This window comes from Alnus glutinosa, chromosome 3 (genome assembly GCF_958979055.1).
Source record: "Alnus glutinosa chromosome 3, dhAlnGlut1.1, whole genome shotgun sequence".
Classification (NCBI taxonomy): Eukaryota; Viridiplantae; Streptophyta; class Magnoliopsida; order Fagales; family Betulaceae; genus Alnus; species Alnus glutinosa.
In genome coordinates this window covers 11,093,792-11,165,880 of record NC_084888.1, presented here as the reverse complement: position 1 = coordinate 11,165,880, position 72,089 = coordinate 11,093,792, and the positions used below count along the sequence as shown (strand labels likewise).

General features: G+C 35.0%; 2 protein-coding genes and 2 pseudogenes across 3 annotated transcripts; all 4 read right to left on the bottom strand.

Annotated features, from left to right (window-relative positions):
- Positions 1-11,210: 11,210 nt before the first annotated feature.
- LOC133863744 (LRR receptor-like serine/threonine-protein kinase IOS1) lies at positions 11,211-16,313 on the bottom strand. Of its 2 annotated transcripts, XM_062299821.1 has the most exons (13): positions 16,083-16,313; positions 15,445-15,982; positions 14,871-15,355; positions 14,635-14,779; positions 14,467-14,538; positions 14,210-14,281; positions 14,033-14,113; positions 13,105-13,271; positions 12,785-13,008; positions 12,573-12,699; positions 12,300-12,359; positions 12,024-12,213; positions 11,211-11,757 (listed from the first exon to the last, which is right to left on the bottom strand). In XM_062299821.1, the coding sequence occupies exons 1-13, from the start codon at positions 16,165-16,167 to the stop codon at positions 11,346-11,348; spliced, it is 2,658 nt and encodes an 885-aa protein (XP_062155805.1). In that variant the 5' UTR covers positions 16,168-16,313; the 3' UTR covers positions 11,211-11,345. The 2 variants fall into 2 exon arrangements, with proteins under 2 accessions (XP_062155805.1, XP_062155806.1); XM_062299822.1 differs by lacking the exons at positions 14,033-14,113; positions 14,210-14,281.
- A 12,841-nt stretch (positions 16,314-29,154) lies between these two features.
- Positions 29,155-33,333, bottom strand: LOC133863155 (probable LRR receptor-like serine/threonine-protein kinase At1g05700; annotated as a pseudogene).
- A 1,955-nt stretch (positions 33,334-35,288) lies between these two features.
- LOC133863746 (LRR receptor-like serine/threonine-protein kinase IOS1) lies at positions 35,289-40,799 on the bottom strand (annotated as a pseudogene).
- Positions 40,800-48,647: 7,848 nt separating this feature from the next.
- LOC133863745 (LRR receptor-like serine/threonine-protein kinase IOS1) lies at positions 48,648-53,143 on the bottom strand. Its single transcript, XM_062299824.1, has 13 exons — positions 52,881-53,143; positions 52,243-52,780; positions 51,669-52,153; positions 51,438-51,576; positions 51,270-51,341; positions 51,081-51,152; positions 50,903-50,983; positions 50,541-50,698; positions 50,209-50,435; positions 49,981-50,107; positions 49,716-49,778; positions 49,436-49,625; positions 48,648-49,269 (listed from the first exon to the last, which is right to left on the bottom strand). The coding sequence occupies exons 1-13, from the start codon at positions 52,963-52,965 to the stop codon at positions 48,858-48,860; spliced, it is 2,649 nt and encodes an 882-aa protein (XP_062155808.1). The 5' UTR covers positions 52,966-53,143; the 3' UTR covers positions 48,648-48,857.
- Between the last annotated feature and the right edge of the window lie 18,946 nt (positions 53,144-72,089).

The window sequence follows — 72,089 nt, the reverse complement described above, 5'->3', positions numbered from 1 at the left end:
AACACCACAAAATTAACATTCTGTCTCCTTCGGAAATGCATTTGTGGGGTTTGTAAATGAGTTAATGCTTTTATATTGTAAATGGGTTTGTATAAATGAATCAATTTGCATTCATGTTTACCTTGGATAATACTTTGGATCGTAGGCTGTAAGGGATATAATTGTAATAATAAGACTTTAGACTTTTGTTAGTTAAATAGTTGAGCTTTTGTTAGTTAGTTAGCAGATGTAGGTTGAGAGTATAAAAAGCCCAATGTATAGGAAAGAAAGGTTATCGAAAGTGTTGAAGTGTTTTCTTAGAATTGTAGTTCTTGGAGCCTTTGGGTTGAGCTCGAATCACCCAATCTTGGAGCCCGACTAAGCTCGAATTAGTCAACCTTTTATCAATTTCAATATTCATTTTATCCATTCCATTCTTTCATTCTACAAATCCATTAATATCCATTCCAATTTCATATCCATTTCCATCTAAATCATAGAAAATATCCTATAAACAAGAAAGTTCATTACAATTGGTATCAGAGCCATTCGATTCAACAATGGAGACAATCAGGAGAAATATACATTCAAGCCGGCAACATAATCAAAGGCAAGCCATGGAGCATTCTTGGAGTGCAAGAAAAGGGGAATCAACAAGTCCTGTAAATCAGAATCAAGATAGGTGTGAGGTTTATCACTATGATGCTCAATATGATAGGATTAAAATTCTCGAGCAGAGCAGAAACCAGAACCGGTATTCTGAAGAAAGAAGAAAGAACGTGAGACAAAATGAAGAAGAGGATCCTCACTGGCGGGAGCAACAGTTTTCTTACGAAGAAAGAAGATCTAGAAGAAGGATTAATGAGGATCAATATGAAGACAGAAGGTCTGGTAATAGGATTAGTTTTGAGGAGGTGGATCAGTATTGGTCTGACCAACAAAATCACCAAGAAAGGAGGAGGTATGGCCGGAATTTGATGAGAATCACTGGGAAAAAGGCCAGCAGCCACGTCCTGCAAGATTGGAATTTCCAAGATTTACAGGTAAAAATCCTAATACCTGGCTTTTTAAGGCAAACACGTTCTTTGAATATTATCAAACTCCAGTTTGGGACCGAATTCCCATTGCTGCATTTCACATGAGAGGGGAAGCTGCCATTTGGTTTGGGGATGTTGAACGATGGGGGTTAATTGGCAATTGGGAATCATTTATCAGCAAATTGAAGTACCAGTTCCGAAAGGAAATACAAGAAGGACAAGAAGAAATTCAAAGACTTTGTGAAGCAGATTACCAGTTCCGAAAGGTAATACAAGAAGTGAAGGAAATGCAAGAAGAAGAGGAAGCAAACCAAAAAGTGCGGCAACAGATTTTACGAAGTAGGCAAATTGATGAGGAATTATGCCAGGCTATGGAGAAATTGCGTGAGTGGTTCAGCAAAGAGGACAACTGTGTTGTGAATTTGCAAGATGTTACACAAGAAGATGCAGTCGAAATTCCTAATTTACTGAAGAGTAATGACCAGCAAACGGTGACCTGGAAATTGGACAATGTTCTTGAGCCTATGCTATATAAAGATGAAATTCTAGGGAGAAGAGAAATCAGGAATTTTCAAGAACTTGAAGAAGAACAAGAATCAGGGGATTTTCAAGAAGCAAAAAATGGGCAAATGAAGAACGATGAATTTCTTGACCCATCTCCAAAAATCGAAACCATGGAGTTGAAGAAGGTACATCCAGTTCTTAAGCAGGATGATGAAGCTTTAAATTTTTCCATCGAGATCGAAGTTGCGATCTTCAAGAAGACACCATTGATCTTAGAGATTGCAGTTATCCTTGTGAACCACCAACTATTTGAAGAAATTCCTCAACCAAGCCAAGCGAAGTTGAGCAAATCAGAACCTATCTTCGTGAATAAATTGGAGATTAGGAGGGATATGTTTTATGAATATGATTGGTGGGTTTTTAAGACAAGGTGGAAGATAGAGAAATCACAGGAGCCAGAGGTTCAATTTTTGAGCTCCTTCGTGTTTCAATACTTGATTGAAGATTGTTTGATTTTTATGTGGAAAACTAGATGGCGTTGGAAAAATGACCTAGTTTGTGGGTTGAGTGGAAATGGGTCGGGTTCGGAAGAGAAGGATTCGATGGGTTTTTGGTGTGGTGATGTTCGGAAGAATTTTGTGGTTTTTAAGCATCGATGGCGTTGGAAATTTTCATTGTGGCCATTCGATCCTACCATTGAAGAAGGAACAAAGAGACCTTGCAAGAGGAGAGTTGTGTTTGATAAGTGCGACAGTTATGTGAAGGTCCAACGATGCACGTCTATTTAGAATTGAAAAGTCAGCACTTTGTAAAGCATGAGTAGAAGAGCCATTGAAAAGTCATTACTTTGCCAGTGGGTAGAAGATAGTGGCAAGAGGAGAGTTGGTTTGAATGAGTCTTACCTTGAGCAAAGAAAAGTTTCAGGAAGCAAGAGGTTTGGTTTGAAGGCGTGCGCCCCTAATGTGACGTACTGTCGAGTTCCGTGTTTCAGACGAGGGACATGGGGCAGGGCGTGATATTTGCGGGAGGAGTCGTTGCACAACAGATTTGAATCGGCTAGCCTTGAGCAGTGTGTGTGTCACAAATATTGGGCAATGTGGAGACGTGCTCGAGTAGACGAAAGCAGAAGTAAAAGTAGATACCTGGCAGGAAGTTGGGATACAGCTAAGCAAAACACACCGTTTTGTATTTTGGAAGTGTAATTGTGCACTTCAATTTTTTCTTTCTTTCATGGAGTTACTGTAAGTGAAGGTGACAAGTTGCTGAAGTTGCGACAGTAATTTTCCGTTTTACCCCCACCTTGTGGGCAAGGTGCTTTGAAGGAGTGGGTAATGTAAGGGATATAATAGTATAAGGGATATAATTGTAATAATAAGACTTTAGACTTATGTTAGTTAAATAGTTGAGCTTTCGTTAGTTAGTTAGCAGATGTAGGTTGAGAGTATAAAAAGCCCAATGTATAGGAAAGAAAGGTTATCGAAAGTGTTAAAGTGTTTTCTTAGAATTGTAGTTCTTGGAGTCTTTGGGTTGAGCTCGAATCACCCAATCTTGGAGCCCGACTAAGTTCGAATTAGTCAACCTTTTATCAATTTCAATATTCATTTTATCCATTCCATTCTTTCATTCTACAAATCCATTAATATCCATTCCAATTTCATATCTATTTCCATCTAAATCATAGAAAATATCCTATAAACAAGATCATAATAAACATGAACTTATAAAGTATAATGCGAACACTTTATAGATTCTCTCATCTTCTTGAACACACATGGTTAGAAATTCATTTACTAACCATTTATTCTTATGTGTGTTACAAGATAAAATTCTACACTTAGAAGAGAAAATTCAAAAATGAAATAGACCAATAATGACTCAAAAAATCTCAACCTTTAGGGACTTAAGCTAAACTATAATATCCTTCATTCCTATAATGAGATTAGAAACACTCAAATGAAAAAGCATATTAATCTTTTTCCAGTCAGAAAAAATATTAACATAAAATATTGGAATATAAAACTACCAAAATGTAGAGTAACAGGAATAGCTGCAATTACCAAGAAAATTAAACTAAGAATACTTTAATGCTTTGAAGTAACTTTATTTTAAATTAGCCAATGCCAATTTAAATAGTAAATTTCAACCTACCTGTGGGCAAAGGTTGCATCACGCATGAAATTTATACTTTATTAATAAGACTAATAAATTTAAATATTAATAAATAAAATTCTCCGTACCTTTGGGCAATTGAAAGAAATTTTACTTTTAATACTAAATTTGTCATCTTATTCTAATTAAGTCATAAAAATAAAAACTTCCCTGTGGGGATAAGTAATTAAATTTATGAATTAATTGCAAGATGATGTTAATTTTTCTATATGAAGTTCATGTGTATGATTTTTATGCAATTATTATAAAATTGAGATGCTATGGTTCTCCTAAAATCATAATAATCACGCTGCAATTCATAAACATCTAATAAAATTCTTTATGAGGTTCATGCGTGTAATCCTGATATAATTATCATTAAAAAAAGAGATGCTTTGGCTCTCCCATAATTATTATGATAATTACGTGTGTGCAATCTTGATGCAATTATCATTCAAAAATTGGGATGCTGTGGCTCTCCCAAAATTATCATAGTAATTGCGACTTCATTAACATCTAAAAACTTTATAGATGCCCACAAATGGCTTCAAGAATATAACAAACCAATACCTAAATGGGGTAAACAACATTTTCCAAGGTGCAACCAAGTGAGTTCTCAGGAAAGTGATGGGGGTCACAAAGACACTCTTAAATCCCAAAACTTTCCTAACCAGAACTTTTCTAGACATTGCATTCTTGGATATTACTATAAACACGCCAGCATATATGATATTGTTAATTATTCTTAAGTCTAGGCATCAAGCAATTTATAATTAAACAATTAAATATATTTCTAAGTTCATGTATTAAAGAAACAATAATTTTAATACAAATCGTAAGAGAAATAAAATTGCAATATGAAAGCATAATAAATTACATGGCCCAATATTTTAGTAGATGGCCTGGTCAACCTAAGTTCTAAACCCCACATGAACCTACTATTTTTAATTCTTGATGGGCTACTGAAATGGGTTGCTGTATTGGGCTAAGCCAATTGGGTCAACCCACCTAATCAGGTCGGGTCTTTTTTTTTTTGATCGGGCTGGGTCAGCTTTTCCTTATTGACCCGACCCTTATGCTTGCACGGGTATGAAACCCTACCTGAAATAGATCCGGATCCTTATGTTTCAACCCTAACCCTTTGACCCGAAAACCCATTTTATGACCCGGAAAAATAAGAACCCTGTGCCGTTTGCTTCATCTTCTTCCTTCTTCCTTAGGATTTTCCTTTCACCTTTTCCTCACCATGAACGCCGCCGCCCTAAATCACTTGCACTTCCTCATGCGGCGGCCACAAGAGGCCGCCGCTCAGCAGGCCACGGCAACCCCATGGGTCGCCGTTCACCCAGACGGGCTGCCGCTGCTGTCGCGGCCCTTTATCCCCACTGCTGCAACGATGCCGGCCGCCTCCCTTGTGCCCATGCCTCCTTATGCAGCAGCCATTCATGGCCGCTACTCAGTTGCAACGGCAACCCAGAGAGGCGCTGTTTACCCGGAGCAAGGCGGCCCCATTCTCTGACAGTGGCCTCTCCCACACGGAACAGCGCCGAACGACGGAACTACGCTAGTCATTTTCGGCGTCTACCGTATGCGACCTTTTCAGCCATTTTCGGAAGAGATCCTACCGGTGATGAAAAGGGAGGAGCAATCGGCCGGAGTTCATGTATAGCGGGTTTCATGGCAGTTTTCGAAGAAGGGTTTCATGGCAGTTTTCGAAGAAGGGTTTCATGGCAGAGATGGTGAACCCAGTAGATTGTTTCAGATTCTTCCTTATGCAGTGATGGATCATTGCTGAATCCGTGAACATCTGATGAGTTTTTCTCAAATATGAAATGGGTATTATCATTATACAGTAGATGATTCTAGATCCTCCCTTATGCTGTGTTAAATGACTGCTAGATCCTTTAGCATCTCTACACGATAAGGATGAATTCACGGCAAACAAGCTTTACAAAATAAAAAGGGATAATTACATTTAATCCTTTTGAGTTATCCACGGTGTGACAATTTACCTCCCAATGTACCAAAATTGGTATATGATCTCTCCGAACTTGCCAACGTGGCAAAATCAACCTTCCGTCCAATCGACCGTTCATTTGGACGGAAAGTCGGTCACGTGTAAGTCACGTGACTTGGGGAGGGTCTTTGTCTTAAACGGTCACGTGACTTGCACGTGACCGATTTTCCGTCCAAACGAAAGGTCGTTTGGACGGAAGGTTGATTTTGCCACACGTTGGCAAGTTCGGGAGGTCATGTACCAATTTTGGTACATTGGGGGGTAAATCGCCACACCGTGGATAAATCAAGGGGGTTAAGTGTAATTATCCCAAATAAAATATACTAACAATGTAAGTACCCATGTCAACTGTACGTGAACAATTAACAACAGACTCTATTCACAGAAATCTATTCGATTCAACCGAAGGAAAATTAATTAAAACTCAAAGCTTAGCAAATTGGCATAGTGGCAGGCTCTGATACCACATGTTAGTACATATAAATTTATTATGCTCAAACTAACATGTGTAGCGGAAATACATAAAATAGGATTTAGGCTTTACCTCTAGTCATCTTTACTCAAGCGCTTCTACGAAGATCTGAAGAAAACAAAAATACTATTTGAGAGATCTTCTAACCTATGCTTATGATTATATTGCCGTACTGATGGTGTATACAGGCTATTAATTTATAGGATAGGTCAGGGACCCTCAAATATGGTAAATACCGTATTGTTCCTCCCATCAAAAAAACAATATTATTAATTGATTTTAAATCAATTAAACAATTCCATTACGGTAATCTAAATTAACAGAAATTACCATAACCGTAATACCATATATTATATTAAAATAAATATAATAAACACCGTATATGTGTCATATAGGTCATATATGGAGATAATATCTTACATGAGATTGATGGCTTTCAAATTAATGTTTCAACTCTATGGTAGATTAAAAGCTTTCAATAGGGTCTTAAAGAAACAGAACATAGATTTGTATGGAAACATTAAGGGTGTGTTTGAGATTGTGATTTCGTAGACAATAAGTGCGATTTTAAACCAAATCGCAGAACATAGATTGTTTGGGAACTGCGTTTTTAAAAATTGCGATTTGAAAACGCTGAAAATCTGCTTTTTCAAATCGCAGATAAGATGGTGCTTTTTTGAAAACGCAGAATTTTAAAAGGTAAATTCGCGATTTTAAAGGCTAAACTGTGATTTTGCCAAACGCTTAACTGCGTTTTTAAAAATCATTTTTTTTCAAATCGCACATTTTAAAATCGTTATTTTAAATCGCACTTTTTGAAATCACAAACCCAAACGGACCCTAAACAAAAAAAATTACAGAAAACTTCACTTAAGGATAGCAAACTTTTACCATTTTTGAAAGAAGATATTTAAACTTCAAAACGTCTCAATTTAGGGTATCTATTTTCCAGAAAGTCTCAATTAAGAGTTCTCTGTTAGGATTTTCCATTAATTCTATCAAAATTTTTAAAATATCCCTCCATTTTTTTGGAAAAAAAAGAAAAAAGAAAAAAAAATTGTTAGGATTAGGTGTTGGTTAGAATTTAAAGGAATTTGCAAAAATATTCATGCCTGCATCTTTGAAAAATTTTCTAATTCTGTTTAAAAAATAAACACATGAGTATTTTAGAAATTTTGATAGGATTTAACGAAAAATTCTAACAGAGGACCCTTAATTGAGACTTTCCGAAAAATTGATACCCTAAATTGAGATATTTTAAAGTTCATACATATTCTTTTAAAAAGAGTGAAAGTTCGGTATCCTTACGTTAAGTAATTCCAAAAAATTATCAAACTAGGATGCGACTACAGCAAGCACAACAAGAAGTTATATCTCCAGGTGGAAAAGCAGAATGTTTGCTTAAAGAAAAAGAGAGCTTACACGAGTATGTATCTGTTAGTAGGGCTAAGGAGGTGTTTTTTAAACAGAAAGCTAGAAACCAATGGCTACAACTTGGGGACCAGAATAATTCGTATTTTCACAAGTTGTTAAAGTACATAGTGTTAACATAAAGCCACAGCTGCTGATGTGGCAACTGAGGCTGTTGGAAAACATACAACTTCATATCAGAATCTTGGAGATCATGTAGCTACATATCACGCTGCATATCATGCAGCACCAGCTCATGATCGTCCAGCCAAAGAAATCCCAACTAAGGAAATATGTCATACAAGGCAAACTCTGTTTAAACCAGCAAGGCAATATTTGCCTTTCTCATCAAGTGATTTGGAATACAGCTGCAGTCCTAACATTGTAGGATTACAATGTCTACAAGGCAAACTTCCAAGAAATAATTATATCATAGAAATAGAATGATTTCTCATTAATTGTAATTGATTATAATTAGGAGTTCTTTCCATGTTCATCTCTCTGTAAACTAGTATATAATGCCATGAGCATCCTTTGTACAAGTCATCAAAGGAAAACCTTATCCTTAATTACAATCTGTTTTATGGTATTAGAACTTCTCTAGGCACACGCCCAAACCTTCTTGTTATTCCCTCCATTTGTTGTTGAAATGGCAGCCTCGTCCTCGAATACTTGATTTTGTACCCATTTTTTCACCTCCAAACCTTACCATTTTTGACAAGGTTGAAGGCCCCAACTATCTTAGTTGGGTCGTCACCCAATTCCTTCCTATCATGCGTAGCACAGATTTAGAGCGCATTGTTGACAGAACTGAACCAAGCCCTCCTAAATGTCTGGTTGATGACAGTGGGAAGGAAGTTGTTAATCCAGACTTTGTCATCTAGAATAAAAAGGATCAAACCATCCTTAGCTAGATCAACATTACCTTGTCCAAGAATTGACAAGGTTGAAGGCCCCAACTATCTTAGTTGGGTCACCCAATTCCTTCCCATCATGCATAGCACAGATTTAGAGCGCATTGTTGACAGAACTGAACCAAGCCCTCCTAAATGTCTGGTTGATGACAGTGGGAAGGAAGTTGTTAATCCAGACTTTGTTATCTAGAACAAAAAGGATCAAACCATCCTTAGTAATGGGAGTAACAACAATACCCAAACTCCCTCTTTGTGTGAATCTACAAGGAAACTACTAAATGGAACAATATATATATGCAAAATATATATCCAAACACCACAAGCACAAGACACACAATTTTTAAGTGGAAAACCTTCTCGGTGTGAGAAGGAAAAACCACTGGGTCACTCAAACAATTCCACTATCAACAATTACGGGAATACATGAGTCTTCTCTAGTCTCAACTAGAGGCATACAATCAGAGATTATCTTCAAGAAATACAATTTCTTGGCTCAAATCAACTTCTACAAGAATAAAAGAAAGATCTCACCAAAGAGGAGGCTACTGTTCACGGGCTGAAAAACCACCACCGGATGCTCAGAATCTGATCTCTACCGTTCACAACGAATATTCACGTGTCATGAACATCCCCACAAAAATTCAGCTCAATCGGACCACAAATGCTCGTTGATCGGAGCACTTGATGAAATCTGGACAGAAGTTCCAGAAAACTGACGGCAGCCTTCTTCCCTTCTTGTGTTTTCTGATTTTTCACTCTCTTACTGTTTGCTACAGTAAAGGGTAGGGTTATTAACCCTTTTTGGGCCTCTCTGCCCATGGGCTAAAACATACACAAACTTTGGGCCATCCTCACTTAGGAGGGAAACCCAAACCCAACACTTAGCTAGATAACATTACCTTGTCCAAGAAGGTTCTATCCACTATCTATGGCTCGACACTTCCAGGCAGGTATGGTCAGCATTGGCAAACCAATTTGCCAATCAGTATAATTCGCACATTGCTAACCTCAAAAAGCGATTGCAGAGCCTCCATCCCAAGCATGGGAGCCAGCACTCTCCAAAATTTTCTACCAAAAACATTCCATTCGGACCTATTGCTACAGCCAATGCTCCTACCCTTTGATATCATGTTGTTACTCCTCCAACTAGGTATTCTGCTCCAACTAAATACTATGCTCCATGTCCACTACCTGCAATAGCTCAAGGAACTCCTGCAATAGCTCAAGGATCTCCATTCAACACTAGTACTAGAGTCCCATATCAAATATGTGAGAAAATCAACCACGAAGCTCTTGATTGCTAATAGGATAGACTATGCTTTCCAAAAGAGGCAACCTTCTCCTTAATTGGTTGCAATGGTGGCTCACATTAACGTTGCCTATGCAGATAAAAAATGGTATCCTGACAGTGCTGACAATACACACATCACCCATGATCTGGAGAATCTCAGTGAACAGCAAACATTTCAGAACAATGACTCGTTGCAATGAAATGGAGCTGCTCTCGCTATTGCAAACTCTGGTTCTACTACTCATCACTCCTCTAATTCTATTTTTCATCCCCATAATGTGTTACCTTGTCCTAAAATTGTTGCAAACCTCGTATCCATTCAAAGATTTTGTTTGTACAATGCCTGCTATTTTATCTTGACCGCAACTCACTTCTATATCAGTGATCTGCACAGCCAAACATGTATGCTCTACGGCTTGGCAAGAAGTTCAATCAAGGCAACATGGCATTCGCTGCCATGATAAGAATAAGAACATCTTCTATGATGTGGCACTTTAGATTAGGTCACCATTCCTCTGATTTTGTAACTCGAGTTGTTCGAGATAATAAGTTGCATGTTTCTATTCCTGATTTTAATAGAAGTATCATTTGTGTCTCATTTTAATTGGGGAAAAGTAAGAAATAACCCTTCTCTGCATCTAATCGCATTTCTGATCATCCTCTCCAATTGATTCACACAGACATCTGGACTTCTCCTTTTCAATCTGTAAGTGGGTATAGGTATTATGTGGTGTTTGTCGATGATTACTCAAGGTTTACATGGATTTGTCCCTTGCGCACCAAATCTGAAATATTTGATACCTTACTAAAGTTCATACTTCTTGTGGTAAACCAATTTTCCACAACAATCATACAGTTGCAATTAGATGGAGAAAGTGAATACACTTCAATTCATTTTGACCGATTTCACACACATTTAAAGCGATTCTAAATGTTAAACCCACATGAATCACAAAATACATTTAAAAAAGTTGACCAAACAATTTTCTTTGTTAACCCTATCTGAAATACTATTTAAAATGTTGATCATACTAAAACCACTTGCACACAATTTTTTTTTTTTTTTTTTTTTTTTTTTTTTTTTTTTTTAAATTTTCAAATGAAAAAAAAAAAATTCAAAATACAACCAAAAAAATAGAGATTAAAAATTTATAGTTATAAAAAAATAAAAAATAAAAAATAAAAAATAGATTGAGGATATTTGTCAATGAAAATTTTGTTACTTCATATGTTCTGCCATCAAGTTAAACAGGTAATTTGGATGGAGGGAGCAAACTGACATCTAGAGTTTAAAAAAGGGTTTGAGTTGCACTGAATTAAAGTTTATGGAGGTAAGTAATATATGATCGAGTAGTACTAGTGAGAGGAAAGTTTAACTTATTCTATGTTTTTTTTCTTAGAAAAGATGGGTTAACAATGATGATCAATGTAGTACATATTAAACACAAAATAGTCCATTCGAACCATCTTGGATGATTCATTTGAAGTATATATAGTATGCATCGACTAGAAATTACAAAAAGTACAAAAGGTTCAAGATTCAACGCGGGCGATTTCAATTTTCGACATTGTTTTACCGTGCGAAAGGAATGAGTTCAGAAGTCAGATTCATGTTGATCATTTCAATTGAATCTGTTGATTCACCCTCATGGCCCTCTTTAGTGCGAGCTATTTCAGTTGCCAAAGACTCCTTTAGTTCGGCCACTACCTGACTCATGTCTGGCCTTTTAGCAGAAGTTGGAGATACACATGCCATTGCTATTTCGACAACTTTCCATGCAGAGTTGATGTTGAAATTTCCACGCAATCTTGTATCAACAATACTTTTTATATCCCCTTTAGCAAGCATTAAACTCACCCACTGACTTATGTGCGTCCTTTCCTGAGATCTTTGTATTGCAGGCCGACTTGTGATTATCTCTAAGAGAACAACTCCAAAGCTATACACATCACTTTTCTCGGTTAACCAGTTTGATATGTAGTACCTGCAAGTCAAAGCATGTTATTTTTTCATATTTGTAGCAAATTTATTAGTAGTTTGAATTGTCTCATGAATCAAAATAAGCAAGTCATTTAAGGTCAAAATCCAATACATTTCGTCTTTGTTGTTGGCATATCATATGTATTTCGATCATTTTCCTTTCAAAATGGGTCACATCTTTGTGAAATATAAATGTCAATCTTTTATGGGCAAATAAAATGAATTTTTAAGATGATCACAATTAAACGAAATAATAACATAAATACTCACTCAGGGTCTAGGTACCCAGGGGTGCCAGCAACAATGGTTGACACATGACTGCCACCATCAATGGGGAAAATTTTGGATAGCCCAAAATCAGCTAATTTGGCATGGAAATCTTCATTTAACAAGATGTTTGTGGACTTCACATCTCTGTGACTTATAGGTGGTCTGCAACCATGGTGCAGATACTCCAATCCTACAAATTCATAACCACATCATTAAGAAAAAAGAAAAAAGAGGACGTTTTAAAGTAAGAATTATGGAAATCAACTCATTGCTAACCTTGTGCTGCATTTATCGCTATTTGAAGCCTATCTTCCCAATTCAAGATAGCCTTCTCACCTGCATCGATTGTAAATAAATGGCCTAAAATTTGATTTGTTTAGTTATTCAAATTAAATTAACGTTGATCATGTAGTACTAAAGAATGTAAGAAAAATTTTCAAATTCTAAAATTAAATCTAAAAATTTTCTTCTCTAAGCTGGAGGATATATAAGATTTATTACAATGAAATATGAAGGACTTTTTGCTTAATATTTGAATTATGGCCAAACCTGAAAGATGTGCTTCTAAGTCTCCGTTAGCCATGTATTCATAAATGAGCCCCATGTTAGTTCCTTCATAGCAATACCCAACAAGAGTAGTTAAGTTTCTATGATGAACCCTCATAAGAAGTTTAACCTGTAATTACAAATGATCAACTTAATTTTAAGATACCCATGAGACCGGCCATATATATAGAAATGAGTTTAAAATTTTTACATGCCTCTGATTGAAATTGCTGAAACCCTTGAACTGATGATGGAGAGAGCATCTTCACGGCTACTTGAGTGTCATCTATCCTGCCACGGTAAACTGTTCCAAATCCACCCTTACCAAGAATCATCTCAAAGTTGTTGGTAATTTTTAGGAGCTCGGAATATGTAAATTGTCGTTGTATTGACTCCAATGATGCATTTTGAATTTTGGATTCAATATCTACCATCGCATCTGAAAAGATGATCATGATGTGCGTGATCCACTTTATCTAAGTAGAATTTTTTTCTTTGTTAATCTCAATATGAATCTTATAATTTAAATCTTCACCTTTAGTGTTTTCTTGTTGTTTTCTCCTTCCAAGTCTCGACAAGGTAGCAGCAATAATCAATGAGAGGATCAACAATCCACCAAGTGATGCTGCTATTGGAACAACAATACTGCTCTTCTTCTTTTTACACGAACCAGATCGACATAGATTTGGATTGTCATCCACACTAGAAATGATAGTGTTGATCATGGTGTCAAAAAAAGGCATGCAATTAAAAGTGAAAATAATTTTTTGATGGATCGTTAGTACATATTGTAACCCATGCTTTAGGTTTTTTCATGTAACTATTTTATGAAATTTGGGGTTAATAAAATTTATAGGGGGAAACCACATTTTCCTCCTCTTACTAATACTCTCTTTGAAATGTCATCGCACATGTTTTAATTTTTACAATATTACACAATCTACCATTCAGGTTGCAATGTCTTCATTCTGCACTCAAAATAACAAAGATACTTCAAGATAAAAACAATTCATAAAAGAAAAAAGACAAAAAAAAAAAAAAAAGAAGGAAAAATTCGGGAAAAAAAAAAAGAAAAGGAATAGAAAAAATTTAGAAGAAAATTAAAAACAAAAAATTCACAATTTTTTTATGCTTTTGTTAATATTTCCTGAACTTTTGCCCCCCCCCCCCACCCCCACCCTTTTTTTTTTTTTTTTTTTTTCCCTTTTTTCTGAACTTTTTTACTTTTGTCATTTTATTTTTTCTTGGAGTTTTTTTTTTTTTTCAACGTGGAAGAGGATATTGCAACTCCAATATTGTTAGATTTTTTTTTTTTAAAATTTATTTTTATCTGAGAAAAAACATTGCAAAAATTGAAACATTGGAGACACAAAAAATATAATGATAATTAAAACGGAGTAAATGTAGTTTTCCTAAAATTATAATAGTAAGGGATTTATGTACGTCTTGGACAAAAATGATACCTTAATGATAGTGAATTATTTTTTGATCTTGCAATTAGTTCAGCTGGAATTGAACCGGACAACTGATTTCGTTGTAAGTTTCTGCAACCAAATTAAGGTAGAATGAATATTTTTGTTTTCCACTTCTCTAACCATCAAATTTGAAGCATTAGTACGTCTTAAATAAAAGTAACTTACAAGACCCTCAAGAATATCAATTGAGAAAGGAAATGAGGCACTGGTCCAGTTAACTTATTGTTTGATAGATCCCTGAAATGAGAGGATATATATATATATATATAATATTTGTTGGCGTAGAAATTAGAAAATGTTTACTTTGGCAATCGTCATCAAATTTCTAAATTAATTATCTAGAAATTAGAAAATGTTTACTTTGGCAATCGTCATCAAATTTCTAAATTAATTATCTAATCATGTAAATTGTCGATACTTACAAATACTTTAACATGACGAGGTTTGATATGTCAGCAGATATCTCTCCGACCAATCCACTTGAGGACAAGTTCCTGAGCAATTTTTAAGTTTTACAATAACTTCAATTATTTGTCACAATATATAATTACTTGGAAAGTCATAAAGCTTATACGAAGCCATAGACTTACAGGGATGTGATTCTAGGAGGAGTAGTACTATCACCATCTCCGCTACAATTCAGACCTTCCCACGAGTATGCTTTAGGGGCACACGGATCTCCTTGCCAATTTATCGTTATTCCATATGTTGACTTGATTTTTGCGATGGCATCGACTAAAATTTCATAACATATATCGATCCCAGTCAGTCTAATGTATATATGCGAACTGCGACATATATATAGTGATCAAAAGCATATACGTACCATCTCCTTGGTCTGTTTCTGATTGCAAGAAATATTTCACTGAGTATATCTCAATCGCATTGAGGATGGGTGGAAGTGTTGAAGTTTCAGTTTTGAAGATTGAAAATTCATATTTCTTTGATCCAGTTATGGCCGATGGGCTATACAGAGTGGTTGTAGATAAGTAATCGGGAACAAGGGGTCCATACCAGTACTTCCCGTTGAGGGTAATGTTGAATGATCTAGACTGGTTGGCTTCGAGCTTTACGATTTCAGCAAAGTGAATATAGATATAATATTCTGTAGTCTTAGCATCTGAGTCCCAGTTGAACTCTAAGGGAGCGCTACCATTTATAGGTGTGACGGCAGTACTCATGACAACAGATGGTGGTCGGTAATCATTGTGAGATTGGGAGTCAATGGGAAGCGAGGTACTTAAATCTGTCGCTTTAAAGTAGCTGTTGTCAGTGGGCATCCAAACCCGATCATAAACATCGTATCCATACCTAATTAAATAAACATTCCGTATAAGGCAGGAGCAAATTGAGTTTATGTTCTACAGCTAGACTTGATATCATATAAAATAATGACTCACCTGTATGCTATCCCGCTTGTTGATCCAACATCCAGGCGCAAAAAAAGTGCCAATGATCCAGATTCTGTGACATAGGTGGTATTTTTCAATGGCCTTAACTCTATTGCTGATATAAATGGTGTTCCAAGGCCCGTGTTTACGAGACAGACGTGTATGTAATTTAGAGACGGGACATGTATGAGCTCCTTGATGACACTAATCGATGAATTCACCACTTTGACCGTCTCCCACGTATCTGCTCCAAGATACAGATCGAATTGTGGTAAATTACCTTGTCCATCATAATTCCCATGCAAGAAGGTTCCTCGGATCAAATATTTAGTGCCTCCTGTGACGTTTACGCTGTAACAGTTGCGGTTTCCTTGAGGAAAGCTTCTGAGATTCCATACCTGTTGTTGATAACTAGCTTTGATATCAGGTGATATGCCCTTACTTGTACCTGAGTCTATGAAGGTCGCATCTGAAATGTAATTTAGGCCTGTTGTAGCGTCCGTGAAGGTAGAATTCGCTGCTAACCCACAAGCTATGCTTATGAAGCCTGCAGGGACAGACAAGACAGAGTAATCCCTTAGCTATTTTTCAGTCAGCTAGCCAAAACCAAACTGATCGTATTCAAAGATTCAGATGATAATAAGTACCTGATTGATCCTGGGCATGAACCGCAAGTAGAAGAGCCAAACCAGCGAGCAATGCAAAGATGAAATGTTTGAACTCCATCGCCATCGATCTAAGCTTCCTATACAAAAATGATATAACTATATGCTCTATACTGCAAACATATGATGGAGTTGTGTCTAGATTGAAATTCTCAACCACCAAAATGCCTTATCTCATATATTGTACAGTTGCTTCTACCAATCCTGAATCATTCAACTTGGAAGGATTTGTGTTTTCTTTTCTTATATCAACTTGACCGTTGGCATTTTTATAATGAATATTGGACTTTTGCAATGAGCCGGCCACCATCCATGACCTCTTCAAATAACTTATGGAGAACTAATATTTGTGTATCTAATGTACAAAGAAATAGGATGATCATCTTCATATATTCATTAAAATTAATGGAGAAGATTCATTTTATAATAATTATGATTTTATTTTGTTGTATTTAACAAAGTGTATTAATTGTGGCTCTTCATTTCACGAATAATATTTTACATAAGAGTAATGATTCATTACCATCTTTTGATACAACTTTTCACCACCTTACTTATATGGCAAGGTGGTCCCCTACTGCTTTATGAGTTTTAAAAATAAAATAAAATAGGGGACCACCTTACCACATAAGCAAGTTGGTAAAAAATTGTATCAAAAGGTGGCAATGATTCATTACTCTTTACATAAAGTATTCATGTTTTTGGTAAGTCTGAATTTTAAAAACAATATAAATTTTAGTCAAATTTTAGTTATATACTAATTAATACGCCCGCCTTATTAAATCAGCAAGAAAGAACAAATATCTTCTTTCTGTGGGCTTTGATTTGTTGACGCAATACTCTTTCACAAATTACTATTGTTTATGGAACTTATAGCTATGGAATTACTATAATATAAATCTAAACCGTTGAAAAAATAAACTAAAAGCATATATACTGTAATTTTTTCAACAGTACATTCAAATTTAAATCTAAATTTTTCATTGAGAAAAAGGGAATAAAATTAAATCTAGCCTGTTAAAAAACTATATATAGCACATATGCTTAAATTCTTTTACAGCACTTAAACAAAATTTGGGAATTTCAATAGAAGGACAATTCCAGTCGCCTCTCTCTGCAAGTAAGGGCTCGTTTGCAAATAGGAATAGCAAATAATTATTCTCTTGCGAAGCTGAATATCATTGCTGTAAAGAAAATTAAAAGAATAGATATTACTTGAATGAATTAATAAAAAATAAAAAATAAAACCCATTAAATTTTATTTGTTTTTCTTTTTTTCAAACCTAAATAAATTTATTTTTTTTATAAAAAATAAAAAAATAAAAAAATCTTTGGTGGCCGATACGCGTTTTATGGGGATTGGGCTGTTATCGTCTGGATGACAATGAGTCAATGACATTTATATGGCAATACGAATTCCAATGCGAAGACAATTCCAGGCGTCTAGAGAGAAGTCCAGAACGGGTTTTAAACAAAGAAGATGGACCTTCTTCTTCTACTTTTTTTTTTTTTTTTTTTGACGATTAAGGAAATGGGCAGCAAAGAAAATGGACCTTGTGACAGTTCGTTGACGTGAATTTGCAAATTGCTTGTTAAAGACAATTTCTATTTTAAAATCCGCCATGAGCAAAGACCAAATAAAAAGACTACGTACAGTCGATCCATCATCTATATATGGTTTGATTATCATTTTAATTTTCAATATAATAATAGAAGGAATTGCATCTTAAGCATCCCATAATTAATAATTTAACAGTAGTCATGACTTAATTTCTTTAAGTCATTCACGCAACATTGTGTTGTACCGTACGGTGGGAAAATAATCCTCATCTTCTCCTGTACATACTATTACTAGGGTAGCTAGAGGTGATTTTTTACTTCAATTCTATGCAAAATAGAACTTCTTCGTTTTCGTTATTTATTTATTTATTTTTATTTTTTAGTTATCGGTATTCTAGTTCACCTATAGCAGGGCTTATTTCGAAATAGCTGGCACACACACAATGGTAGCTAACGTAGTCGAGCATAGCGGCCCCAAGCAGGATCTCCAAACTAATTCCACGCTCAATGTCCAACGCCACTTCAAGCATTGGGCCTTGAATCTTGGGCAATGCCTGGGTGGTTGTTTGCACCTAGCTGAGTCTCGAACTCATGACCTCAAGGGATGATATCCCTAGAAGCCCCAAGCCTTAACCACTATGCCTGTTGGTACAGTTTCCGGTATGGTGTGAATTTGCACATTCTTTTGATATTCTTCACGCTTCTCAATAATTCTGTAAAACAACAAAAACTAGAGACCCTTCCAGGGATTTCTTTCCGATGCATAAATTAGCTTCTGTGAGAAAACAATGCTTTATGCATAAAATTGAGTCTTAGTTTATACCTGGGGTATGAGCATATTTATAGGCAAAGAGATAGAGTCAAACCTGAATTATGATTCCTGCTCCTTGTTGATCTAGAACTGATGTCAGAGTTCTAATTGGACTTTGATCATTTATTAGACTTCTAATTTAATATCTTACTAGACTTCTAATCTGATCATTCTTCTTATCTGATTGGACCAAGAGTCCTATTCCAATTCTCTAATTTCTCTGGAGTAGTTGCTAAATGTCTATCTCCTTCTTGGATCGGGTTAAGTGGAATTTATCCCCAACAGTTACCCCCCGATTCCCTTATCCAAAGCTTGCTTGAATAACGGGAATTCTATGTCTAAGGAAACCCGAGCTTTGTCTCCTTCTGAAAACCTGCTAACCTACAATACTTGAGGATTAAATCTTACCCCTTGGCTCTCTTTCTTTCTTTCTCTCGGCAAGGATTAATCCTAGATGCTTTCTTGTTACTCTCGGCTAAGACTGATCCGAGAGGTTTCTTCTTGCTCTCGGCTAGGATTGATCCGAAAGTTTTCTTCTTGCTTTCGGCTAGGACTGATCTGTGAGATTTTCTTCTTGCTCTCAGCTAAGACTGATCCGAGAGGTTTTCTTCTTGCTCTCAGCTAAGACTGATCTGAGAGGTTTTCTTCTTGCTCTTGGCCAGGACTGATTCGAGAGGCTTTCTTGTTGCTCTCGGCTAGGATTGATCCGAGAGGTTTTCTTCTTGCTCTTGGCTAGGACTGATCCGAAAGACTTCCTTCTTGCTATCAGCTAGGACTGATTCGAGAGGTTTTTTTCTTGCTCTTGGCTAGGACTGATCCGAGAGGCTTTCTTCTTGCTCTTGGCTAGGACTGATTTAAGAGGTTTTCTTCTTGCTCTCGGCTAGGACTGATCCGAGACGCTTCCTTCTTGCTCTCTGCTAAGACTGATCCAAGAGGCTTTGCCTACAAAAGAAACGACATCAACGGGTTCCTAGTCCCTAGACCAGGAACACTCCGATGCTTAAGTCAGCTCTATTCCTTTATTTTGAAAATACTTATTCCCAAATCTGGGGAATTTTCTGTCTTTTATTATAACTAGTCTGAGTTAAAAATAAAAGTCTAGTTCTTTGCAAACATAAATGCTAAAAATAAAAGTCTAGCCTGAAATTCCCGAGAGTCATTTCTACATGATCATGGGCAGATTTTCCTGTTGCCTTGGCTCTCTACGTCGTGGGCTTCTGCTTCCTCGGTCCTCTCTTCTTTCTATGTCATCTCGGGGATCATTCTCCTGATTCCTTTCGTTTGGCTGAGGACGGTCTCGGGGATAATAATCTTGTGGCTGCTGATCTCGGGGCTGACAGTCTCGATGATTCCGAGGCCTGTTATTTTCTTTAGTTCCGTTGCTCTACCAAGAACCAAACCAACTTGTCATTCTTTATGAATTCTTCTATTAACAACCTTAGGGTTACGCACCCCTCTATGTAATGACCTGCTTGTTTATGAAAATCACAATACTTGCCTGCATTCTTGTAAGGAGGATTACCTGGTATCTTTTGTGTTTTCCAAAACACCAGATCTTTTTTGAGCTCCATCAGGACTTCTGATATCTCGGCATTGAGAGGTGTAAAGTTGTAATCTTTGAACTTCTTTACCTACCTCTGCTCTTCCCCGTCAACTTTTCTGAATTCTTTCCTTTTCTTTTCTGGAGCTGTCTCTCGGTGTAGCCTAGAACTGGTCATAGCCTTCAGCATCTCTTCCTAATTGATGAATTCTTCTACCTTATCCATTAGGCCCTGCAAGGTACTTGGTTGCTTCCAAACCAACTTCTTCATCAAAGGCTCCTCGGGTGAAATTCTCTGATAAATGGCAGCAAAGATCATATCCTCGGTCGGATCTTCAACTGTTATCTTCTCTCTATTAAACCGAGCCATAAACTCCTTAAGACTTTCATTGCTTTGCTGGTGCAACGGACTTTCATTGCTTTGCTGGTGCAACGATAGCAAATATCTCAAAGGCTTCTTCTTTGTCCGGAAAGCTAGAAATTCCTTTAAGAATATTTTGGACAACTCCTTGAACTGATCAACAGAATTTGGGGGCAACTTCCTGAACCAGTCCTAGGCATTCCCCGAAAGAGTAAGGGGAAGACCCGACACGCTACTTCATCGGGTGTCCCAGGAAGGTCTAGATGAGCTCAAAAATTCTCTAGGTGATCTAGAGGATCTCCGTCTCCAGCATAACTTAGAATTTGGGGTACCTTAAACTTCTCAGGTAGCCGATAGTCTGCTACTCGTCTGGTGAAGGGTGAGTCTGTACCCCTTAGGAGCTTATCCACAACTACGGATATGCTTTTGTCCTTCCTTTCCATCTCCATGTATGTGCACTTTCTCTCCAAGTTGGCAATAACTCTGCTCAAATCTCCTTGGCGGTCATTCTCCCTTCGAGGATTAGTGTGCTGTTGCCATCTTCTTCCTCATGCTCATCCCTGTCATCTCGGGATTGGGCTATCCTGGTCTCCTGCGCAAAAATTCGGCATTCAAGGCTTTAATCTGAGCTTCTAACGCTGCAATGTGATCCTGGTCTCCATCTGGTAGTAGGGGCTATAGGATTATTCTGAATAATCGGTTCCAGTGTGGGTTCTGGGCTATCGATTAGTCTGGTTTCCGAAATGTGTGTTCATCACCATGCTAGATCTTCTTTTTCTTTTATGAGGAATGAATAATCAATTCCCACAGATGGCGTCAAACAGTTGGTACAGTTTTCAGTATGGTGTGAATTTGCACGTTCTTTTGATGTTCTTCATGCTTCTCAATAATTCTGTAAAACAACAAAAACTAAGGACCTTTCCGAGGATCCCGCTTTGATGCCTAAATTAGCTTCTGTGAGAAAATAATGCTTTATGCATAAAATTGAGTCTTAATTTATAACTGGGGTATGAGCCTATTTATAGGCAAATAGGTAGAGTCAAACCTGAATTAAGATTCTTGCTCCTTGTTGATCTAGAACTGGTGTCAGAATTCTAATTGGACTTTGATCCTTTATTAGACTTCTAATCTGATATCTTATTAGACTTCTGATCTGATCATTCTTCTTATTTGATTGGACCAAGAGTCCTATCCCAATTCTCTGATTTCTCTGGAGTAGTTGCTAAATGTCTATCTCCTCCTTGGATCAGGTTGAGTGGAATTTATCCCCAACAAGGCCAACCCTTAGGACACTACAACAAATCCGAGATTTCTGGACAGTTTCAAACAGTCCAGAAATTGCAAAAAACCGTTTGGAAAAAAGTCCAGACGGTTTATTCTACATGGTTTCAAATCGTCCATAAATATGCGTTGGGAATTCGGGTTATAGACGGTTTGGGCAAAACCGTCCGAAAATCCAAATGGTATTTCCCAAACCGTCCATAACAAATTCCAAACGGCTTTCCCAAACCGTCTGAAATTAATTCCAAACAGTTTGGGCTAAAACCGTCTGGAACTCGTTATGGACAGTTTGACCCAAAACCGTCCAGAACAGGTTATAGATGGTTTGGGCCAAAACCGTCCAGAACAAGTTCTAGACTATTTGGGCTAGTTCCAGACGGTTTTGGCCCAAACCGTCCAGAATAATGTTTTTTAAAAAAAAAAAAAAAAATTAAAATCCTTAATTCAAAAATCCAAATCCAAATCCAAATTTCTAACAACATATATCTACTATCTTAATTACATATTACAAAATTTAAATGGATACCTATTACAGAATTTAAATCTAAATACATAATTAAAACACAAAAAATTTGAAACCTATAATCCATGCCCCATAATCATCAAAGCAAGCCCAAAGAGAATCTAATTTACTACTTTGTGTGCATTGCTTGCTTCAGCTTTAATGTGCTCAGCTATATCAAATTACCTGCAAAAACACAACCAAGTTTTCCATGAGACAATTTGCATCATTAAAAAATGGGTCCTGTTTGGGCTTTAAGACCCAGACTTTGCATCAGACCCGCGGAATGTTAGGCTTGGGCTAGCGTCGGATGGTTTTAATCCTTTTGGGAACATGAGTACAAGCCACAGTACTTGGCCTGTCATACTGGTTCCGTACAACTTGCCCCCTTGGATGTGCATGAAACAACCATATTTCATATTATCCATGATTATTCCAGGCCCAACTTCACCTGGAATGAATATAGATGTCTCCTTACAACCTCTAATATCAGAGTTACAGGAGTTGTGGAATGCATGGGTACGAACATTTGATATATCGATGAAAAAATCTTTTGTTATGCGGACAGCATTGATGTGGACAATAAATGACTTCCCAGCGTATGCAGATTTATCGGGATGGAGTACTAAGGGTACACTGGCATGTCCATGTTGTATGCATTCAACGGGGTCTACATGGTTAACATACCGGCGTAAATTTTGTTATATGGAGCATAGGCGATGGTTGCCTACGAATCATAAATGGCGACAGAACACAAGATCCTTTAACGGTTAACAAGAGTTAGGTGCTGCACCTGTTGTGTCGGATGGCGATGAAATCCTAAGACAATTGTAGAGACTTGATTGCATGAATGGAGACACAAAAAGAGGCAAATGAAAAAGAACCGTGAATCAAGGTCATGGAGCAAATGAGGAAATGGTATGGAAGAAGCAAAGTATTTTCTTCACATAGCTTTATTGAAAAAATAATTTGTTATGACATAACCTTGATGTGATGCACATAGAGAAAAATGTGACGGATAATATCCTTGGGACGCTATTGGACATGAAAGAAAAAACAAAGGACAACCATGAAGCACGTTTGGACTTGCGTAAAATGGGTTTGAGAAAAGAACTTCATCCATTCACCAATGAGAGAGGCAAGACATATCTGCCCGCGACACGTCACACGATGTCTAATGAGGATAAATTAAATTTTTTGAAAGTGATCAGAGATGTTAGAGTACCCGACGGATATGCCTCCAATGTGTCCCGTTGTGTGAATCTTAAATCTCGTACCATTGTTGGTTTGAAGAGTCATGACAACCATATACTCATGGAAGAACTTCTGCCAATCGCTTTGCGTGGATCCTTGCCAAACAATGTTGTGAAACCTTTGATAAAGTTGTCTGGATTTTTCAGGGGTATATGTTCAAAAACATTGACAGAAGAAGATCTAGCTCGACACGAAGCTGAAATCCCTATAATACTGTGCAAGCTTGAACAAATATTCCCTCTGGTTTCTTTACAATCATGGTTCATGTTGTCATACATTTAGTTCGTGAATGTCAGCTTGGTGGACCGGTACATTATCAATGGATGTATCTGATGGAGAGGTAACGTGAGTATTCTATATATATATATATATATATATATATAAGGGTTTTTTTTTTTTTTCTTTCCTTAATTGTCTCAATGAGGTGATACAAGAGATAATTTTATTTTCTCTATGTAGGTCACTTGGACGGTACAAATCCTTAATGCGCAATAGAGCTGCACCTGAGGGTTCTATAGCGGAAGGTTACTTAGTAGATGAAATGCTGACATTTTGTTCAAGGTACTTAGAGTACGCACCCACAGTCCACAATAGGCCTCAAAGAAACCCTGATGAGGCTAGGGGGGCGGTAACACAAGTAAACCTCAACCAACGCACATTGACGCAAATTCATTAATATATATTATTTTTAACTCGGACGAGTTCCTTCAACTGCGCATGTGAGTTATATTTTTTTTTTTTTTAAGACATCTTCGGCTTAAACATACACTTATGAATTCTAAATGTGGACTGCAAACATATAGGATTCATCTGGATGAGCTAAGGCATGACTCCAATAGGGGACGACTATTAGACAGAGAATTGCATCAACAACATAAAGACACATTTTGTGATTGGTACCTTGACTACGTAAGAATTTCTTATGGCTTATAAAATCATGATGATCGTTTTAGTGTATATGTAATTTTCTACATCCCCCAACTATAAGCGACGTTATCTCAAATCGCAGGTTAACCGAATGGACTAGACACGCAGAACTGAACTAGGGGATAAGCTTGTTTGGAATTCTAAAGGGCCACTCGAAATAGCCCTCGAGTATAACCGATATGTGGTTAACGGCTATCTGTTTCGCACTGTGGCCCAAGATGAAGGAAAAAAAACCCAAAACAGTGGCGTGTGTATGTCGACAGTTGATGACGATACCTATTATGGAAAGCTAACTCGAATAATTGAAGTAGAGTACTATGACACGACGAGGTATGTGCTATTCAAGTGTGATTGGGCAGACATTAGAAAGGATAGAGGATGGTCAGAGGATGAGTATGGTATAACACTTGTGAATTTCAAAAACTTGATACATAAGGGAGAGAAGATTTTGGATGATCCATACGTATTATCTTCACAAGTATCACAAGTATACTATGTCCGTGACAACAGGAACCCAGACTGGTGTTGCGTATTAAGGACTAAACCAAGAAACGTGTATGACATTGGTTAGGGGGAAGGGAACAATGATGAAGGTCTCAACTATCATGAGAGTGAGCCTTTGAACTTGAACATTAATCAGGATCCAAATGATGTTGACTATCTAGATGTTCAATGTGCCCATAGCGACGTACCTGTAATCGAAGTAGTACAACCACAATAAAAGTAACATGCATGTATGACTATTTATTTTTCAATAAACATAAACTAATTTCAAATTATATTAAACATGTTGAGTGGTTTTTATATTTCCATGTGATCTGACACTTTATTTATTTGTGTATTTTGTAGACCAATATGGCATCATCACCTCCGCGGAAGAGACTTTATACGCAGATCCCAGCACGACTTTTTACACCTGAGGCACAACCATCTCAGTTTGTAGATGAGATGACACAGAACACTCACCCACCTTCTCCAAGTGCATTTATTGAGGAGCCCATACTTGACAGCCCACACACACTGTCGGATACGGCTAACACTAGATTTGCAGAGTCTCCTCGTGATCTTGATACTCCAAAGTGCCACATGTGGATGACATGGCACAAGGTCCCAATTCTGGCGTATTATTGGATAGTCGACAAGTCCGTACGATAGGTAAGTGTATATATATATATTGTTTCTAATATACACATGTAATATTGTTTCTAATATTTGGCATCTGTTTAATTTAAATACAGATACGGATGGCAATTTTCACATTAGAGATGTAAGCTCCCCAAATGCCCTTTGGACAATACCCATCGGAGAGAAAGTTATAGTCGAATTTAATGGGATGTTGCAGCCATTTTGCACGAGTGGGTTGAAATTTCACTGGCTAGGAGCGACATATGTCCGAAGTGGGAAGTTTGTGGGGCTAAGCGCCCTAAACTGGAGGACGGTAAATCCTCAAGCTAAGGAAGACCTGTGGGCCGCCCTGATGGTATGTAAAACAAGTTAGTTACAGATTTATTATGTTGAACATATATTACATGTACATAGTATCTAATTGGTTCTTTTACTAATTTATAGAAAACAATTTACATCATGCCTGATGCACCGATTGATGCTATCAAACGGATTGCAATGATGGAGCTCGGGCATAAGTGAAAAAAATTCAAGTACAGAGTGAAGAAATGTTTTAATATACAAAACAGTGATACTCGCGAGTCAATTATTGGTGCGACGCCCAACGTCACAGAGTTTGATGCAGAAGACATCGAGATTACCATCGACACATGGTTGACTCCGGGAGATAAGGTAATTATAACAACAAATGTTACTAATTATCAATATCATATGTCTTTCAACTTTCAAAAATGCATGATACCGTATTTGTTTTTAATAAAAATTGTGTAGGTAAAGGCTGAAAAGAATAGAGAAATCTCCAAAAGCAGCAATAAGATATTTCATACATCTGGCTCGAAGAGCTATGCCAGAGTCGCAAAAGAGCTGGTATGTTTACTGATAGAATTTAGGGTTGATTTCACGTTCTCACATTCATGATTAACTTTGGTTAATTTATAATTTTTGTTTTCACAATAGATATCAAAGCAAACGCCACCCACCCGAGCTGAAGTTTTTGTAATAACCCACACAAAAAGGGATGGGGCGCCTAGCACTCAAGTAGCTTCGGAGACGATTGTATGTGCTTAACTTAGTGATTTAATTTGTGTTTTGTTGAATTTATCATATATATAGAAATAGTATAAGTATTTACCGAGGCAATTAAGTGTTTAATAATTAACACATTTAATATACATATGTTAGGACAAGCTTAAGGAGCTGATAGCCGATGACACTGCAAGAACAAACCCTGTATATCTGCAGGATTCAATACTGTGGGCCGAAGATGATGCGCTTGCAAGGGCAATGGGAACAATAGAATACTCGGGTCGTGTTTGTGGAATGGGGCTTGGGCCACTACCGGTTAGACCCACTTTTCGCTCACCTGCATCATTAGCATCACCCTTGTCCCAAGAAGCTGCATTCAATAATCGAATGAATGAAATGATGGAAAAATGGGAGGAAGAAAGGAGAAAAATGAATGAACAATTGGAGGATGATAGGAGAAGAGCGAATGAAGAGAAGAGAAAAGCGGATGAAGAGAAGAGAAGAGCAGATGAAGATAGGAGAAAAACAGATGAATAGATTGTAATACAGATTCGAGTGATAGAGAATATGCAAAAGATGATCGAAAGTCTTGCGTCCAAACAATGCAGCACTAGTGGGCAACACTTCGGCTACGCAAGACACTGAGTCACTTAATGTCGTGAGGGTGAAACATTCAATAGCCAGTCAACTAGGTTAGCTCCCAACATGATTAACTAATTAGCAATGTGTAATTTTTTTTAATCTATACGGTTGAAAATGTTACGTGTATCGTTACTAGTTTCCTATATATATATATATATATATATATATATATATAGTTGCGTAACATACATTTTATCCGAATCACTAATGTAGGTGTCGTGCCCTCGACCCCGAATGATGATTCGCATGAGCGACCGCCGTCACATACATTATCTTGATATAGTAAGTGTCGATACTGTTAAGACTGTTTTGTCATTTAAAGCGTATTTCTTATTCTATAGATGCATAAACTTTTGATTTGTTTAATGAATTTACTTATATCTTTTAAAAAAAATTGTTTGAGGCTTCTAGGCAGTTTGAGCATGGTTGTGTAATAGTATGGTAGACTTATATAGCAGCTCTAGTAGTTGTTGGGACCATGTTACAAGTATTTAGCATTGCGATTGTTTTTATGCTCATGACATTCTAGGTGCTTTGGGCAATGGTAAAGAAGTTGTATGGTAATTATTGCAATAACAACTGTGAGTGCTCTTTGGGTCGTGTAATGTCTTTTGAAATTCTGAAGGAGATGCATGTTGTAGTTGTTGAAATTTTGAAGGAAGTGGAATTCAATACTATAAGTAGCGCTTTTATACAGCATCACAGATTGATTTGTTTAAGTTTTGTCATTTCATTCTAAAATATACTGTGTCACATGCAGGCAACTTTATTTGATATTCTCAGGCTACTTGGTATGGTTAGCCTTTGTTTATTTGTGGTGATGAAGATGGATGTGGAAGGGACTGAGTTCGATTTGATTCTGAGGTTGTTTTGAGACCGGGGTGACTTGTTTGATCGACAAGATATTTCTAGAGTGTCTTTACAATAGGTGGCAGAGATGTTGCGCTAGTGAGAGGAGTCCCAAGTATGAGAAAACCTATGGCCAATGCTTGGAGCTTTTCACTTCCTTGAGGCAAAGTGGGAGTTTTTGTTTATCAGTGGTGGCAATAACAACTGTGTGTGCATTCTCTTGTGACATCTTTTTTCTTTGTTTTTTACTGTTGAAATGCTGTAGTTTTTTTTTTTTTTTTTTTTTTTTTTTTTTTTTTTTTCCAGATTTTGACGTCAACGGTTGTAGTTGAAAATGAAATTTTATTTGTAGGTGAACACAATTTGAAAGTGCTTTCTTCTTTAATTAAGCTTTAGATTTCCTTATAACATCCATTTTGTTCATGTTATAAGAATGATATTTTCTGCAATATATTGCACCTTACCGTCTAGGAATTGGGGTTGAAGTACCAGGTATTAACAAAAGTGAAAAAAAAAATGATTTAATTTTTTTTTAATTGTTTTGAGTTGTTTTGAGTCTTAAACGATTTCAATCATTTTGATTCGTTTTAGACCTACAGCGTTTCAAAACGATTTGAGCCGTTTTGAGTCCTAAACGGGTCCAATCATTTCGAGTCGTTTTGGACCTAAAGCATTTCAAAACAATTAGAGCCATTTTAAGTTGTTTTAGACGCAAAAAGGCTCTAAACAGTTTGAACCGTTTTAATAAAACTGTTTCAAATAGCTTTGAACCATTTTAGCCAAAACGTCGGAAGACAATTGGAGCCATTTTGATTAAAACGGCTGAAAACGTTTTGAGCCGTTTTAAACAAAAATGGCTTTAACCGTTTGGAGCCATTTTGGATCTAAAACAGCTCAAAACTGTTTGAGCCGTTTTTGTTTAAAATGGCTCCAAACGGTTAGAGCCGTTTTTATTAAAACGGCTCTAATTAGAGTTGTTTTAGTAAAGAACGGCTCAAAACCTTGATTTCCATACCCCATGTTCTAAGCTGTTTTCAAAAGGCTAAAAAAAAAAGGGCTCAAAATGGTTTGAGCCGTTTTTAGGCCTTAAAACGGCTAAAAAAAGGGCTCAAAATGCCCTTTTCTTTGTAGTCGATGTTATAAAGAAAAGCATTATATATGCAAATCAACTCATTGCTAACCGTGTGCTGCATCTGTTGCTATTTGAAGTCTATCTTCCCAATTCAAGATGTTTTCCCTCTCACCTACATAAGTTAATAAAATGCCTAAACCTTGGTCTATTTTCTTATTCAAATTAAATTAACGTACTTGATCATGTAGTACTAGTTATATATCAACATAAGAAAAGTTTTCTAAATCTAAAATTAAAAAAAAAAAAAAAAAAAAAAAATAGTCTCTGAGGTGGATAATATTTAATAAGCTGAAATTTGAAATACTCTTTGCTTAATATTTCAATTATGCCCAAACCTGAAAGATGTACTTCTAAGTCTCCGTTGGCCATGTACTCATAAATGAGCCCATTTTAGTTCCTTCATAGCAATTATACCCAACAAGAGTAGTTAGGTTTCTATGATGAACCCTCATAAGAAGTTTAACTTGTAATTACAAATTATCAACTTAATTTTAAGATACCCATGAGACCATATGTATACAAATGAGCTTAAATTTTTCACATGCCTCTGATTGAAATTGCTGAAACCCATGAACTGATGATGGAGAGAGCATCTTCACTGCTACTTGAGTGTCATCTATGCTGCCACGGTTAACTGTTCCAAATCCACCCTTACCAAGAGTCAACTCAAAGTTGTTGGTAATTTTTAGGAGTTTGGAAAATGTAAATTGTCGTTGTATTGACTCCAATTATGAGTTTTGAATATTGGATTCAGTCTCTACCATTGTAACTGCAAAGATCATCATGAGTGTGATAATTAAGTTGATATCTAAGGAGATTTTTTTCTTTGTTAATTAATGTCAATATGAATATATGTACTTAAAATTTTCAACTTTAGTCTAATTACCTTCTTGTTTTCTCCTCCTTCTAAGTCCAAACAAGATAGCAGCAACAATCAATGAGAGGATCAACAATCCTCCAAGTGATGCTACTATTGGAACAACAATCCTGCTCTTCTTCTTTTTACACGAACCAGATTGACATAGATTTGGATTGTCACCCACACTAGAAATGATAGTGTTGATCATGGCGTTAAAAAAAGGCATGCAATTAAAAGTGAAAATATTTTTTTGATGGATCATTAGTACATATTGTAACCCATGCTTTAGATTTTTCGCATGTAACCATTCAATGAATTAAATTTGGAGTTAACAAAATTTATAGGTGGAAACTGTATTTAGCTCATCTAACTAATACTCTCTTTGAAATGTCCTCGCATATTTCAATTTTTACAATATTTCCTGAACTTTATGGATGTCTTGGACAAAAATCATACCTTAATGATAATGAATTATTCCCTGATCTTGCAATTTGTTCAGGTGGAACTAAACTGCACAACTGATTTCGTTGTAAGTTTCTGTATGCAAATTAAGGTAGAATGAATATTTTTGTTTTCCACTTCTCTAACCATGAAATTTGAAGCATTAGTCTTAAAATAAAAGTAACTTACAAGACCCTCAAGTATACCAATTGAGAGAGAAAATGAGGCACTGGTCCAATTAAGCTATTGTTTGATAGATCCCTGAAATGAAAGGATATATATATATATTTAATATTTGTTGGCGTAGAAATTAGGAAAAGTTTACTTTGGAAATCATCATCAAATTTCTAAATTAATATATTATCTAATCGCGTAAATTAATTGTCGATACTTACAAATATTTTAACATGACGAGATTTGGTATGTCAGCAGATATCTCTCCGACCAATCCACTTGAGGACAAGTTCCTGAGCAATTTTTAAGTTTTACAATAACTTCAATTATTTGTCACAATAATTACTTGGAAAATCATAAAGCTAATAGGTAGGCATATATAGACTTAAAGGGATATGATTCTAGGAGGAGTAGTACTATCACCATCTCCGCTACAATTCAGACCTTGCCATGTGTACGCTTTAGGGGCACACAGATCTCCTTGCCAATTTATCGTTATTCCATATGTTGACTTGATTTTTGCGATGGCATCGACTAAAATTTCATAACATGTATCGATCCCAGTCAGTCAAATGTATATATGCGAACTGCTACATATATATAGTGATCAAAAGCATATACGTACCATCTCCTTGGTCTGTTTCTGATTGCAAGAAATATTTCACTGAGTATATCTCAATCGCATTGAGGATGGGTGGAAGTGTTGAAGTTTCAGTTTTGAAGATTGAAAATTCATATTTCTTTGATCCAGTTATGGCCGTTGGGCTATACAGAGTGGCTGTAGATGAGTAATCGGGAACAAGGGGTCCATACCAGTTCTCCCCGTTGAGGGTAGAGTTGAATGATCTGGACTGGTTGGCTTCGAGCTGTACAACTTCAGCGAAGTACATGTAGACATAATATTCGATACTCGCATTATCTGAATTCCACTCAAACGTCAATGGATCTTTACCATTTAGAGGTGTGGCGGCAGTACTCATTACAACATATGGTAGTTGGTAATCATTTTGTTCTTTGGAGGCAACGCTAAGATTGGTGCTTAAATCTGTCGTATTTAGCTTAAAGATGTTATTGGGCTCCCAATAGCGATCATGAACATCGTATGGATACCTAAATATTCTGTATAATTAAGCTGAGATCTACTAAAATAATTTACATCACAACCAGTACTGAAAATAAATATTTATTGTTTTTAGTAATGCAAATGACTCACCTGTATCCTTCATTTGAACCAACATCTACCTGCCAAAAGAATGCCAATGATCCAAATTCTGTGATATAGGTGGTATTTATCAATGGCCTTAACTCAATTAATGATATAAATGGTGTCCCGAGGCCCATGTTTACGAGACAGAGATGTAGATAATTTCGAGACGGGACATGTATGAGCTCCTTGAAGATACTAATCGATGAATTATCCACTCTGACTGTCTCCCAGATATTTAATTGCTCCAAGATACAGATCGACTTCTGGTAAATTACCTTTTCCATCATAATTCCCATGCAAGAATCCTGCTCGGATCAAATATTTAGTGCCTCCCATGACGTTTGTGATGTAACAGTTGCGGATTCCTTGAGGAAAGCTTCTGAGATTCCATAACTGACGTATATTGGCAGCTCTGAATTCAGGTGATAGGCTCGTACTTGTACCTGTGTCTATGAAAGCCGCATCTGAAATGTAAATTATGCCTGTTGAACCCTCCGTGAGGATAGAATTCGCTGGTAACCCACAAGAGATGCTTACGAAGCCTGCAGGGACATACAGATAATTATATAAGACAGGATAATCCCTTAATTAGCTATATATTAAAAGATTTAGATGATGATAATACCTGATTGGTCCTGGGCATGAACCACAAGTAGAAGAGCCAAACCAGCGAGCAATGCAAAGAGGAAATGTTTGAACGTACCCCATCCTCATCGATCTATGCTTCATCTTCTTCATTCGAACATGTTTTCCCTCATGCTATGCTTTATACTGCAAAAGTATAGTAGTACTGCTAGTAAACAGAACAATTTTAGCAACGCAATCAAAAGATTTTTTTTTTTGTCCTGACCAAGTCAATTGTCCTCGTTACTAGAAGGATTCTCTTGCCAACTGACAGCGCGCTCATCAAATTGTATAACTCATATATATGTTCCAATGATGTTTATTGATCCTACCTACAATGTTTACTGATCGTACATACAAAATGCAAGATCTGTTAATGTGATTTACATGATTTATAATTTGCTCATTTTGGTATCAAAATTAACTCGAAAGTCTTTAAGCTATGTCAAAAAAATAATTTATTCTCTAGAGTTAAATTCCTTCTATTGACTTAAAAGATTTTGTTAGTGTCACATTGACTTAAATATGATACATGTCATATTAACTAAACTTGTTATGTCAGTGGACGAAATTTGATTATAAAGACTAAATTAATTTTTTGGCATACCATAGGGACCCCTAAATTCATTTTAATACCATAGGGAGCTAATTACAAATTAAATTAGGTAAACCGTAGGGATGGATTTTACATTGTTCTTTCCCTTTATTTTCTTTTCTTTTTTTTTTTTTGTGAAAAAAAAAAGTCCACGTACCACCCTCTTACTAGAAGTTCTAAGTTTGAATCTTGACTTTGTCAGTTCACCCCCATTTAATTAAAATATTCTACTTGTTTTGCCTCGTCTATTAAAAGAGAGTATGATTGAGTTCACATGTGAGGGAAAGTGTCAAAATATTGATTAAATGATTAAATTTACCCATTACTATCAGCTTAATTAAGTGACGTAGCAAAAACAATAGACGTGAGAGAGAAACTGTGTTTTGAATGCACAAAAAAAATCAACATACACGTTGATAGAGAAAACTGATATATTATTGATGGCAAAAGAAAAGAAAAAAGAAAAATTGTATTCAAATATTGGGATAGTAATCAAATCATGGGGTTTTGATTACTATACTTTGTATTTACTCTAAACCCTATAAATATGAACTTTTGAATTGTAGACATATCAAGTCAATAAGAGCAACAATATAGCCTTTAGGGCTAATTCGTAGTGGTGAATGTAGGTGTCTAACATCGAACTACCCGTAATTCTTTGTGTTCTTTGATACCATGTAAAGTTCATGGGCCTAACTCACTATCAAAAGACGCCTTGAGAGAAGAATGGTGTCTATGGCTTATAAAGTTCCCAGGTTATATATATCTCTTGGCGATGTGTAACACTTTAATATGCTCTCTCACGTATGGCAACTTTTGGCCAAGCACATGTTCAGCCGATAAGAAGGAAAGACCCATCATCGCAAGAGACCGGCTCTGATACCATGGTAAAAATTAGAATAAAATAATAAATGTCGAAATAATAGAGAGAAAAGAACACAAATAATTACGGGTGGTTCGGTGTTAGACACCTACATCTACCACTACGAATTAGCCCTAAGGGCTACATTGTTGCTCTTATTGACTTAATTTGTCTACAACACAAAAGCCTCTATTTATAAAGTTTAGAGTAAATACAAAGTATTGTAATCAAATCCTCATGATTTGATTACTATCCCAATATTTGAATACAATTAACCCGTAAATAAAGAATACTACAATATCGACTTAATATGGAATATATGAAAAATATAATATATTTTCCGTATATTCTAACAGGTTCAAATTTAAATCTAAGTTTTTTATAAGAAAGAGAGTAAAATTAAATGCGGATTGTTAAAAAACTATAGAACATATGCTTAAATTCTTTTACAGCACCTAAATCAAATTTGGAAATTTCAATAAAAAGACAATTCGAGTTGCCTCTCTATGAAGACTCGTGGCTTGTTTGGTACGAGAAATAGACCTCTCATTCTTTTGTTTGGTTGCTCACCATTCATAGGAATGATGAATATATAACTATTCCTTTGCAAAAAGATGAATTTCATTCCTATAACAAAAATGAGGGAAACAGCTATTCATTGAATGAATTTTTTTTTTTTTTTTTTTTTTTTTTAAAAAAAAAAAACCCCCTTAATTTTTTTCTTTTTTCTTTTTTGCAAACCTATATATATATATATATATATATATATATATATATATATATATATATATTATCTTTATATATACATATATATAAAATCAAAATTAAAAAAAAAAAAAAAAAAAAAAAAAAAAAAAAACCTGGCCTCTTTGTTGGCCGATACGCGTTTTGTGGGGTTTGGGTTTCGATCTTATCGTTTATGGGATTTGTGAGGTGCGCGCGCTCTTACTAATTCATGGTTTGGGTTGTTATCGTCCATGACGAAGACATTTATATGGGAATACAAATTCCAATGCGAAGACAATTCCGGATTTCCGAGCGTCTGGAAGGAAGTCTAGCTAGAACTGGTCTTTTTTTCATTTTTTTTTTTTTTGGAACAGAAAAAAAAAAACCGAACAGCCTAATGTCTAGGGTGGGTTACAACCACTCCCTAATAAACTAAGTCAAATGTAAGAGATGTAGTTTTCTCCACACATGCAAAATCAGAATCAGACCATGCATCACAGACCACAACTGCTAAAAAAATCTGGACAACAACAAAATGATGCCTCTACGTTACGTAAATACCAATAAAAATGTAAAAGATGACATACATTCTGAGCTAAAAATAGCTTTCGCAGTCTATGTGTGAACTAAAACAACATAGCAGACTATTAGTAATACTAATAATGTACAAAAAAAAAAAAAAGAAAAAAAAAAAAAAAAAAAAAAAAGAGGACCGCCAGAGACACTGGATCCGTCGACAACCGCCGCAATCAGTGGTGAGGGACGCGCCGGTGCTTGAACGACGGACGGAACCACTACAACCATTGGTGGACTCGAAGGACGCTGACAAAGAAGAGAAGCCAGTGATCTGTGCGTTGATCAAGGATAGAGACCTCAAAGAGGCGAAAGCTTGGGTAAAGCTAGAACTGGTTTTAAACAAAGAAGATCGACGTCGTGACAGTTCGTTGACGTGAATTTGCAAATTGCATGGTAAAGACATTTTCTATTTTAAAATTCGCATCTTATTCCACCATGAGCAAAGACCAAATAAAAAGACCACAGTCGATCTATCATCTATATATGGTTTGATTATCATTTAAATTTTCAATATGATAATACAAGAAACTGCATCTTAAGCATCTCATAATAATTTAACAATATGAATGATCACTTCATTTCATTAAGTCAGCACGCAACATTGTGTTGTACTGTACATGTCCATATTTTTGCTAATTAGAGTATTAAAGTATTAATTAAATGATTAAATTTATTTTTTTCTATTAGCTTAAGCTTTTGAGATAAATGGTAACTTAACATGGTATCAGTGCCAAAAGTCTTGAGTTTGAACATTAACTCTGCTATTTACCCTCATTTCAATTAAATATTCTATGCGTTGAGTCTTATCTATTAAAAGATAAGTGGTAACTTAACATGGTATCAAAGTCAAAAGTTTTAAGTTTAAATCTTAACTCCGTTATTTACCCAATTTCAATTAAATATTCTACGTGTTGGGTCTCATCTATAAAAATAGTATATAATTTAAACCACACATGAGGGAGAGTGTTAAAGTATTGATTAAGTGATTAAATTTATCATTTCGCATTAGTTTAAGATTTTGAAATAAATAGTAATTTAACATGGATATAGTTTTTTATTTACTTCAATTCTATGCAAAATAGAAATTCTTCGTTTTCATTAATTTTTTTTTTCTCCTTTAGTATCGTAATTAGTACTACACCAATACGGACCATTCATGATGTTAGGTTTTTGCATGTTAACAAAATACCTGGGTTCTAAATTTAAGGCAGTCTTCTAATTAGTTCAATGAATTTGTTTAATTTTGATTTGTTGTTTTTTGTTTTTACAGGCTAGGGTAAAAGTTGTTGTTTCTTTCAGGATCGGATGAAGTTTTGCCATGAACTATGTACGGCGATGTTCTGTTCAAAATCCTCGCAGCCTCACCTCCAAACTAGACAGGTATGGTTTTTGAATCTTATTTTATTCTTCTATTCACATTGGTCGATAATGAAGTTTTTGTACCACATTATGTTGAATTATCTTAGGTGGATCAATTTGTTAAGAATATGTCATAGCACTGAATGTTTGACAAATCAAGATCAAAACTTTGTACAAATCAAGATCGTTGATCTAAAACAGAAAAAAGTTCTTCCATACAATTTTCATTATTCTATCAATGTATCTCCGCACAAAACGATCAACTTCCATTAATTATAACGACGTATTATTCATATATATAATTCTAGCTACTGTTTTATAGATTAGTCATCGTCCAAGTCCATTATTGGCAAGCCTCATTTTCCTTTCCTTTTTTTTGGTCATTTTCCTAAAACGAAAGAATATATACGTGCCAAAGGGGGAAGAAGAAAACCAAAAAGGAATCTTTGACTAGCCTTGAGAATCTGAGATGATCATGAATGCATATGTAAGGGTATCTATTTAATTTAAACATTATGAAATAATTACATGTAATTGATGGGTTCCGGCAGAATTCACTGGGCCAGTACTGTAAGGAGTACTGACCCAGGCCCACGCAGTTAGGTTTTTTGGCCCATTCTGGTGGTTGTACTCAGGCAATCATTCGTCGCATTAACAAGATCTGTATGAAATATTCAATCGATGGACACCTAAGAGACTTTCTCATCTCTCCGTTCTTTCTCCTCTGTCCTTTTCTCCCTGATTTTTTTTCCTGTGCAAGCCGCCATGGGAGGGAAGCACTGTGCTTCCCTCCCCACCACCCATCTCCTTTTTCATCTCTTCTCCTTCCATCCCAACATATGACTACCCTTACTTCTCACTTTCCATCATCTATCTCTTCAACCTTCTACCTTCTTTCCCGTTTTTCAAGCCTTTGGAGTTAAGGCATAGCTCCATTTACCCACCTATCTTACTTGCTTTTTATTGGTTTTTGTGTCTTTACAACGGCTGTTCATGCTATTTTCTTCCGCCTTCTACCGAGTTTTTTGTAATTTTTGGCAAGGGGTTTTGTTTCAATTTTTCGGATCTAGATCTACACTCCTCCGCCAACTATTACAAGACACGCACCTCACCACCGGGTTCTCCGGCGTCCCCGGCTTCCACCGATGATCTCCAGTTCTTCCACCGCCGCCTGCTTCCCGGCGCGTGGCTTGCATGCTCCAGAGCGTTCCTCGTTCTGGCTGGCGCGTGGCCACCCCATTTGATCCCACCGCTTCCCACCACTTTAGCCACCGGTGGTTCCGGGCGAAACCGGTGTTTCCTATTGCTGAGAGGCCTCCTCTCGGCGGCGCGTGTTCCTCACGCGCCGTCACAGACGGCTCCCACTGCTCCTCCTCCTACCGGACGGCTGCTGTTACTTTTTATGTGTTTATTTCTTTGTTGTTTTTTTGGGCTTATTTGTTGTATCCCTCTCCCCCAGTTTACTCCTGTTTTTGTATTTGGGTCCTTGTGAGCATCTTTACTGCTACCTGAGTGCCATCGATATTGCCACGGTAAACTTTTCCAAATCCACCCTTACCTAGAATACTCTCAAAGTTGTTTGTTATTTTTTGCAGTTCAGAATATGTAAATTGTTGTTGTATTGACTCCAATGATGGATTTTGAATATTGGATTCAGTCTCTACCATTGTAACTGCAAAGATCATCACGAGCATGATAATTAAGCTCATATCATATCTAAGGAGATTTTTTTTCTTTGTTAATTAATGTCAATATGAATATACTTAAAAAATTTCAACTTTAGTCTTACCTTGTTGTTTTCTCCTCCTTCTAAGTCCAAACAAGATAGCAGCAACAATCAATGAGAGGATCAACAATCCACCAACTGACGCTACTATTAATGGAACAAGGGTACTGTTCTTCTTCGTTTTGCATGAACCAGATCCACATAGATTTGGATTGTCATCCACACTAGCGATGATAAAAAAAAAAAAAAAAAAAAAAAAAAAGGCATGCAATTGAAAGTCAAAATAATTTTTTGTTGTATCATTAGTAGATATTATAACCCATATATGCTTTAGGTTTTTTTTGCAGACAGTAGACAAATTTTTCATTTTATGAAACTTGGAGTTAAGAAAATTTTTGCAGAAAGTTGATAAATTGTAAGGTGCATGTTTATGGTCTTTGACAAAAATCATACCTTAGTGATAACGAACCATTGTTTGATCTTGCAATTAGTTGAGTTGGAACTGAACCGGACAGCTGGTTTCGTTCTAAGTTTCTGCATGCAAAGGTAGAATGCACATTTTTTTCCATTTCTTTAACAATGACATTTGTAGTATGAGTCTTAAAATAAAAAATAACTTACAAGACCCTCAAGTATTGTAATTGAGACAGAAAATCAGGCACTGATCCAGTTAAGTTATTGTTAGATAGATCCCTAAAATGAGCGAATCACTTATATTTAATATTAATTGGGGATAGAAAATGTGTACTTTGGCAATCATCATCATGTTTGTAAATGATCTAAATAATCAAGTAAATTGTGGATACTTACAAATATTGCAACATTACGATGTTTGATATGTCGGCAGATATCCGTCCAATTAGTCCGCTTGAGGACAAGTTCCTGAGTAATTTAAGTTTAACAATAACTTAAATTAAGAGTCAAACTAAGATAAGTTGGAAATTAAGTCATAAAGGTTATACGTAGGCATAGACTTACAAGGATGTGATTCTAGGAGAAGTATTAGCATCAAAGCTACAATTTAGACCATACCACGAGTATCCTTCAGGGGCACACGGATCTCCTTGCCAAATTCTCTTTATTCCATACGTCGACTTGATTTTTGCGATGGCATCAACTAAAATTTCATAAATATCGATCCCAATGATCGCAGTCAGTCAAATATATGCGAACTTGGACATATAGTGAAAATTAAGCGTATATATGTGTGTGTGGAACAACGTACCATCTCCTTGGTCTGTTTCTGATTGCAAGAGATATTTTACTGAGTGTATCTCAATCGCGTTGATGAGGGGTGGAAGTGTTGAAGTTTCAGTTTTGAAGATTGAAAATTGATATGTCTCTGATCCAGTTATGGCCGATTGACTATACAGAGTGTTTGTAGATAAGTAATCGGGAACAAGGGGTCCGTACCAGTACTTCCCATTGAGGGTAAGGTTGAATGATCTGGACTGGTTGGCTTCGAGCTTTACAACTTCAGCAAAGTACATGTAGACATAATATTCGGTAGTGGCCGCATCTAAGGTCCAATAGATCGCCAAGGGAGCGCTACCATTTGAATGTGTGACGGCAGTACTCATGACAACAGATGGTGGTTGGTAATCATTTTGCCTTTGGGAGAAACAATATGTCCACGAAAAGTAATTATAGGGCGCCCAATAGCGATCATGAACATCGTATGGATACCTAAATATTCCGTATAATTAAGCTGAGATCTACTAAAATAATTTACTTCACAACCAGTTCTGAAAATAAATATTTATTGCTTTTAGTAATGCAAATGACTCACCTGTATCCTTCATTTGAACCAACATCTACCTGCCAAAAGAGTGCCAATGATCCAGATTCAGTGACATAGGTGGTATTTAACAATGGCCTTAACTCTATTGATGATATAAATGGTGTCCCGAGGCCCGTGTTTACGAGACAGAGATGTAAATAGTTTCGAGACGGGACATGTATGAGCTCCTTGATGATAACAATCGATGAATTATCCACTCTGACTGTCTCCCAGATATTTGCTCCAAGTTACACATCGAATTCTGGTAAATTACCTTTTCCATCATAATTCCCAGGCAAGAATCCTGCTCGGATCAAATATTTAGTGCCTCCTGTGACGTTGATTCTGTAACAGTTGCGGTTTCCTTGGGGAAAGCTTCTGAGCTTCCATACGTATCGTTGAAAGCTAGCTTTCAAATCAGGTGATACGCTCGTACTTGTACCTGTGTCTATGAAGGCCGCATCTGAAAGGTAAATTATGCCTGTTGAAACCTCCGTGAAGCTAGAATTCGCTGGTAACCCACAAGATATGCTTATGAAGCCTGCAGGGACATGCAGATAATTATGAGACAGAATAATCCCTTAGCTATATATATATTCGCTAAACCAAAAACAAACTAATCATATTCAAAGATTTAGATGATGATAATACCTGATTGGTCCTGGGCATGAACCACAAGTAGAAGAGCCAAACCAGCGAGCAATTCAAAGATGAAATGTTTCAACGCCGTCGCCATCTAAGCTTCCTTTTTTCTATTGGAACAAAGCTGCGGACATGTTTTCCGCCATGGTATGCTTTAATTTATACTGCAAAAGTATAGGACCGTTTGTAAACAGAACATTTTATCAACGCAATCAAAATATTATTATATATTATTATTATGTTTTTTCTTGAGCAAGTCAATTGTCATCGTTAGTAGAAGGATTATCTTGCGACACGGCAGCTCATCAAATTGTAGTGATCGTAGCAAAAAAGTTTATTTTTATTTTTCTTTAGGGTTAATTACTTATGCTCCGTTTATTTCGGTGTAAAATAGTTTCTGAAAAATGATTTCGGCATTTTTCCGGTGTTTGGTAGGGGTGAAAATAATAGTCAACCGGAAAATGATTTTCGTTTGATCAAAAATACTTAGTAAATTTCGAAAAATGATTTACGCTTTTTAAAAGCGTAAATCATTTATCATAGATGGTAGACGCAGTCGACCCTTTTTTAAATGACGCAATCGACCTTTACGTTCAAGCAGTCAACTATCGCCGGATTCCGACAACCCAGATTCTGACACCAGTCAATGCCGGAATCTAAAAAATGATGTTAGAATCCGGTGACGTCCGGCTACCGTAAAATGATTTCGACGGAAAATATTTTTCTGAAAAATGATTTTTCTAAAAATATTTTACGACGGAAACCATTTAACAATATTTCGAAACAAACGGAGCATTAATCTCCACAACTATCACTCGTTTACCCATTTTCCTTTGAACTACCAGCTGTCACATATTCAACCTCTTCATCTACCAATTATTACAAAAAAAACCCATTAGTTAGCCCAAATAGTTAAAGTGGCTATATATATATATATATATATATATATATATATATATATATATATATATATGAATAATGATTAAATGCCACCCAAATATACAACTTTTCACCACCTTGCCTATGTGGCAAGGTGGTCCCCCACTATTTTTTGAGTTTTTTTATTTTTTAAAAATAAATTAAGGTGGGGAACCACCTTGCCACATAGATAATGTGGTGAAAAGTTATATATTTAGGTGGTAGTAAATCATTACTCATATATATATATATATATATATATATATATATATATATATCACTTGCGCCACACTTAATTACTCATTTAGTGTTTTTCTTCCTAAAATGCCCAAAAACTCAAAGGGGGAGGAGGGATGCTTCGGCCACACTATTATCTATTATAGGAGTAAAGCGTAAGTTCAGCCACCCCAATTTTTCATTTTGAGGGTGCCCAAACCACTACCATAGTCTATGTGGCTGGTTTAGCCAGTCCCTTTTTATATTTTGATGTGGCAAAACAATCTTTTTTAGAAAAAAAATAAAATAAAAATTAGTATTTAACTTTTTATTATTTTAAGGGTATTTTGGAGAGAAAAACACAAAATAAGTCAGGTAACGTGCACCTAAGAAGTTTTCCATCTATTTTCACACCATATGCTAATGAAGCCACCTTTTTTGGTAAGAGACTGGTAGTTTGAAAGAATGAGGTGTTACTTTTTGAAATTTGGTAGTTTAAGTGTAAAAGTAGTGGTAGTTTGGAAGACTATAGTGTATTTTTGGTATGGTGTAAGTGCCTTACTCCTCGGAGCAACCTCCATTGACTTGCATAAAAAACATGGACAACCAAGAAAAATATGAACTGGCAAACCTCAAGTATAAAAAAGTCTAACAAGCTCACTAGGAAAAAAAAAAAAAATTCCAACAATTAAGTACAAACATTATATATATCAACTGCTTGCTGATTCCTTCATAGCGATCAAATGCCTCTCCATATATATATATATAGGTGCGAGAGAGCATTCAAAGGTGATTTAAAAATTTATAATAACCAAACACCTATACAGTGCAAAAGGAATAATGTTCAATTTAATTATTAAAAGATTTTGGGCTTCGTTAATTGATTTGATAGTAAATTTGACTTGCAATATTAAGCATTATTTATGCGCCACTAAAAGTCTAAAATATTATTCAGGCTTGAAAGTGTACTTAATTAATGGTTATCATTCAATTAGGACATCTTAGCATGTTTGATCTGGGCTTCAATGCGTTGCCTAACGCCCTCACAACCTAAATGCGTTGCATGCACTACAGCGCTGTTCCTAAGCCACAGGAATATTGTCGGTTTTGAGACCATTTGTGAAGACTTAAAGATATCGTATAATTGCATTTATGCGATACTACAAAAGAATTAGACCCAATTGAAGCTCTCTAATAAATTTAAGAAACATACACACACATATATATAATTTTAGGAAAGAGATGAGAACAATGAAAGAGAAATAGAGAATTAAAATCAAGGTTCCGGTAGTATTTGTCTACTTTTCGTCTCTTATGTTTTTGTAATTCTTAATTGTCTCAGTACGTCCCTACAAACCTAATGGTAGATCACGTACCTTGAGGTTTGATCTTGAACACCAAAGAGTTGGAAAAAAAAAAAAAACACATATATATGGCTACTATGGCCTAAATTGGAACTTCGGTTGCTATGACCGCGGAACTTAGACTTCGGCGACTCTGGACGGCATCGGCTACCATGGCTAGATTTGGGCCAACTATTTGGGCAAACAGGTCTCTTTGGACATTTTTGTTTTCAAGAATAATGAGGTTTTGCGAATATGCAATGGCAGCAACGCAACATAGATTTATGCTTCTACGATGGCGGAAGAAATAGAAAATTTCACAGGACCATTTGGAGTCAATTCTCACATTAGACAAAAAAAATTCTTTGATACCATGTAAGAGAACACATAATTTAGGAAAAAGATGAAAATAAAGAAAGAGAAACAGAGACTTAAGGTTTCAGTATTTGTGCTTGTAACACTAGTCTCTTGAGTTCTTGTAACTCTTGTCTCAGTAATAAATGTCTGATCTGAAATCGAACGTCCATATGCACAATCTAAATAAATCCACAGGCACGAGATATAAACCAAATGGATGCTTGACTAGTTTTTATTTTCGGTTTTCATTAAAGTTTTTCCATCCAAGTATTTGCTTAATTAGAACAAAGGGAATGCAAAGAGGAATAGTTCTGCATCAATAATGTTGCTTATGGGAATTTTTATTTTATTTTATTTGAATTACCTTGTTCTTAAGGGTTTACAACACTATGTCTTTTAACTACAAAACCAAAATAATAATAATAATAATAATAATTGATTACTCTTTTACAAATTGAAGATGGCTTTCTTAGACATCGCACGATCAGGTCATCCTTCCTGGTACTGTTCTCGTAGAAGCACACTTAACTGCGGAGTTTTGATATATAGGCTAATGACCATTACAACTTGAAAACGCGTTGTGTTAAGAAATGTGTACATATACATATAAACATATTCTCATTTCTATACCTAGGCGATGTGGGATGTTACATTTCATAAATCAAAGAAAAATGCTAGGGGTACAAAGACATTTACAAAGAAAAGCTTACAGGCAATCCTAGCAAGGTAGTGATGTGGCACTGCCATGTTAGGAAGCCACATCACTGGAGCAATAAAAAACTTTTGATGCTTTGAATCCCATGAAATCTAGCATTGCAAACTGAGACGTGTTTTCCTGACACCAAATCGGCTGCATTTCATAACCATCTTGTAAAAAGATCAAACAAACCCCCGGCAACAAAGAAACCAAGTTTTGAATCCCATGACTTATGAACAACTCTCCTTTTTTTGCATCTATCTCCGATTACGAACGAAGAAGACTCCGATTTCTCCATTTTGTCAAAACCAAGAAGATGAATCAGGTCTGATTTTAACCTTTTCTCTCCAGTTTCATTTTCCTGCACTCTCTCCATTTTGGTTGAAGATCCATAATCACACAACCATTGTTTCTTTGGATCAATCATGCCTGCTATGGTAGGATCGATCCTAGCTAGCGCAGTAGGATCGATCCCTATTCCCCTCAGGATCAATCTGACACAACCAAGATTGATCACAGAACCCTTAAAATCGATTTTGACTTCCCTAAAAGCCTAATTTGGGGTTTTAGAAGTGTGTTTTAGGTTTCTAAGTGTCTTTACGGTCTATAATTAGTGTTTGGCAAATATTGGAGTTTAAATTTGTAGAATAGAAAGTTAGATCTTTCAGTATGCCGTGGATTTGATCTAAGAATTCGAGGTAAGTAAACTGATTATAGAAGTAGATGAAAATATTTTTGCATGAGATTGTAAATAAAAACTAGACTCTTCTTAAAACATGAAACATATGATTTTCTAACATGATGTGATCCCTAGCTAATCATATTTCATTTGGATAATTTATGATTTGAAAGCTGAATGTTGTTTTATGATGAGAAATGATGAAAATTTTAAGAGGTATGGAAATGAGATTTACGACTACCCTGATTAGAGAGTCAGTACGGTATGGGATTTATGGTTACCCAATCAAAGTGATGGTATGAGTATGAGATTTACGATTACCCAATCAAGGTGCCAATATGAGTTACGATTACTCTAAGAAGGCAGTCGGTATGCGTTACGGATTACTTGCTGACGGGTTTTTTTTTTATATGATTATGCCTAACTTGTAATGGGGTGTTTGTATGTGTTATGGTGGCTGGATGACCATAAGTCTTCAATACGGGCTATGGTTACCTTGTAATGGGGTGCCAGTATAACGACCTAGCCAGTATGTTTATGATGCCTCGTGGCGGGGGTACTAGCATGTTACAGATTACCTATATAAGAATCTGGTATGTTATTCTAACCTTCAATATACGAATGTGCATGTATAGGTATGTTACGTTGCATTGTGTACATGTATGTTACAGTATTTCATGTGCCGATATGTTATAATACTTCGGGTGCTGGTATGTTTGGTACTTCATGTGCTAATATGTTACGGTGCCTTGAGTACTAGCATGTTATGGATAACCTGTAATAGGGTTCCGATATGGTAAGATAACTTCTACCGTATGAGGGTTAATATATGGGTATGATGATGTTATAGAATGAAAATATGATGCGGTGAGATGTGGTTATGGTTGAGATATAAATATAATTTGCAAAAACGTTCTGATTTATATTTAAATGTTTTTATGCCTAAAAGTGAAATTATCATAACTCATGCCCTCTTTTATAAAATTTATTAAGTTTGCTTGATAAAATGTTATCACACACGAGACACAAGCATGGGTTGAATGGTACACGTCTCTTTGCTTTAGTTGAAGAAAATTTTGTTTCATTCATCCTTTGATTCTCATGCCTATTTTGTGTACTTTGAGCATTTATTATATTGAAAATTCACTTTCTAACACATGAGCTACTGATGCATTTTTCTGATGTGCATACATTTTTATGGTCATATTTTCAAAGGAGAAAGGTTGGTCTTAAAACTTGTTTTAATTTTTAATTTTTCCTTTTTCCTCATGATTGGGTTTCAGTTTTGGCCTATCTTGGTTGAATCTTCATGTTGTCTTTGGATTGAGGTTGAGGATTTCTTTCCATCTTGTATTTATGCAAATTTTCATTCTTTCCCTGCATGCACTTGTTGTGGTCTGCTTTTCACATGCACAATACCTATTCAATCAATTGACTCACTGAGTCTTAGGTTGGTTTTTTATGCTATGTAAATGTGGCCTGGTAACACTACAATTACATAAATGTTGATGCAGGTATAAAAGAGGATGAAGATGATCTATATGTATGCCTAGGGTATTATAAATAAGGTTTTCTTGTGCTTTAGTTTGTTGTAAATATCCTGAAAATGTTTGTCTTTTGGAGTGTATCTATAGCTAGACATGTTCTAAGTATTTTTGATGTATAAATACTTATGTGTTGTCTATGGCACTTTTGACTAGTGTTGTTTTATCATGTAAAGTACAATGTAAGAATCTATATAATATTGAAGCCATAATTTCAGTTCTGGTGTGTTATATGAGGGTTATCTTATATATATATATATATATATTATATTCTGTTGTGAGATATATAAACTTTGATGATACTGACATTGAGATAGTATGTAGTGCTTACTGGAGATTGAAGATTTTCACTTTGGTCTTTCATTAAGTAAATGCGGGATGCTACAATTTCTTTAAGAATGAAGGGCCAAGTCGCCACAATAACTTTTACATACCTATTAGCATCTCATAACATGAGCACATCATATTAGAGATCATAAAAACGCAGCTGAAACAGCAAAGTAATAATATTCCTTAACACACAAAGCTAATATAAAACATCTTTGTTTTTAACGCTTTTACATTTGTATCATTACATAACTAAAACTAATGGCTATATAAAAGTGTCACAAGCGACCTGATGTCATATACACCATGAACGTGCATAAACATAACAAAAATTATGTATAAACCCCAAAAGATAGACTAACTAATAGTTTGACTCAATAAAAAACATCTGGCATCCCATGACCTCAGTCATAGTAGCCCATGTAGGAGGCTACCAGATTTTCATCTACACCCTCGACACCTGCAACAACAACATCTATGCAATTGTGGGGATTACAATATTCGTATAGGTTGATGAATGAGTCCACATTTCTCAATAAATATAGAAATTACTGACTTTTCACAATGAGCAGACTTGTTCGTTTTCAATCTGAATTTACAAGAACAGCTACGTACATTGGTTTAACATTACTTTTAAATACATCTTGTAGCTCATAAAGTAAACACTATATATATGAAAACATTTAAACACATTATTTTAGTTGTGCGTATATGTGCACTTTGCAAACCCAGGCTTGGAAATATACACTTACAAACACATCTAATTCATACCATATTTATAGATTATAACCCAACTACACGCATATACATTGTGTCTTTTGTTTTTTTCAAGTAGAAATTTTGTTGAATAGAAAATGTACATAGAGGGTGTACATAGTGATAGTATCCTACAAAAAGTTGTAATCGTAACTCAAAAAGAGCAATAAACCTGAACATTGAAGACGATAGAGTTAGTTTAGAAGTATTCATCTAAGCGTACAGTGATTTTGTTTTATTTCAGTCTCAACTAGATCTATGTGATTCTCAAACTAGTCTTCATTATAAAAGATTCTAAAGTTTGGATCCTTTAATCCAACTATTTTTTATTGTAAAAGTCCTAATTTACAAATTAAGAGGTACTTGTCCTACAAGATTATGACTTCTTGATAAGTTTTTAGCTGGAAATGATTTTGTACTTTGTTAAACCTATCAATTGATCATACAAATTAAAACATCATGAGTTAAAACACTAGAAATTTCAACAACAACAACAACAATAGCAAAGACACAAAAAGAGATAGATAAAGATAAAAGAAAAGAATTTACCAAATACCAACGAGATGGTGGATACGCAGTGATTAAGGTTTAAGAGTGAGAGTGAGAGTGAGAGTGAGAGTGAGAGTGAGAGGAAATTGAATGAAAGATGAGAGAACAGCTGCGATTAGGGTATACTGAAAATGAGAGAAGTAAGGGAGAACCATAAAGATTATTAGGGCAAAGGGATAAAACGATGTCGTGTAGGAAAATTATGCCGACGTTTTTAAATAAACACCAACAAAATTTTGTTGTTTAAGTGAACTAATATTTATCGATGTTATTATAAAATGCCGATAATTATTCGACATATCCTTCCATAATTATCGGCTTTTTGTTCTAATGTCGATACTGAATTTTCATTTATAGGCATATGTAAATTAATACTAATAAATTATTGGCATGTAAATTACACACCGATAATAAAAAATTTCTCGACATTAACTCTAAACACCGAGAACAGAAATGCCTTAAGCACTTGTTTTTTAGTAGTGTTTTAAGCAACAACATTTTAATCGTTGCTAAAGACCTAAATTGTTGTAGTTTCAAATACCAGTTATATATGTTGATGTTCAAAATCATAGATAGAATCTTTAGGTGTTTCGATCTTTGTCTTTTTTCTTTATTCAATTTTCTAAAAGAGAGATCAACAATGATGATAAATTTAGTACATATTACAAACAAATATTCCAATAAACCATCATGGATGATTTATTGAAGTACAATATGCATTCACAAAAAGTTATACAAAGAACAAAAAGGTTCAAGATCCGAAATGCATATTTCAATTTTGGATAACGTTTTATCGCGCTAAAGGATTGAGTTCAGTAGTCAAATTCATGTTGATAATTTCAATTGAATCTGTTGATTCACCCTCATGGCCCTCTTTCGTGCGAGTTACTTTAGTTGCTAAACACTCCTTTAGTTCAACCACTGCCTCACTCATTGTTGGCCTTTTAGCAGAAGTAGGAGAAACACAAGCCATTGCTATTTCAACAGCCTTCCAAGCAGAGTTGATGTTGAAATTCTCACGCAACCTTGGATCAACAATGTTTTTTATATCCCCTTCAGCAAGCATGAAACTCACCCATTGACTTATGTGAGTCCTTTCTGGGGATCTTTCTATTGCTGGCCGACCTGTGATCATCTCCAAAAGAACGACTCCAAAGCTATAAACATCACTTTTCTCAGTTAACCAATTTGATATGTAGTACCTGCAAGTCAAAGCATATTATTTTTCCATATATGTGGCAAAGTTGTTGATGAAGAAGTTTGTTACTCCCTTGATTTCAAATATCTAGTACATTTTGTCTTTATTGGCAAAGAAAATGAATGTTGAAAATGATCGTAAATAAGCAAGATAATAATAGAATTACTCACTCGGGGTCCAGGTACCCAGGGGTTCCAGCAACAACAGTTGACACATGAGTGCCACCATCGGTGGGGAAAATTTTGGATAGCCCAAAGTCAGCAAGTTTGGCATGAAAATTTTCATTTAACAAGATGTTTGTGCACTTCACATCTCTATGAATTATAGGTGGCTTGCAACCATGGTGCAGATACTCCAATCCTACAAATTCATAACCACATCATTTGTTGAAAGGATTAAAAAAAAAATGATGTATAAAGAAAGAATTATGCAAATCAACTCATTGTTAACCTTGTGCTGCATCTGTCGCTATTCGGAGTCTATCTTCCCAACTCAAGATGTTTGCCTTCTCACCTACATCCGTTAATAAAATGCTTAAACCTTAATGTATTTTTGTATTCAAATTAAATTAATGTTGATCATGTAGTACTAATCAATGTAAGAAAATTTTTCTAATTCTAAAATTAATTATAAAATTTTCTTCTCTAAGGAGGATAAGATTTAATAAACTGAAATCTGAATTACTTTTTGCTTAATATTTCAATTATGCCCAAACCTGAAAGATGTTCTTCTAGGTCTCCGTTGGCCATGTACTCATAAATGAGCCCCATGTTAGTTCCTTCATAGCAATACCCAACAAGAGTAGTTAAATTTCTATGATGAACCCTCATAAGAAGTTTAACCTGCAATTACAAATTATAACCTTAATTTTAGAATACATGCGCGTCGGACAATATATGTATATCAATATATGTATGAGCTTTTATGAGTTACAGTTACGTGCCTCTGATTGAAATTGTTGAAACCCTTGAATTGATGATGGAGAAAGCATCTTCACTGCTACTTGAGTGTCATCTATGTTGCCACGATAAACTGTTCCAAATCCACCCTTACCAAGAATCCTCTCAAAGTTGTTCGTAATTTTTAGGAGTTCAGAATATGTAAACTGTCGTTGTATTGACTCCAATGATGGATTTTGATTAATGCTGGATTCAGTATCTACCATCGTAACTGGAAAGATCATCAAGAGCTTAATTACCTCATATCTAAGGAGAATTTTTTCTTTATTCATGTCAATATCAATCGTATAATTAAGATTTCCACCTTTATTCTCACCTTGTGGTTTTCTCCTTCTAAGTCCTAAGAAGATAGCAGCAACAATTAATGAGAGGATCAACAATCCAGCAACTGATGCTACTATTGGAATAACAACATTACTGGTGTTCTTCTTTTTGCACGAACCAGATCCACATAGATTTGGATTGTCACCCACACTAAAAATGATAGTGTTGATCATGGGGTTAAACAAAGGCATGCAATTAACCGTCAAAATAATTTTTGGATGTACCATTAGTAGATATTGTAACCCATTTATGCTTTAGGTTTTTTTGCAGACAATCGATAAATTTTTCATTTTATAAAATTTGAAAATTTATAATAGTAAGGTGCATGTTTATGGTCTTTGACAAAAATCATACCGTAGTGATAATGAACCATTGTTTGATCTTTCAATTAGTTGAGCTGGAACTGAACCGGACAGCTGGTTTCTTTCTAAGTTTCTGCATGCAAAGGTAGAATATGAACATTTTTTTTTTTCCATTTCTTTAACCATGAAATTTATAGCTAGTATCAGTCCTAAAATAAAAGGTAACTTACAAAACCCTCAAATATTGTAATTGAGACAGAAAATCAGGCACTGATCCAGTTAGGTTATTGTTAGATAGATCCCTGAAATGAGCGAATCACTTATATTAATTTAATATTAATTGGGGATAGAAAATGTGTACTTTGGCAATCATCATGATGTTTGTAAATGATGTAATCAAGTAAATTGTGGATACTTACAAATATTGCAACATTACGAGGTTTGATATGTCGGCAGATATCTGTCCAGTTAGTCCACTTGAGGACAAGTTCCTGAGTAATTTAAGTTTAAAAATAACTTAAATTAAGAGTCAAGCTAAGATAAGTTTGAAATTAAGTCATAAAGGTTATACGAAGGGATAGACTTACAAGAATGTGATTCTAGGAGGAGTATTAGCATCAAAGCTACAATTTAGACCATCCCACGAGTATCCTTTAGGGGCACACGGATCTCCTTGCCAAATTCTCTTTATTCCATACGTTGACTTGATTTTTGCGATGGCATCAACTAAAATTTCATAACATGCATCCCAGTCAGTCAAATATATGCGAACTAGGATATGCAGTGAAAAGCATATTTATTTGGAAAAATGTACGTACCATCTCCTTGGTCTGTTTCTGATTGCAAGAAATATTTCACTGAGTATATCTCAATCGCATTCATGATGGGTGGAAGTGTTGAAGTTTCAGTTTTGAAGATTGAAAAATAATACGTTGCTGCTCCACTGAGGGCCGATGGGCTATACAGAGAGGTTGTAGATAAGTAATTAGGAGCAAGGGGTCCATACCAGTACTTCCCGTTGAGGGTAATGTTGAATGATCTAGACTGGTTGGCTTCGAGCTTTACGATTTCAGCAAAGTGAATATAGATATAATATTCGGTAGTCTTAGCATCTGAGTCCCAGTTGAACTCTAAGGGAGCGCTACCATTTATAGGTGTGACGGCAGTACTCATGACAACAGATGGTGGTCGGTAATCATTGTGAGATTGGGAGTCAATGGGAAGCGAGGTACTTAAATCTGTCGCTTTAAAGTAGCTGTTGTCAGTGGGCATCCAAACCCGATCATAAACATCGTATCCATACCTAATTAAATAAACATTCCGTATAAGGCAGGAGCAAATTGAGTTTATGTTCTACAGCTAGACTTGATATCATATAAAATAATGACTCACCTGTATGCTATCCCGCTTGTTGATCCAACATCCAGGCGCAAAAAAAGTGCCAATGATCCAGATTCTGTGACATAGGTGGTATTTTTCAATGGCCTTAACTCTATTGCTGATATAAATGGTGTTCCAAGGCCCGTGTTTACGAGACAGACGTGTATGTAATTTAGAGACGGGACATGTATGAGCTCCTTGATGACACTAATCGATGAATTCACCACTTTGACCGTCTCCCACGTATCTGCTCCAAGATACAGATCGAATTGTGGTAAATTACCTTGTCCATCATAATTCCCATGCAAGAAGGTTCCACGGATCAAATACTTAGTGCCTCTTGTGACGTTTATGCTGTAACAGTTGCGGTTTCCTTGAGGAAAGCTTTTAAGATTCCATACCTGTTGTTGATGACTAGCTTTGATATCAGGTGATATGCCCTTACTTGTACCTGAGTCTATGAAGGCCGCATCTGAAATGTAATTTAGGCCTGTTGTAGCGTCCGTGAAGGTAGAATTCGCTGCTAACCCACAAGCTATGCTTATGAAGCCTGCAGGGACAGACAAGACAGAGTAATCCCTTAGCTATTATTCAGTCAGCTAGCCAAAACCAAACTGATCATATTCAAAGATTCAGATGATAATAAGTACCTGATTGATCCTGGGCATGAACCGCAAGTAGAAGAGCCAAACCAGCGAGCAATGCAAAGATGAAATGTTTGAACCCCATCACCATCTAAGCTTCCTCTTCTTTACTGGAACATGTTTTCCGCCATGGTATATGCTTTATACTGCAAAACTAGAGCTCCCTTTTATCAAGGCGCGCAGTCAATTGTCCTCGTTTGTGTTTGTTTTTTTTGTTTTGCAAAATTGCAAGTCAATAGTCTTCGTTACTAGAAGGATTATCTTGCCAGCTGACAGCTTGTCAAACTGTATAATTCGTTCGTTCCTATCATGTTCAGTGATTGGAGATCGTGCCTAGAAAGTTATTATTATTTCTTTCTTTCTTTTTTTTTTCTTTTTTTTTTTTTGTAACTTGAAGTCAACGAGGAAAAGGGAAGACGCGTATATAGCCATATAGGTTACCCTGATTCTCTGAAGTCATACTTTTAGCTAGCATGAAAAGGATCGAAGACCCGTACACACCAATTGGCGTGTGTGAAAGCGTTGGTTTAATTTCTTCAGGAACAAATGAAATTCCATTAATACTGCGTGCTTAAACAATGATGAAGTTCAGCTTGGTCAAACACCAGCGAAACGAAGTTTTGAAATATTTAAGAATATTTTTCATTAAATTATGTCAAAATTTTTAAAATACTCCTGTATTTACAAGATCAAGGGTTAATATATTAATACCATCCACCACTGCTTGGCCACCCCAACCGAACAATCAAGGGTGATCGCATGACCCCTAATGCCTTCAAGGGTGGTCTCAGCCACCCCTGGCATGCAATTTTCTAGCTGTGACGACAAGATAGGTGCTAACGGACGGTCACCGCCCGACCCATCTCACTTCCAACCACTACGCAGCCTCGCCAACAATTGGCCATCGTTCGGCCCGACCTAACACCAGCATCCATATTCAACGGTCCTTTGCCATCTACGGCCACCGTACCTCATTGTCTCCAATGGCCTTTTATCGTTTCCAACCACCATTTGTCGTTGTCCCTAGAAACCCTCCACCATCTAGGGTTACCGTCTGATGCCGTCTCCGACCACCATCCACCCCAACCCACTAGTCAACCCAACATACTGCCAATCACCATCAAGCTTAGGTCATAGCCGCCCACCCCTACGGTGGCTAGAAGTGGGATGGTACAGACGATGGCTAGAGATGGAGTATGTTTGCTAGTTAAGAAATTTGGTCATTTATGTACGTGAAATGAATCATTCAATTTTAGCTTTTCGTATTTTTTATAATACTCATTCTTATTCCCATGTAATCATGATCATTCCAATATACTTAACCTAAAATTGTATGGGCTTTGATTTTTGTTTTTAACTCTATATTCTTTCACAATTTAAGTTTGTTATGGCCGGAATATAAGACTGGAATTTTTTGATGGTTAACACTCTGGTTGGGATCATAATCACACGTACAGTCTACGCATTAATTATGGGGGTTTGAGTTCTTATTGTTTATGGGATTTGTGAGGCTATTATTATTTCGTGGTTGTGCTAAGAAAAGAAGACCTAACGAAAGTCGTTGATAATAATTTGCCAATTGCATAGTGGAGTCAACTTATACGTTAGAATTTGCATTTTTATTGGCCAGGAAATATTAAAGAAAGATCAATGTTTTGACTATCATTTTAAGTAGAATTTAATATTAATGCAAGGAATTACATCTTAATTATTAACAGCTCACAATAATAATATAATGATTACCTCATTCCATTAATTAAGTCCGATAACACAATTATGTGCTGCACAATGGGATATTTGTACGCAATCTTGCTGGAGGTAGTTTTTTTTATTTACTTTTGATCTATTCAGAACAGAAATTACTCGTTTTTTTCTTCTTCTTCTTCTTCTTCTTCTTCTTCTTCTTCTTTAGCATCCTAAGTAGTACACCAATAGACCATGCATTCAGGATGCATATATGTTAACAAAATATATATCTGCCTAGCTTGTTAATTTAAGGCATAGTCTTATTGCTTCAATTGATTTGGTTAGTTTGATTGATTGATTGTTGTTGGTCTCTATTTTTCTGGGTATATAAGAGGTGTTCATTCTTTGAAGATGGCGAACCGTACGTACTTAAAGAATGATATTGGCCACATGACGTATAAGTTGACTCCACCATGCAATTTGCATTAAAAAAACCTTTATAAAAGTAACACAAGAATAGCACCTCCTCCGGTTCGATCAAATTTTGGCAATATACGGCGACTTTAATTCCAGTGGGAAGCAGTATAAAGTCAACCTCAAGTTATACACAACATGTTCTTTGAAAATGATATTCAGAAAAACGTTATTCGTAATTCTATATATAGTTTTAGAAATTAATCATCGCCCAATTAATTAAGTCCATTGCAAGCATCAATTTTCTAAAATAAAAAGTCTTCGCCCAATTGGCAAGCATCATTTTGTTTTCTTTTTTTAGGCTCCGATGGTAGGTGGAAACAAAAACCCCCAAAAAAAAAAAAGGATTCTTTGACTACATATAAATCCAGGTTATGCGCCTAATTTCCTGACAAGTCCCTTTCTATTGCTTCAAATCGTTTTTTAATTTTATTTACCACTACCCTTATGATCATTACACGCAAAAATTTAATTTTATATATATCTATATATACATTCTCCTTAAATAAAGAATATGAAAATATTAAATTAATTTTAAAAGATAATATTAAAAAGCATAAGCAAAAATATTCCTTTATACTTATAGAACTTGTCCAAGTAGCTGTTAAATCCTTAACAAGATAAGGATTAAATAATATATAGCGTCTTATATATTATATATGTTTAAGAGATGGTAGACATTTAAATTTTAGAGATTCGTTATTAGGATTACATCATGCATGGAAGCATATGAAAAGGAAAATGAGTAAAAAAAAAAAAAAAAAAACCACTAATTATGGACCGTAACGCCTAGCTTTTACAAAAAGCGTAAGTGAAATTTTTTTGAATTTCCATGTGACATTACGATCTCATCAGAGTTAAATATTGGCAACAGAATATTTAAATATAATACAGATTTGGAAAATAACATTTTAGAGCTTCTACTGAAATACCTCAAAATAGATATATTAACCAAGTCAGTATAATTATACAAAGTAGTAATAGTCATGCCTCACAGGGCATAAATAGTCTTACAAGCCGAAATATCTAAGGTTTAATGACTAAATAACTGCAGAATTATAAATATTGTCTTTAAACTAAGTTAATGAACTACAACATGGTAGTTCCCAAAAAGGAAGCGGTCTAGCCTCAATATCAGTAAAATGATCCACCTAAGAGTTTGGATAGTCCTGATATTCTTCTTCTTCATAACCTGATTTAGCACATAATATAGAGAGAAAACAACAACACAAAATACTAAAGTGAGTCCGCTGTTTCCCATAATATAATGAATGCTGATTCGTTTAATAAATGCAACATAATGCAATGGCTTTATAATTACATGTATATGCAAAATATAATCTATGGTCGCGAATTATAGACATAAATTGAATATAAACATAATCATAAAACAATGACAGTTTCAAGTGCAGAGTTTTAGGTATTTCCCTCTTTTCACTCCTCTATTGGCCTTGACACGGTTAGCGTTTTATTTAAAACCTTGACTTCCTCACTTTAATTTTTAATTATATTATTTGGGAGCCTTGGCTTCTGGAAACCTTGGTACACTAGTTTTGTATTTATTATCCTCTTTTCAGGTACTTCCTCATTTATTGAAAACCTTGGAACTCAAGTGAATCTTTACGTACCCACTGTGGATCTTGATCCAACAGCTTGTTATTAGACAGATTATTAAAATAATAAAATATGCAGAATCACATGCACAAACAAATAAATAAAGCAGTAGACATAATATTATAGGAAAAGTCAACCAGTTTCGTCCTCAGTAAATATAGAGATACTTACTAGTTTCTTCTCCAAAGGTTATCCACAAAAGCTGCATAATTATATTCAAACATTAATATACTAACAAATAAAACTAAGCGAATTTACCTACTCTTTTGTTTTGGGATTATTTCTTATTTCAACAATTACTCCTATAAGTTTAATCTTATTGTTATGTTTTGTGCTTATGGGTAACATAATCCCCTTTTATGGCATATCAATAATTAATATTTCGTCCTTTTAATTAAATTATTAAATGTCATTAGCTTAAAATATTTGGACAGTGAAATGACACAACTTTAAATATAATTAAAATAACTCTTTTCGTAAATATATATATAAACCATTAGTTCAAACTAATTTACATACCTATATTTTTAAATAACTCACACACTCACACATACATACATGTCCCTTATAGAGAAGCACACACCAAAAACACATATCCTTAACACACACTTATACACTTATTTTATAAATACATTGCACACTCTTCAATTTCAAATACAAACTCACTCCTCCCTTCCCTCTCTCTTTTTTTTTTTTTACAAAGCACACTTACACTTCACCACATATCTTGCACTCTTTTCCACAATACAAAAACATGTTAGCCATGCATACACACATATATTCATAATATAAGTTAGCAAACATGCATTTATATAGTACATATCCGTTACTTCATCAAATGAGGAATAAATCACAGCAAAATGACCACTTATTCTCTTAGAAGTTTAAGGAAAAGATACTCACTGAGGCTGTTCTAAAGTGACTTAAATGAGGATGAGAGTTGCTGTCCCCAAACCAAAAAATTCCACAATGGAAACTCTAATTTTGGATGTGAAACAGAGACAGTTTTTGCTCCAAATTCCTACTGGTTTTGTGACGGATTGAAGGTAATTTGAGGCTTAAATCTAGCTTACTAGGTGTTAGAAAGTAAGGTGGAGAAGGAAATTTTCGTGCTCAGAGTTTCTGCACTAAAAGTAAAGAGGGACAGCAGGTTTATGTGAGGGAGTTGCTGAAATTTTCGTTCTTCTTTCATGAAAACCAATCACCCATGCATCCTTATATAGCAATCTTGGATGGTTGAGATCAAGCCAGCAAGAAAACGCTTCAATGGTCAGATTTAAGCCAAATAATACCCCAAATTCGTAGCCCAAATCCCATAACCTATTCCACATCTTTAGGCATTGATTGCTTGATATCTATGAAAATCTAGTTGGTTTGAAACCAAATTAGGCTAACTAGACTAATTTGAAGGGGGTATGATCGTTTGGTCCTAAGAACATGGTGTTGGTTTAAGAATCAAATGTTGAAAATCGCTCATTGCTGTTTACACGTAAACTGCTCCGCACTGGATAATTAAGTCACTCGATCGACTATTCAGTCGCTCGATCGACTTCGACCCAAAATCGCTCAATCGACCATAAAGTCGCTCGATCGATCCTATTTACCCGCAAATATTAAGTCGCTCGATCGATCTAATACCCGATCGATCGACGGTAGAATCGCTCGATCGACTTTGGTTAGTAATTTCTTTACTAATCCAATTTCTCTACTTATATATATAAATACAATTCTATTTAAACTGACAATAATAATTATTAGACCTTATACTTATGCATACATGTGCACACATTTTTTTATTTATTTATGCATTATCTTCCTAAGCGTAGTGTTTTCTCGGGTATTACATGGACGGTTTTTTCTAGACAATTTCTAAAACCGTCTAGAATTAAACTTTTACAAACGGTTTTTAAACAAATCATCTGAAAATATCTATTTCCGGACAATTTGAAACAAACCGTCTAGAAATTTCTATTTTCGAGCAATTTGTTTCTAATCGTCTAGAAAATTCTTTCTAAAAACGTTCTAGGTCGTGATCCAGAAAATTATTTGCTCACTACTCTCTCTCTCTCTCTCTGACTCGGCGCCTAGCCCCCTGTTCCCTCACCTTCTCCGACCGGCGCTATCTCTCTCCCTGTCCCCCCCTCTCTCTCTCTCTTTGATTCGACTAGCGCTCTATCTCACTGATCAGTCCGGCTCTCTCTCTCTCTCTCTTTCTCTCTCTCTCTCTCAAATCGATCCCGGCGACGCCCCAACTACACCTTCTCACATTCCTCACCTTCTCCAGCAATGCCTCAACACCCAAATGCCTCTCAGCCCCAAAGTCCGATGCCGGCCGACACCCAGTTGACAGTAAAGGTTTTTTTTTTTGTTTTTTTTTTGCAAATTTTTTTTTTCCATTTTTATATTTATGTTGATGATGATTTTATTTTTTAGTTGGATGTTCTTTTGTTTTGAAAAGATTTTGGTGGACTTTACTCTAGTTTAGGGTTTGGTTGGATTGTTTTTTGTTGGCGTTTTAGTTCAATGGCTATGATTTTGATGAATTAGGTTGGGATTTAGGGTTTGTGAGCCTGTCGGCTACTTGCCATTTTGAATTTAGTTTAGTACAGTGAGAATGGAGGTGAACAGTGTTGATTTTTATTGGAAATTAGGGCTTGATCATGTTGAGAGTTGGATTTTGCGTAGTTTATTGGAAGGTTTTGTGGCTTGGTGAATTTTGTCAATTGTACAGAAATTAGACCTTGATTGAATTGACTATTACTGTTTTTGCTGGATTTTGTTTAAATGATTGATTTTGGTAGCCTCTTGTATTAAGTCATATGCAGCTGAAATATTGAGAGTGAATTTTGTTGATTTGTTTTGGAATCAGAGTTTGATTGAATTGATTATTGGTGCTTTGGCTTGTATTAAGTCATATGCAGCTAAAATGTTGAGAGTGAATTTTGTTGACTTGTTTTGGAATCAGGGTTTGATTGAATTGATTATTGGTGCTTTGGTTGCAATTTTTTCTTATTTTTATTTATTTATTTTTATATATGTTATTGTGGGGTTGACATGTTCAACGATCACTTTGTCTTTTAACTATGACCCAAATAAGCTTCTGTCTTATTTATTCTATTGTTCTTGTATTTAGCTCTTTCTCAATATTAATCATGCATTCCGTAATTTGAGGTAAAACATACTATAGTTCTTGTATGGCCATGACTTGGACCACTTGTATCATATGTTCTTTTGGTACCTGAAGACATGTCAGACACTAGTTGGTGAGCCATTAGATTTGTTTTTGTTTTTGATAATAGACCTATTTATACATAACAAGCAGTGGCAAGCCATAGTCATGCTAGCATTGTGATCAATGGGTATGATGTTTGTATTGAAGAAACTCTTATTATTTTGAATACGCTTGTTTGTAAACATCATTCTTGTTTTCTATAGCAGTTTTTCCAAATGTAAAATAATGTTCTTGTTCATTTTCAAGGAATTAAACTCTGAATCTGATGCTTAACCAAACCTAGCTATACATCTCAAGGGTGAGGGCCTTTTGCACACTCCTAAAATTTTAGTGCTTTCATGTTTTGTTGTATTTCATATCTTTGTTTCAGCAAAAGCCATTGACTCTTATGCTCATGCAAATGGACAAGTTGTAGAGGATTGCAAGAAGAAGTAGCTCAAATGTTATAGGTAGCAGCTACATCTATTTTTGGTTGACCAAAACATTGTTCACTGACTTCCTTGGACCTGCCATTTTTGGGGCCAAAATCTACTTACTATGTATTATATTCAACCTTTTAGTCTAGCTGTTGTCCTTGCCAGATCGATTATAAGTTTCAAATTTTTTGGATTTTAATTATGTATTTGTATTTGAATTCTATATACGCATTTGAATTTTATAATATGTAAGTTAGTAGACTGTTGTTGTGAAGAATTTAAATTTGGATTTGCAACTGGATTTGGTTTGGATTTTGATTTTTGCAAGTTAAAATAAATAAATTTTGTATTAAGGATTTTTGGGCGCCAATGAGGTTAATATATATATATATATACATTTTTTTGGACGGTTTGGGCCCAAACCGTCTGAAAAATTCAGGACAAAAAAATACAGTCATCTGGATGGTTTGGGCCCAAACAATCCATAACCAGTTACGGACGGTTTGAGCCCAAACCGTCTATAACTAATTCCGAACGGTTTGAAAAAACCATCCAGAATTGGCTCTGGACGGTTTGTGCCAAACTATCTGGAATTGTGGACGGTTTGGCCCAAACTGTCCAAAACCCGGATTAACGACACATTTTTCTGGATGGTTTGAAACGGTCAAAAAAAAAATCGTATGAACTTTTTCTCATACAATTTTTTGAAATTTGAAATTCCAAATTTTTCTGTAGAGTGAATACATCACTGAAAAATTAATGACGATTATACAATTGACCGCACACAGATAATTCACTAAATGAACTTGAAAAATGACATAAAGTGAGCACTGCCAACTATGTCACCCATAAATTAATTAACTTGAGGTACGTACTACCATTATTACCGTACATTATCATAGTACACATCTAGCAGAATTGTACGAGTGATCTGACCTTACCTCTATTTTATCCTTGTGTCCTTTTTCTCTATATATATATTCCTTGTTTTTTTCCTTGTAAAATTATCAAGATAAATAAAATGCCATAGCTTCTATAATACTTGATCCTTTGTAATTTTCACTCATCTCCCAATTTACAAGAATTACATTAATAAACATAACTACAACTACGAGGCATCGTGCTGTGATCGTGAAATTTTGTGAATAGCTTTACTCAATTTCATGAATACCTTTTACCTACTCTCTAATTGGTACTATTGCAATTTACTTAGTACGTAAATCACCAACAAAACTCTTGCTCATGGAATGAGCCCAATTTGCATTGGTAATGAAATTCAAACATATAATTGTTTGGAGAAAACATTATGAGAAGTTGTTGGTTGCAACAAAATTATGGTTAAAAATGTTAGGTTTTAGATATTGGCTTATTTCGGTTCCCAAAATGTGGGTTGTAAACTTTTTAACATCTTAAATGTTTTGGCGTAAAAAGTTAGGCTTCGATGTGAAGTATTGAACTACTGTTAGATACCATCTTGACAACAATAACAAGATGCGTAAAAAAAGACTTCAAAAGCTTACCCGAGAAAATCATTAATAGGATCGTCATATAGACATCTTGAAGTTGCTTGAAAAAGGGGACTCCTAAGAGCACCGTCAGAAGGACCATATGGGTTTGATTTAGGAATTTTGGGTTTGATTTCCCAGGTGGTTCTTAGGTATTTGGGTTTTTTTCTTCAACGTTGCTTCGATTTTTCAGAAACATTGAAGGTAATATTGTTTTTTTTTTCTTCTTTAATCATGTTGCAGAAAAAGTCCGAAAGTGAAACTTCAAGATGAAGATCGAAGAAGAAGAAAACGAAGATCCCTATAAACCCTAAAATTGGAAAGTTTGCTTGTTTTTTTATATTTTTCTTTGAAAAAAAAATTGTACACTTGACGTCGTCTGAACAATAAACAACATATAACTAGCTTTGCATGTCACAAATAAGCTAAGTCGTTTCTCAAACAACGTAAGGAAAATTGCGTCTTTTGTTTTTTTAGGAAAACAATTGTAGTCCTTTATAGAAAAAGATTATTTCACAAACCTTTTACACAACTTTCACAAAACTAAGACACATTGGTGGAACCCATGCATGGTAGGACCTATATGCATGGATCCCACTAATGTATCTTGGTTGTGTAAAATGGGTTGTATTACAAGAATCACCTCTATTGTTTATATAGGGAGAAAAGGAAGAGATATTTTTTTCCTAGACTGAAGGGCCACGATCTTTAGCAAATGATGTGTACTAAAGGACGCCTTCAACTTGCCGTCTTTTCCTAGGATGACATCATTTTGACGCGATTTCTTGTAGTGTAACGTGGACTAGAAAATTAACAATAAAATAGAATGTTGGTAGCTAGGATAATTCAACGAATCTAGGCCTCCTTAATTTAAAGTAGTTTGAGGAACCTTAAGCCTTCCATCAACAAACTAAATGTTTGATAACTTAACTCGATAATTTTATTAACTTTTTTGGTGTCTTTAAAAAAATTCTTACAATAAAAAAAAATCCCAACTAATGATAAACCAAATTTTAAACTAAAACTAATCTTGCTCCTAATTGATAAATTCTACTTCAAACATAAATTCTAATTTCCTTTTAATTCTATCCAAAACAATTTTGCTATACTTAAGAAATGATACAAATTCATCCCAACCCATCTGGACTTCACATGATCCAACATAAATTGTTACGTGGAAAGCATCTGCCATATTCTTACTGCCCACTAAAGTAATTTGGGTTGGAAAATGTATTAAAGGACTTTTCAGAAAATCAAGTAAGCATTAATGACAAATCTAAATGCATGCATTCTAAATTTTGATTAGGATTTTCTCTTGTGAGCAATTTCATGATTGAGATTATCTAATGGTAAATATATTGTCACTAATTAAATATGATGTATTTGTTAAGTAATGTTATACATTACTCTATTTTTTTTTTTTCATTCTCTTAAAGTTGATGTGGCGTGGTCTCCATAGCATTTGGCGCATAAAAATTAATTTTTTTGTTATGAAGACCACGCCACATAATCTTCGAGAGAAATGGGATACTAGGGTGATGTATGGAATTATTTATTTTTGTTAGTATAACCAAATAAATAAATAGCTTGTAATTTGACTAATCAACTAATTCACCAAAAAAAAAAAAAAAGTGTGCAATTCATAGTACAAATTGACGTATATTATGTATTATACATAATATTTATGGAATATGGATTGTTCTGTACTTTCATACGCAACATGCCCTCTGGTAACCCATTTGAGCAATACAAGCCCTCGATGGGTTTGATTTGATTGGACTGTTCGAACTATTCGGGTCCATTTAAGTTGTGATTTAAAAAAATACGATTTAAAAATAATGTGATTTTTAAAGATACAATTAAGTTTTTAGCAAAATTGAAGTTTGACATTTAAAATTGTAATTTAGCCTTTAAAATTATGCGTTAAAAAAATAAAAATAAAAATACTTGCCTGCAATTTGAAAATGCAATTTTTTTGCATTTTCAATCACAATTATTTTAGAACGCAATCTCAAACAATTCATGCTCTACAGATTGATTTAAAATCACGTTGTTTGTCTACAAAATCACATTACCAAATACACCCTCAGTTGGGCCGCATGAATTTCGTATTAACATCCAATGTCATGCTCATTTGTTACAACTTTTTACAAATCTACAAGCATCATATCCAAAGCAGAATTCTAGACAGCAACAAAAAATAAAATAAAAATCAGAAATCTAGACATGCAGTAAATTGTACGTGCATGCAATACTATCCTAGGACAAAATAAAAAATATTAACAATAAAACAGAAATTACATATTCCTTTTGAGAAAACGATTACAATTTAAAGATGATGTGATCACCAATATTGAATGAGATTTATATAGCCAAATATTGTGCACGCGGGAGGGAAGCGCGCGTATCCAAATGAGCATCTCATGAAGAAAATTGTGCGTGCCTGAATTGCATATCGATCGAGTTTATTTTCTGAAGTTTTATTATTATGGTAAATAAATTTCAATTCAAGTGTTTTCTTCATGGACAAAATACATTCAGAAAGAACAATATTAGTGTTCATTTTTAGTTATTGACAATGTCTTTCTCCAATTAAAAGGAAGAAAAAAAAAATGAAAATAATAAATATAAATAATAACAAAAATCCATGAAGAACAAGCACTATATAAAGGAGCAGCTAAGTCCTTCCTATAATCCTTCCATGCATCACGGTTCACAAACAGATTAAACCCCTGCTTTTTTATTCACAAGGATTAGCTTTGCTCTCTTTTAAAAAATTTATTAAGAAAGCAAAAGTTAGCAAAAGTCAATATTTTTTCTTTTTTCTCTTCTTTGCATGTAGGCTTATTCTTTGTTACTGAATTTTGAAACATAGTCAAATTCTTTTTAGAGTACACAGTCAATGGACATAAAAAAATGAGTCTGCTATGGAAGGTGACTCAAGCAACGGAATGAATAAACATATGGTTCCCGTTCGTGTAAGTAAAGCTCTTGGCTCTTGCAAGTCATGTTATTGCAGGCTATAAGATAAAAATTCATATATTTTAAATTAATTATATTATCTGAATTTCTTGTGGAATAATATAGATCGAGGTGCCAGGAAATTTCATTATATGTAATTCTGAACAATATAATGGCAATAAGGGGTCGTTTTGTAAAACTTTTTTTTATGGTTTTATTTGCTTTTACATTCTGATATGAAATAAAGATGAAAGTAAATAACACTGTAATCTCTCTCTCCCCCCACTTTTTGCTTTTTTCTTTCCATTTTGCAGCACGTTCCTAAAACCAATGAACAAACACCCTCAGCAGAGGAAGTGTATCCGATTATCAAAGGCTGCTAGAAAGGTCTTGTGTTATTTTCCCCCCTTATTCAGCTGTACTTTCATATTTTAAGGTTCTCAAAGTTTTAGGGCGGCTGATAAGTTTTTTTTATGAGGTATTTTAAAAAAGTGAAAGTTTTTTTCAATGAGGTATGTAAAGGTGAAACTTTTTTTTTTTTTTTTTTTAAGGTGTTTTGTATTGAAAGGTATATAAAGTGACAGGAATTACGAACCCAAGCAGATATCTGATGTTAAACATGTTTGGTACTTTAATTTCAGACTTGAATTATGATCTAGAAGAGAAAAAGGTGAAAGGAGATGGCAATTGCCAGGTAAGTCAACTTCCAAGAATGCTTGGGTATATATAGGCCATAGGCTTCAGGTTCCTCCATATATATAAGTCAATTTAAAAATGCTGACTACAACAATTGCGGCGCCATTTTTTCAGCTAAGGTCAAAATAGTTCGAAACATTTCCATACAGGCTATGGATGTGAAAATTTCATGAAAAATCCACCCCGGATTGTCTGTGCATATGCTTTTTCAACAAATCCGGCTTTGAGCCTTTGAATTGAGTCATTTTCTCTGAATAGAGAAATAGAGGCTCTGATATCAAAATTCCTTGGCAATAATAAGAAGGAAGAGTAGGGTTTGCCCTATTCCACCCCGTACCAGCCACTGGACTGACGTGGAAATTGAACTCTTAGAATTACATAGCCGAGGGACATTTATTTTTATTTTTCTAATCAGGTATTTACTTATGTTTGTGTCAATCACAAATCCTAGGTTATAATATATAGTAAGTGGTCCTCAATATGATTAACTCAAATGATATCTTATCAGTTGTATACTTGTCCAGTTTCGTTCTTTATCAGATCAACTTAATGGGGATCCCAAGCACCATAAGCTTATAAGAAAACAGGTTGTCGAACAGGTTGGCTGGTATCCCTGGAAGAGTAGTTTTATAAATGAATTTGAGTTCTCCTGATCATCTCCTTATGCCATTCAAAGTGCATGCATGTGATTCTTTTAATTTTTTACTTTTTTGTTTTGTTTCTTTGTGATGATATTGTCACCGGCTCAAGTCTCAAACAGAACTTTACAAGAATTATGCTCCTATGTCTTATGATGAGTATTTGAAGAAAATGAGCAAGTATTGATGATCTCTCTTTTCAAGTTTTTTTATTTCCTAATTAAATAAATGCTTTGCTAAGAAATATTTCGTGCTTATATTCTTTTACGTGGATAAAATAGAACTGGAGAATGGGGTGATCACGTGACATTGCAGGCCGCAGCAGATCGGGTATGAAGAACTTGATCTCTCAATCCTTTCTTTTTCTTCTCCTTTCGATTTCTTCTGTCTTGTTCCTATATATGCCGATTTTGATAAGTGGTGATCATTAACCTTCTATTATTTCATAACCTCAAAGATGTTTAATAGTTTCAATTCCCTTTTTTAAGGGTCCAACATATATAGGAGTTTCTTGATTTCCGATTTTAACAGTATTTGAGGAAACGTAATATGATTTACACAATTGATAACACGTTTCAAATGGGAGTTTGATCTGGAATTCAAAACTGCAAAAGCTACATAGTTATGAAATCGAAACAATTTTATGAAGAACAATTAATTTTTGTTTTCTGAAAACCAAAATTGACCTATCTAGTTGTAAATAAATGGGTCAATTATTTGATTATTGACCTCTAAATACTTTTCTTCACCAATCACTATCACGTACATGATTCCTATGAAATGTTTGCGAAAAATACACATAATCCCCTCTGGGTATATCACCCCTCTTTAGCACGTAGACTACCAAGGGACTTCTTCCAAACACCACATCATTATAAGCTACACCATCAATCTGTTATTATCTGGCATTAAAGTGGGCTGAAAATTTTAGCACGTGATGCACACACAAATTCTTTTACTAGAATTAATTACTAAAATTACAACTAAAAATAATTTTAAAAATTAGGAGAAACTTTCACTTAACCCCTTTGAGTTTTCATCGTTTTTAAGGTCTCCACCCTCCTACTCCAAAGTTCAAAAATCTCAATTTAGTGTATCCAACTTTCAATTTTTTAAAATCTCACCCATCTCGTTAAGGTTTAGGGTTAAATTAGAATGTCAGGGTGAAATAACCCTTATACCTTTGTAAACTTTATGAAATTACAAAATTACCCTTAAATTATAATTAATTTTTTTTTTGTAAAGGAGAAAAAAAAATAAATAAATAAAGGGGTATTTTGGTGACTTTCACGTCCTCCGTTAGGATTTAACAAAAATCCTAAATTGAGAGTTTTTAAAATTTAGAGGGGAGATTGAAAAGGCTATGAAAATTCATGGGGGTTAAATGAAATTTTCCCAAAAAAATTAATAAAAAAAAATAAAAAAAATAAAAACAACAAAAAGGGTGGCTGAACCACCCTTACAGACTGTACGAGTGGCCGAGCCACCCCCTCGACTAGTTGGCGGTCATCTAACCACACCCAAATGTTGTAAAGGTGTTTTTGTGACACTCCCAAATTATTTAACTAATGAATAACTTGAAAGGTTGTTTTCAGATTTATTTAATGGGTAAATATTCTAAAGAGTTTCCAGAACTCCTCAATAATCAGATAACTATGACACATATATATAGGTTTATATTTTTTTGACAACCACAATGAAAGCTAAATCATGAGTAACAATAACCAAAGAAACATAACCAAAATGTCCTTCAAAATGCAGATATAGTCTAAGACCATTAAGCAGCACAATTGAAACCTCAAGAGCCCTGGATGAAAACCCTAGACCAACAATACATAAATGCCAACCAAAGCCTATCAATCTCCTCATGATGCTATCGCAGATAGGCGGTACCCTCCATGCTACCAAACAAGAATTGAGCTACATCATCAATAGTTGCCCTCGGTGCAGGATTCCTTGCACCATCTCCAAAACTAGGCACCTCTATAAAACAATAATGTTTTAAATGTTTTATAGTTGGAAACACACATAAAATGGTAAGTCCATGACTTAGTGTGTAAACATGGTAATATTATGAACCCTCCTTTAACGCAAGTCGAAAGTAAAACATCACACGAAGTAGTTCATAAGTTTGGAAGTATATAAGGCCAAAAATCATGTTGGTGCATTACATAATTATACATATGAAAATATAAACAAGAGTTATAATTATGTCCGATATGGCTTATCTATGCCTTTAAACCTTCATAGTAGGGTTTGCACGTTCTTTAGGACCTCATGTACAATTCTAGTGCCCCAAATTGCATGTAGCAAAGCCATCCTCTAATTGCTCGACCGGGACCAAGCCCGGGTGATCCACCCAACTTGTGATTTGAGCAAGGGTGACCCAACCCGTATATGGTTGTACTGGTGACAATAGCCTTCAGATCTAGAGTAGAAACTCACACATGCCACTTTGGCCACAAGGTTAAGTTTATATAACTGGTATGACATGCCACACATTCATTTCATAAAGGTTCTTAATAATTTTCAATAGGAGTCAAGACACACCATTAGAGATCTATATTTATTACATGCTTGTAATCAAGAAGTAACATTCACAAAGTCATTCATTTGTCAAAAGCCATATGATCATTATTATAAAATTTGAGCTCATAACTTGCATCTAAAATATTCATGACAATATAAAAATGAACAATTTCTTCATTGAAAATCTCAATTTAAAATTCCACGTGAGAATTTATTCACCTAGTTCATAGAAGCGTTCCACAAATTCTCTTTCAAAGGACTTGATTCCTCTGTTTGCGAAATATCTTACCACTAGTTGGTTACCTAAGAGATAGCCCTAATCCTAGTACTTAGCTCTTATATATCTACAATTTGACTAGTACCGATACATCAGTACCTGAGTGTCGCTCGATCAATGTATGCTGATATGTCAATACTCGAGCACCGCTCAATCAATCAGCAAGCACAATCAAAACAATGCTCGACCATAGATCGACCAGTACTGAATAGTCTTAGATCGATACATTGTTCATAGTCACCTACCTTCAAAAATAAAATTTTTACCACTTAGAGTTCCTCTTGAGCCTCTAAGACTCAAAAAAGCTTTTTCACTTCTAACACTATTTTAAGCTTAAAGTAGTGTCTTTTTAAAAACTAAGCATAAAGTTTTCAACTTTCCATTTTTATCATTTCTCTTTCACCAAAAGCTCAAAATAGAATCGCCTCTATGGTTTCCTTATTTCTTCCTAAAAAACAAAAAAGAAAAAAAGCTACAAATAGCAGTCTAAATCTACAAATCATAGAGTCCAAGGCTTGACTTTAGTCTCACCATATTTATTTAACATATAACCCACCATAAAGTTAGGGTTTTAAAACAAAACAAATTTAAACATTTTCATCTCTATATCCATTTCAACACAAACACACACATACTAGAATGTTATGAGTCAATCCAACGAAATACCAGTGCCTTAGAAACGAAAATATGAGTTAAGGTTGAGAAATTACCTTTTGGTGCCTTGTGATTCCAAAAAACAAAAAACCAAGAAAAGAATTCTCTTTTCTTCGTTCCTCCCTTCTCCCATCAATTTCTCTCTCTCTCTCTCTCTCTCTCTCTCTCTCCTACACATTTTCCAACACATTCATGGAGGCTTTAGCAAACCAAATGGTCGCTAGGGTTTCATAATGAACCTTAAATAGGCCATCAACCGCGTCTACAAACTTATGGTCTTATCTAAATCACATGCAGATTACCACTGATAGATAGGTGTTAGAGCCGATTGATAACTATGGTTTCACTTTTTATCTAATGTGGGTTCACACTTCACCGATCGATTAGTTACTTTTTCCTGATTGATTGATTACTTTTCTCTGCAGCAAACATAGTACTTTCACTTAATTAAGTGTCTGATCAATGAGGTTTTGTTGACTTAGACCAACTCATCAGGAGCTTCCCACTAATATATCGGTCCGAGAAAATCTACTTTAGTTTTTTCTAGATCAATTTTTCCTTATTTCTGCATCATTATGTGTTGTTTATTTATTCTTTAAATCCTCATTTAATTCTTATAACCTTATTTTAGAACGGGATATTACAGTTTCAGCCACCCCTTTGACCATTTTGAGGGATAGTTCAGCCATTCCCTAACCATTTTGGGAGTGGATAAACCACCCCCTCGTGGATAAGGAGTAGTTCGGCCACCCCTTAATTTTTTTTTTGCTGTTATTATCTTTTAATAATTTTTAATGAAAAGTTGGGTAGTTCAAATAAAAAATAAAAACCCATATGCATCACATGTGACATTTTTCCATCTATTTTAACAGAAAATACTATTATTAGATGTAACTTATAACAATGTGGTAATTGTATAGGTTCAAGTGTCATTTTGTAAGGTTTAGTGATCTAAGTGTCAAAGGGGTAGTAGTTTTAGGAGATTAAATGTATTTTCCATAGATTTTTTTTCTTTAAGAGTTCGTGCGACTTATGCTACACTGTTGTTTAGTTTTTTTCTTTTTTCTTTTTTCATTAATTGATTTGTAGTAGGCCATTTTAATCTTCTTCTTTTTTATTCATGTGTAAAACGTTTTTATACTTGATAATTGATGCACGCTCACCATATGATTGTAGTTTGGCAGCAAGATATTGTTAATAACTTCGTCTAAGGATATATGTTACATTGAGATTCTCCCCCGCATTCCAAATTCTGAAAAAGGTAAATCTTTTAGAAGTGTTCATTTAAATTTTGAAACTTGAAGTGTAACTATAATATATCTATAACAAAATCATAATAGTTTTGGTTATTGAATATGTGAAACAACAAAAATGGAAAATTCCCATAAACTTGTATATAGATATATGTAGTGGTAGAGTTAGGATTGATTAGGAGGGATAACATTAATAGAAAGAGCCGAGATAAAATTGGTTATCAAAAATATTAAATAATATAAGTAACAAAATAAATGAAAAAGTAAAGATTATTTAATTTTCATTTAAAACATATAAATGCAACTTGTACTTTTGTATTTATGTTAATTGATTTAGATATCTTCAACATTTTTTTCATATGTTGAAACGCATATATATTCATCAACACGTGAACTTTAAATAAAATTCTAAACATAAAAATTAACAAAAATATAGTTTGATTACTTTTGAGTAAAGTGAGAAAATAAATCCATGTAAAAGTTAAACAACATATGTGAAAATTTTCGAAAAGTTCAATGTATTCCTTAATTTTATTAAAAAATTATTAAAATATTGGTCTTTCTATTTTTATCATAGTTTTCATTCCCATTACTAAAATCCCCCTACGAGAATTTTTACTTTTTATTTTTAACAAAACCTGTTGTTTTACTGTAGAGATAATTTTAAAAAAAAAATAGAAATAAGAAATCAAATAGAAGAAAGTTAGATACATTTTTGGCGACATCATCCAAAGGACTATACCATTTTTTTTTTTGTTTTTTTTTGTTTTTTTGTTTTTTTTTTTACTTTATAAACAAATACCCAAATACTAAATATTTTATGTGTGTATTTCTAGAAGAAGGCCACTACATAAAAAAATAAAAAATAAATAAAAAAAAGTCTATTTTTATATGTGTGTTTTGGAGAGGGGAAACTACATGAAAAAACAAAATGAAAAGTAGTTGAACCAAGTGGGAGAGACATTATTATGAATTGGGATAAGGATGTGTGTGTGTGTGTGTGTTTTAGAAATGAGGGAACTAAATAAAGGAGAGGTAATTAATCAAATTGGAAGAGACATTATTTTGAATTAAAGGGGCAAGTGTAATGCCCCGACTTAAATAATATGTTAATAAGTGCAAAATACTCGCATATTCCATGTGGCGCTACTACAATCTTTGATGCACGCATCAAAATTTCATATATCCCTTCTTCTTGTGTTTGGAACCACAAACTCATTTTCACAACCAAACATTATAGAAGAGCACTAACTAAATAGAAATTTTTATTTATATACATA

What these genes read in the sequence shown, in the direction of transcription:
- LOC133863744 (XM_062299821.1), bottom strand. Translation starts at nt 16,167, where the DNA reads ATGGCGATGGAGTTCAAACATTTCATCTTTGCATTGCTCGCTGGTTTG. An exon ending in TCATGCCCAGGATCAATCAG is followed by an intron (nt 15,983 to 16,082) that starts GTACTTATTATC and finishes CTGTCCCTGCAG; the next exon opens with GCTTCATAAGCATAGCTTGT. An exon ending in CTCGTCATGTTAAAGTATTT is followed by an intron (nt 14,282 to 14,466) that starts GTAAGTATCGAC and finishes CTCTCATTTCAG; the next exon opens with GGATCTATCAAACAATAAGT.
- LOC133863745 (XM_062299824.1), bottom strand. Translation starts at nt 52,965, where the DNA reads ATGGTGATGGGGTTCAAACATTTCATCTTTGCATTGCTCGCTGGTTTG. An exon ending in AGAAACAGACCAAGGAGATG is followed by an intron (nt 51,577 to 51,668) that starts GTACGTACATTT and finishes ATGAAATTTTAG; the next exon opens with TTGATGCCATCGCAAAAATC. An exon ending in CCTGGGTACCTGGACCCCGA is followed by an intron (nt 49,270 to 49,435) that starts GTGAGTAATTCT and finishes TTTGACTTGCAG; the next exon opens with GTACTACATATCAAATTGGT.